The sequence below is a fragment of the Brachyhypopomus gauderio genome, chromosome 6, assembly GCF_052324685.1.
Source record: "Brachyhypopomus gauderio isolate BG-103 chromosome 6, BGAUD_0.2, whole genome shotgun sequence".
NCBI lineage: Eukaryota > Metazoa > Chordata > Actinopteri > Gymnotiformes > Hypopomidae > Brachyhypopomus > Brachyhypopomus gauderio.
Window position 1 is genome coordinate 21,662,225 of NC_135216.1, and position 70,063 is coordinate 21,732,287.

The window sequence follows — 70,063 nt, forward strand, 5'->3', positions numbered from 1 at the left end:
GTGTGTGTGTGTGTGTGTGTGTGTGTGTGTGTGTGTGTGTGTGTGTGTGTGTGTGTGTGTGTGTGTGTGTGTGTGCGTGCATGCGTGTGTGCTTGCGTGTGTGTGTGTTGCATTAGAGATTAGAGATTGCATTATACTAACAAGCGTGTTTATTTTACATCTGCAAAGAACAAAGCATTATACTTTATTAATGGAGAATGGGCATATGTATGAAAAAATTAGTGTTTACAAATTACATTTGATCTGCACAAGATCTATCAGTTATTCATAGATCTTTCATAATTGTTGTCATGTAGTCCATATCCATCAACAGCACATTTTTTACAATGTTGCTGTCAAAAGCAAATGTAGGTATGTGTGTGAGAAAAAGAAAAGCAAGTCAAGAAGGGTGTGTTGCACTGGAGAGAAGGTTGAGTCTGTGAGGTCCTTGGGTGTTGTCACGCTACTTTATGAAATAAAAATAGAGGAGAAGGGTTGCTTCACTGCTCCACTGTGTGTGTGTGAGTGTGTGTGTGTGTGTGTGTGTGTGTGTGTGTGTGTGTGTGTGTGTGTGTGTGTGTGTGTGTGTGTAAAATGTATTTGCATGGCACTTTTTACATATGTCCGAGTCCAGGCCCCCAGTGAGCAAGCCAAATGCGACTGTGGCAAGGAAAAACTCCCTAGAGCTTGAGGAAGAAACCTTGAGAGGATCCAAGACTCAAAAGGGGACCCATCCTCTTCTGGTTGGCAACAGACAGCACAATAACAATGTAAACATTAAGAAGCAACCAGTGAAATAAGTAAACAAAAAGCAAAAGCATAGTTTCTATAAATCGCAGAGTGTAGGAATGTCCAAAATGTCTGCCACATGAACACCTCACCAGGGCAAGGAAGGTGTGGTGAAGGAGAGGGTCACAGCAGGGACTGTTGGGAGGTGCCATAGGAGCTGATGAGAACATCAGAAGTAGGATTACGTCAGTAGAAAGAGAGAAGAGATTATTAGGCCTGACTAAGAACAGAGAAGTGTAAATCAAAGGTCTATAGCAGGGGTAATCAAGTATATTGTTCCGCGGGCCAATAGCCAGATAGCTCTGACCTGCGGTCCGGGGGACGGGAGGGGGGGTTATGAACGTAAGTTGTTGAGCGCGGGGGGACACATAACACTCGTGACGGAGTGTTATTTTCAATAGCGCTGAAATAAATGCTCCGGTTTAAAATTAATTCTCCCGTCAAAATTAAGAAATATTTTTAACAATTTATTCTGGGTCCGGATGGGATGGCATTTGGGTCCGTATCCAGTTAATCAGGAATGAGATTGGGTCCGGACAGGACTGCGTTCGGATCCGGACCGCGGTCCGCCTGTTGGTGACCTCTGGTCTATAGTGTGCAAGGATGGACTCTGGGTGTGTGTGTGTGGACGTGTCTGTGTGGGTGCTTGCACCACTTATATATGTGAATTTTTCCCCCACTTTTACACTGCGTTGTGTTTCTTACTATTTCCTACTTTTTCTGTGTGTGTGTGTGTGTGTGTGTGTGTGTGTGTGTGTGTGTGTGTGTGTGTGTGTGTGTGTGCATGTGTGCATGCCCTTGGGCTATTTTTCTTTTCTTTGTCTCTAATATTAGGGAGTGACACTAGAGCGTCTACACTCTGCCAATCACTCTGTTGATGGTTTTCTACTGACACACCCATTCTCCTAATTAGTCCTGCCATTTTGTGCACACACATATCAAACTGTTACATCTATACACGTGTGCACACACGTGCACACACACACATACATACAAAATACATTTTTACAATTTTTGATCTAGAGACATTTACAATTTACAATCTAGAAAACAACTAGTGGAAACTGCTGATGTGCCCAGAGCTGCACTTTTATCAAAATCTGTCTGAAAGACTTTTGTTTAACACAGACTGAGTAGAAATCCCAGGACAGTGCATTACAAGCAAGTTAATTCCTGATGGATTAGTTGTTTCCAGACACACACACACACACACACACACACACACACACACACATGCACACACACACACACACCTCTTACCAGCCCATTGAGGCAGCTGGAGGAGGCCGATGACTCAGCCTGCACCTTGTGTGATCACTCTTATTCATCCTCTTCTATCCCTCTGTGGACAAATAACTGCTACATTAAGGTACTCCATTCAAATTCTTCACTTTCCAGAAGTCATTAACAAAACACAAGAATATTTGTAGCAAATAATATTTTATCCTTTTTGGATGCCTGCTTTCTTTGAACTTTGTAAGATGAATGTGGAGCGTATGCATACTGGTCCATGTGCAACACCAGCACTACTTCAGTGTGACATCCCACTACTGTAAGCAATGTCTTTTTTCTGCTTTTTTTCTTACCAATGTCTTTGCCCCCTATAATCAGAGGACAGGGTGTGGAGAGATATGTCCAAGGTGTTTATTATTCTCACCCAGGCAGTGCACCTGGGGTATTCATTTAAGAAAAAAACTCTTACGTACTTTCTACAGGTATTAATAAAGCTAAATAAGTATTGATTATTGGACTAATGAAGCCAAAACATATATTTTCCTCAAAGATTAAAATAGGTTCACATTTTACAGTATCACTGAAATTAACCTGAATTTAGAAAAGCAATTGGCTTTCATAATTGGCAGAGTATTGAGATCTTCTTTGGATTTCTCTCTCTGTACATCTATTATATTTTTGCAATATATATTTCTGAATGATTTGACAGGAATGATAATTGCTTTGGATGTTTGTTGTCAAGAGAGTAACTTAAGAAAAAGGAGTGGCACAGCAGAAATTTGAGTTATTGTAATTAAGAGCTTTGCAACATTCCATAGCTTGCATGCCCACACCTAAAACTAAACCTGCCAAAGTATGTACTCACGAACAGTGGAAGGTGTCAGTAGTAAGCTATACTGCAAACTATCTTTATTAAAGATAAATTTTTATCTAAATAACATACAGCTCTATACCAATAACTGCCAAGTTCATTTATTAAAAATATGTCTCAGTTGATGCTTATTATTCAAGAATTATTTATAGCCAAGAGAGTTACATAATATTCTGTGAACTCATGAATACATTTTTTTTTTTAAAGTTTTTTTATTTGATATTTTTTATTTGTTGACAGTAGGGTTTAGGCCCTACCCTCACCTAACTGGCTAATTGTAAATTGGAAATTTCACTATGGTTACTGCACACAGACACATTGCTGGCTTCTCTTCCCTGTTCCATCTGTTCTTTGTTCTGTCCTGTGGTTCAGAAGGCTTTCATGTGTGCGCACTTAAATCACTTAAATAAGCTTTCGTCTGTCATCTGTTGCTGCATATGCTTGTGTATTTAAGATTTTTACTTTTAGAGATTAGCCTTTAGAAAGACTACTCATTTAAAGGCCTACATAGTTTTATTTGAACTTTGATGGTTAGAAGCCCTTTATGTAACATTCTGTACAGCTTTGCTAAATAACACGATGTGCTGGGGAAATGGATGTCTTCCTGTATCCATGTGCTGGAAGTTTTTTGTAACAACCTGACCATTACCACACACAGCCAACATTGCCTCATCACATATTTGCTGTAGGTGACGCCCTTGATTTTTGCTCTTTCTCATCCCCATTTTCTCTTACAGGACAGCTACATCTGTGGGAGTCTTACAGACTTCAACCAGAATATAGTCTTAGGGCCGTCAAGCAAGTTTGCCAACCAGGTGTGTGTGTCTTTATGTATATAAAGTGTATATGTGAGTGTCTGTGTGTTGAAAACAAATGCCCCAGTAGGTTTACATTAACTGAGAATTACCGTTCATCATTTTCACCAGACATATATAACACAGCATACAAATTGGTTGCTTACTGCAGCAAATTACATTTAATCTTTCAAACAGGCTGCGCCAATTTTTCCAAACGAACCAGTAAGGCCGGATGCCAGTTCTTTTTTAGAAGAGAAGATAGAGATAATCAAGGTGGGTTTCAGCAGTTTGTGCATGTCAAACTTGTCAAGTGCACATCCAAGCGCGTGACGGTGTTCTTCTGTGCTGCAGGTCTACCTGGAGGGGGGTGCACAGGGCCAGGACGAAGAGCTTCAACGTGTCAAGATGTTGACTGATGAGGCATCACAAATTCAGGAGGTGAGTATAGAGGTCTTATTCTCAGTTTTGGTGGGGAGAGAAAGAGAGGGACAGACACATAAACATGTATGTTTTTTATTAGGTGAGGTACTGTCTGAAGACCCTGAGGGAGCAAATGGCATCCAGATATAACAACAATAATAAGGTATCACAATCACTTTGTTGAGTTTATTGTCATCAAATTAGACATTTTGGTTATGGACATATTTTGTAGTACATTTAGCCCTTAACAGTAGCCCTTAACATGTTTATTAATGTGTTTATCTGTTTGGAATTGGTATTTACATTTATTGTCCAAATGGGTTCCCTATCCATTAGTTTCCATCCAATGACATCAGAGTCAGTGTTCCTGTCAGCAAATCACCCATCTCCAGCACCGGTGTAGGTGAGCCTCTCACTGAGACCCAGGTCAGTTACTGCTACATTTAATATTTTCTTTAAAGCTCTTTTTTGCTTGCTCATTTTTAATAGCACACTTATTAGGACAATGTACGGAAAGTGTACACCTCTGTCTTATCTCTCCTTCCTTCTCCCACTCTCTCCCACACACAAATAACCACACATTTCCATGCCCCCCCCCCCCCCCTCACAAAACACAGGGGAAGCACATAACCGACAGTATCGGGTTTCATCAGTGATCAGTGTCCAAGTGTAATACTTCATGGAGCGCAGTGTGTAGGCAGAGCATCTTACCCACTATAGTTCATTATAGTTCACTCTGTGACAGACGTCAAAGAGAGTCATTGGGAGATTAAAGTCGTATTATTCTGTCTTTCAAAAGACATTAAAAAAATCTACCTTGGTTTTATTACATTTAACATCTAAAAAAAACAATTGCATTTTATATAAAGACATTTTTATGAACCTACTTATAAATTCCACATTCACTCTCTGTTTCTCTCACTTTTTCACACCTCTGTAGAGGCCAAGTTATGGGAGGATCAACAGTGGCACATGCTTGCACACACACACAGACACGACACACACACACACACACACACACACACACACACACACACACACACACACTTTTTGCTCCTCTGTGAAAAGTTGCACCTATGACATTCAGAGAAACAGCACAGGCCAAAGCTGCATTTAGCTCAGTATGGCAGATTCTGTCTCCAAATTTCGTTTTCTCTTCCGTTTTCTTCTTCACACCTCAGTGTGTTGCAGTGTTTTCCCGCATTTCTCTACTTTTGGAACATGCGGTTATTACGGGCATTCATGTTGCATTACTATACTGAGGTAATGACCACCTTAAAATACAAGTCTATAGACACGGAGGTGTAAAAAAGGCCACAAAGCAGGAACAGCATGTTTTCATATGTAAACACATCATGATGTTTTTTCCCCATCACACACCCCTGTTTCTCTTCCCTTCTTTGCATCTTTTCCTTCTCTGTTCGGACATCACAAAATTACTCATTGTAATGTAAGAAAGAGCTGGCATGATGCCAATACAATTTAAATAAATACAGTTGAAACACAATAAACAGCATATTGTCATTACCATGTATTCTTTCTCTTTTTCTTTTGTCTGATGTTCAAATACTTATTTCTCCATGACTCTGTTTTTGTTACCCCAGGAGCAGGAGTGTGTGAGGCTGAAAGAGGTGACACAATGTCTGTATGCTCAGCTGCGGGAATTGGAGAAGAGACACCAAGAGGAGAAAGAGGCATTGCAAGTAAGTCTTTCACATACACACACACACACACACGCACACACACACACACGCACACACACAAATATGCATATGTTTATGTGAAAAGAAAAGGAAATTACTTTCATATTACTTCTGTAATCCATTTATTTTCAAATCTTTGGCTTCTAGCAACTTGATATCTAGCAACTTCAGTATATCCTTCTCCAGAGGTGTCAAGTAACAAAGTACAAATACTTTGTTACCTTACTTAAGTAGAAATTTTGGGTATCTATACTTTTCTGAAGAAATTATTTTCATCCGACTTTTTACTTCTACTCCTTACATTTTTGCACAATTATCTGTACTTTCGACTCCTTGTGTTTTAGAAATTGCCTCGTTACTCCTATTTCATTTTGGCTTGTTCTCAATCTGGCTTGTCATCGCTAAAAAAAACTATCCAAATATATTGCGACATCCAGATAGAGTGGATTTGATTGTGGTGGGCTCAGACATATAAACACATAACATTCCCACACCCTATTGCTTTATGCGAGATCCATCGCATATGACAAGTCACACTTCAGCAATGAGATAGCAGACATGAGTAGCTTAGAATGATGATGTTCTTAGCAGAGACTCGAGAACTCGAGAGAAATGTCCCAACTAAGCACCAGCGAGGAGGCTGGTATCCAGGAAGACCAGCTAAACAGCTGTATATCAAAGGTGCTCCGTTGTAGGTTTTTGAATTGACTTGCCATCTGTGTATTTGTTATGGTAACAAATGTTTTGTGTGGTGCAGTACACCATGACAATATGGTTTTAATAAATTTGCATTTTACGAAAATGCGTTCGTTTTAATAGGCATATATGTGGTTGTCATAGTCATTATGGCTTGTAGAAAAATGTTTTTGGGGGAAGGTGGGGTAGTGCCCTATAGGCCCTGTGATGCGGCCTACGTTTTTGTCCTTAATGGCATTTTTCCCCCTTACATTACTTTTACTTTTATACTTTAAGTAGTTTTGAAACCAGTAGTTTTACTTGAGTAAAAAAATTTAGTCGAGACTTCTACAGAAGTATTTTTAAACCCTAGTATCTGTACTTCTACCCAAGTAATGAATGTGAATACTTTTGACACCTTTGTCCTTCTCAACCATATACCAGTCTTGTTTCACAATGTAAAGTCAAGCCTACCCACTTTGATCCCTTCAGCAAGAGAACAGGGAGCTCCAGAGGCGTCTTGAAGAGCAAACTGAGCATGTGCAGCAGGCCGAGAACAAGAATCAGAGGCAAGACCAGCACACTGAGAAATTGCAAAGACTTCTGAAAGATGTAGAGATGGAGAACTCCACACTTTGTGATAAAATAGCTTCCAGTGAGGCTGAGCTTGAAGAACTGAGAGCCCTAAAGGACAGGGAAAATGACAGCAAGTGAGTGTTCTTAGGACTGATGAATCACTTCTTCTTTTGTTAGCAGTAGGAACTTGACTGTTCCTAATGTCAGACAAAGAAATTACCTAATCACACCAACGTGAGCAGAAATGAGCTGCCATTTCACAATTGACAAAGTTAACTGCAATTTTTATTCTAATGACTGTGTGTGTGTGTGTGTGTGTGTGTGTGTGTGTGTGTGTGTGTGTGTGTGTGTGTGTGTGTGTGTGTGTGTGTGTGTGTGTGTGTGTGTGTTTTAGGTGTGAACAGCTGGAGAAAGAGCTAATCATTCAGAAAGAGAAAATCCATCATCTAGATGACATGCTAAAAAGCCAACAGAGGAAAGTCAGACATATGATTGAACAGGTGACACACATACACCCCAACATTTCAACACAGAAACAGAATATGCTTCTTTGAAAGATAGAAAGTGAAAGAAAGAAAAAGAAAAAGAGAAGGCCTGTATTATGAATAAATTGTGCATTTTTTTTCTGCTCAATCACCTGGTGCACTTCCTTTCTCATTTTACAAGCTTTAGTTACATTGATTCATATAAAGATCCCACTTGGCTAGTTTTCATTTTTAAAACTGACTAGGATAGATTGCAATGTCTTAATTTTACTAGGATGTCTACATAATATTCTAACCTGATATTGTATATTGTGTATCTGTGTTGTACAGATTTGAAGAGATGTGTCACTGCACATTAGTGTGAGAGTGTATTTAATCTTAAATTGTGCTTGTGTCCTAACAGCTTCAGAACTCAAGGACTACCTTAGAGGAGAGAGATCGTTTCATCAGTGACCTGGAAGAAAAGGTGGCTTTCCTCGAGGCAGAGGTCAGTATTCATCTGTGTACTGTTCATTTCTGTCTGTCTCAAACACTAATAAAACCCTTTTCTTACCTATAGAACCGAGAAATGCACGACCAGGTGGATTTCTATCTCGGTAACCAGACAACTAGAAGTTGCCAGTCAGACAAGGGACCCCAGATTGTCTACAGGTGATCTTCTAACAACCCAGATTCCCCTTTTTATGACTTGAACTATAAATTATGAAATTATATTTTGATTACAGTGCTAGCTACATATCTCCATCTATGTTGTGTGGTAGTTGGGTAATTCTTTCTGAAAGAGTACAGCGATATCATGTGACTGAGGGTGACAGCCTATTTTGCTCTGTGTGATTTTGTCAGCCTTTTGAACATTTTTGTCAGCATCTTTACTACTCATTAACATTAGGGAAAAAACATGTATTCACAATAGCTACCCCTGCTATTTTCTCCTGAAAAGATTTATGTTACAGTTACAGGGGCTCTTGCAGAAGCTGCATTTTATGGCCACAGAGTTCTTTTTTTACCAGTTTTGGATGAATGTTCTTGATTATGATCTTGTAGGAATGTCCTCCAACATCCTAATGTTTGCCTCTTGGTAAAAAGTACATTAAGCATTAAAATGCTTCTGTAAAGTGTTTTTTTTTGCCAAGATTTCCAAGTTGCTTGCTTGCATGAAGACAAAATCTTATCACAATTTTAGATACTTGATGAGGCTAACGTGATGTGGTCATTATTTCTGGACAAATAATTGTTCCTCCAGAACCATGCGTGGGAGCAAAATTACTATGCCCTTTTTAATTCAAATATATAATATTTCTATTTTGTTTAAATATTAAACATTCTAATTATTGGCCTAATAGTTCACTCGCATATTAATTTAATTTGTACTTGCCTTATTTTAATAGATGGGCATTGTAGATGTAGAAATAGATATAGATATAGATGTAACCTTAACATTATACCCAGGAGAAATATTGCAAACAACAATTTCGGTGATCCATGGTTGTAGAGATTTTTTTAATGCTTTCTTTATATAAATAATATTATTCCACAAAAGCTTTCACATCTTTGTTGCATTTAGATTTTGAAATTACTGGAATATTCTGGATTATTCAAAACAAACTTCATCAAATTAATGTGATAAGAAGAGTTAAGAACTGTTAGTGGGAAAATCATCAAACTTTCTTCTCCTGACAGCAAACCTTTGACACCTACAAGTCCTGGGAACAAAGCTCTGCCCTTCATCAAAGTCATCGAGATCAAGTCCTGAAGGGAGAGAGAGGAAGATGGAATACTCTATATGTACAGTTTATCTGATACAATACTTAGTCTTGCAGAATAAGCAGACATTCTTTATGCCTCTGTCATTTTATAGAGTCTTTTAAAAAAGACTCCTTGTGTCAAACATTGTGCTTGCATTTATCACAAACACTGAGACCTGAATGAAATCAAAGCATAGCAGTTGGTGACAGGTCCATAGATGTGGTTCATGTAGATCACAAAATGTAGCCTAAATAATATGATGTGTGGCATGTACATTTTCATCTCTAAGTATTCTTACATATATCAAATCTCCTAAGTCTAGGACTTGTTTACTTGAGAGCTAGATGAGTAGTACTAACTTATTCTGTTACAGTTATTCTGAGGCTGTAAAAACATCCTAGAATTTTGCTTAAATTTGTTGCAAGCTATGTTGTAATTACTCCATGCTTGGGCGCACTCTTTCTTTTCACAAATGTGCTGTTCCATTCGGAGCTACAATTTTCCTAATTGTCTTGAAGTGTGAACAGGAGAATTACTGTTATCTATAACCAGCGCTAGGTCCTAACATTATGTCAGTTCCCATATTAAATGTGAAAGTCAAACACTTCCTGTTGTTCATAGAAGCTATATAGTGGTGGTGTAAATTTTTTGCTTTGTATTTCTATATTTATATTGTGTCTTTGGGGTCCATCTAAAGTTTTAAAATTATATAATTATATTACATTCATTTTGCTTTAGTTGCAATAAAGTTATATGAGCTAAACAATGGAGCCATCTAGCGGTTATATATATAAAAAATCCCATATATATATATATATATATATATATATATATATATATATATATATATATATATATATATATATATATATATATATATATATATTAGTGCTGTCAATTCCAGGTGCCGCGATTAAAAGTCCTCACCAGGATTTTGCTCAAGCTTGCTAGATTTTCTAATTAGCAATCCAGGTAAAATTAGTGGAATCAGCACAATCCAGGAAGCCTGAGCAAAATCCTGGTGAGGACTTTTAATCTAAAATTTAATTTTATATATATATATATATATATATATATATATATATATATATATACAGTGCACAGACATTTTGGGGGGCAAGTGCTCGGGGGGGGGGGGTGAAGGGCACTTTTTAGCGCACATGGAACACTTCATTATAAAAAAAATTACAAGCACATGTTGAATGAAATTTGACATTTTATTTGTAACATTCTCTAAACGGGAGTTTTCAATGGAGAAAAGTCACGCAGCGAACTGATAAAATTTAAAATTCATATCCAATATTAACTATACACCGTCATGTCATTCAGTTAACTTCTGTTTACCCTCCACTGACTGCAGACTGCTTTCACAAATGAATGTGTTATTTTATGTTGCCTAACAAAACCTATACAACAGAAGACGTTCAGCTTAACACATAGATTTGCAAACTCTACCTTAATTATTTGTATGTGGTCGTCCTCACGTTATCTTTCATTGATTTGGGCTGGAGCGACTAATTTATCAGGTGACCAGTCGGCTAAAAATGCTTAGTAGTTTGGTGCTGTATGAGACATTTTACAGCACAAAAAATGATTTCACGTTGGGCTTAGAGGGCAAACGGTACGATTTGACTTGATGTGTATGTGACCTGGCTGGTGGGGACGGGAGAAGAAGTCTATCTGTGACCGTGTGTGCTGTGCTGAAGACGCTTCCTTCCACTCGCTGAACTGAACTGCTGCTGCAGCTTTAGCACCACCTGATGTCTATGTGTGCACGCCACTGTATATATATATATATATATATATATATATATATATATATATATATATATATATATAGAGAGAGAGAGAGAGAGAGAGAGAGAGAGAGAGAGAGAGAGAGAGAGAGATAGAGAGAGAGAGAGAGAGAGAGAGAGAGAGAGGACCAGGACGTTTCGAACATATTTCCTTCATCAGCTGGGCAAGCAAAGTGCTTCTGTGAAGGACCTCTGTCCGAAACGTCCTGTTTCTTTGGAAACTACTTTTATTTACTACCATTTTTATCTACTTATCTTACCCACGTACACTGCAGTTACTTACATCGGATCTTCTTCAGATTTATTTATATATATTTCTACTCATAACTCTTTTAAACCACTTTTATTTGGATATAATAATAACAAGGAGAGCTAAAAATGCAAAAGGAAAAGTGAATAGGGAAAGAAATGTGTGGGACAGGGTTGGTGGTTGAACACAACACACCTTGAGGGTATAGATGTTCAGAAGTCGCAAAATAGGCCTACTAGTGTTGTGTCGTTTTCGAACCATTCGTTTTCACTTCCTCAGCTGATTCGTTCCTTTCTCAGTTCAGTTGAGCTCAGCAGCGACCGTGCAGGCCGGCAGGGGAAATGCTGTGTGGTCTGTGAATCACCGAATTATGTTATTTGTAATGTGATTTATATTTCCGATAATAAACCCTTCCATTAGGCAACATAGGCAAATGCTAGGGGCGCCGTCTGTCCAGGGGGGCGCTCGCGTGCATGTTTTTTTTTTTTTTTTTTTTTTTTTACAAACGAAAAATGAATAAATGGGAAAACAAGCAAAGTCCACATAATCATGATTTCATTGTTTAATAATATTAGTCAAATTAATAATTATTATAATAACAACACACGACACCTATCACCGGGTGAGTGACATCTCCCTGTAAAGATGCCAAAAAGGCAGAAGTCCTCTGGTGCCCAGGGTAGAAAAAGGAGAAAAGTGGAGGAAGGTAATATAATGAAAATATGTGGCGAATTAACACTATACCAGTGGCGAACCGTCAGGGCCTTCAAGGCCTTCTCTGAAGGTCCATTGATCTTTAAAAATATGCTTTATCTATTATATGTAATTACGCAATAATACACGAGAGGGTGTGCTGATCTACGACCGCAACACAGCAGTGCCAATATTACACGTTATAGCACGAACCTCGAGTGTATTATTGCGATTATACCACAGTTCAATTATCGCTGTTTATTGAAATATTTTGAGTTAAAGAGGACGAGAAAATACGACCAGTTTGGTTTAAAATACTCCGCCAGTTAAAATAGTTCCATTCAATGGCTCGCTGCTAAACACTGGAACAGCCTTACCCAATAAATATTATAGCGGTAAATATACACAAAAACAACTGTTGATAAAGTTGTATTTATTAAAAATAAAGTACAACAATTATTGACCATCCACGGCTGATTGGAGGTTCATTCAGGTATCTGTTCAGTCCAGCTCTTAAACCAACGAAGCTGCTGATGCTATATAACTCTCCCTTCACGTTTCTGACCATAAAAACGTCGTAAAAGCTTCATTTCATTTTTGTTGATAATACTAAAATCGACTGCAATGTCGTTGCTCTTTAACCAGGGTGTAAATACATTAAGAGCCCGTTTGTTTTACGGTATTAACTTCGTTTCTCTGCATTCCAGCTCATCCAAATCATTGTTTGTAAGCGTGACAAACCTTGGCTCATTGGAGGAATCAGGCTGGTCATTTATAGCTTCATCCTCCAGTTTCAGATCGAAACAAATGCTTTCGAAACTCCCTGTAATTCATTTTGATAATGTTGCTGCTTGTTTGTAGTTGCGCTGTTTGGCTTGTAAACATTGCTTCGTTGCTAGGTTACCTGTATGTGGCGGAGTAATACACAGAATGCTTCGGTTACAGTGCTATATATTGGCACTCCTAGATCGCCGCTCAGCCAATCACATTGTAGGGTCAGAACTAACTGTGGTATAATATATGTTAATAACACTTCACCCATCATTTGTATTTTCCCTCTAAATCGGCTTTCAAATCCACTTTTCGTGCTGGAAAAAAAACTCAGTGCCGAAATAAAAAATCAACCAATCAGAATATTTCACACCGTTGTTTCTAGGTAAAAGAGAGGAAGGACCTTCTGTTTGTCTGTCACATACCCTTGCCTTTTACAAAGCAAGCTTTTATTATGGATTGGCAGTTTAATCAACCAATCATATTTCGAATTAGAATCGCGGGGGTGTGCTCCAATGATCTCTGGGTATTCTCGCTGGTCCTCATGCGTCAGTTCTGCGTGGTTGGTGATTCGTGAGTTTTTAGCTCGTGTGCTAGCTAGTTAGCAGGTCCTAGCCAGCACTACTGTGAGGTTTTACAAGCGGAAAGGATGGAATCGCAGGATGTTTATAATAGATATAATAGATAGTGTAAAGTGTGTTACAAATAAAATGTATTATTATTATTATTATTATTATTATTATTATTATTATTATATGTGTTCAGCTATTAATAATTAGCTGACATTTGTGAATGAATTGTGATGTTTGGGCTTCTAACTGACTGGCAATTGGTGGTTAAATGATGCAGAAGTTGTGTAGGTACTTTGCACATAGTAGATACGATGATACCCAGCAGGCATTTCAACGTTGAATCAAAGTCGAATGTGATGGTTGAATCAACGTTGGATTTGGTGTCGATTATGAAAGGTGAATCAACGTTGATATGCCGACGTTGTTTCAACGTCATACATTCAACCTTGAATAAACCATAAAATTCACATTCATGATGCTCAAAATTGCATGGGAGAGAGGAAAAAAAACAACTGTATGCCATAATGAAAAAAGAACAATTAAATTTTTTTTTCTCTCTCTGTAAATTTCTTCTCCGTGAACCACCACACAACCTCTCTGGTGCATACTGGAGGTATTTAGCCATTGTCACGGACGTAATTTTGGGGGGGGGGACGGGGGGGACACTTTTTCAAAAGCCGGCTTTGGTCCCCCCCAGTTTTTACGGTTAAAACCAAATATTTAAATAGCGACGAATCCATGTCCCCCCCACTTTTGAAATCAAAATTACGTCCATGGCCATTGTGTCCATTGCCTCCTGTTGTGTGATTTTGTGTGTGTGCTGAGAACAGTGTCTAAAGAGGAAAAGCAACATCATAAATACTTTACATCCTGTATACAGTGCCAACAATGTTTTAACGAACGAACATCTAAATTTGTAAAAATATTGAATTTTCATCCACTCATTTCTAATTGCTCATGCTAGTCAGGCATCCTCACAACACCTAGCCAGGAAAGCTAACCAGCTAGCATTAGGGTCGCCTGTTTTAGTAACTCGATGTGTAATTAATAATATTGTGCTCCTCATGTATTGACTAAACTTTGACTTTACTTACCGTAACTTAACTTTAAGTGTATGCTTGGATACAGCTGCTCGACCATGGGGTCCATTTGAGGTCCTGTGCTACTGTGGGTGGCACGGAGGGTGCAGCTCCTATGGAGGCCCTGACCAGCGATTCGAGGGTGTTCTCCGGAGCTGGTAGGGGCCCCTCGCCTGTGAAAGGAGGTGAGATGTTTGGTGTCCCCTCCTGCTGAGATGGAGACCCCTCCCCCCGGGTGCGGGGTGCTGAAATGGTCAGGGTAAGTGTGCGTTTGTGTTTTATGTCATGTTAGTATATTTATTTTGTTATTCCCTGTAGGGGCCGCCCCTAAATATATTTTTGGGGGGGAGTTATGGGGTTCCCGAGCCACGGAATGTGGCTCGGAAGGCGTAGCTCCGCGAGGAGACCTGACCTGTTGGGAGGGACCCCTGAGCAAGTAGGAGCCCCTGTACCCCTTTATGTAAGCACAGGATGTCTGGGGTGTTAGTGGCAGGGTGTCTCCTCAGGCTGAGAAGGGGTCTCCTCCCCCCTGGGTAAAGGGCGGTTTAACAGTCAGGGTAAATGCGCGTTTGTGTTGTGTGTAGCATGTGTGTGTTGTGTTGCAGGTTGCTCCTGGTGGTGGACTGCAGCACTCCCGGACCTTGTTTGGTCTCCAGAAGGAGACCCTCCCCTTCAAGCTCGGGGTGACCAGCGTGTCCCTGTTGCGGATTGCCAGGGCCCTGGTCTCTGGCGCTCCTGGGTTGGGTGGAGGAGTCCACCTTGCGATGAGGGGCCCTGGGAGGGGTTGACTCCCCAGGAGGCTGGGGTGACCGCTAGCGGAAGGCAGGGGTCAGCTCCGAGTGGAGAGGTAGGTTCGGCAGGTGGTCGGTGGGTGCTGTGGCCGCGCCCCAGTGTGGCAGCCTGCACACATCCACACCTGTGACGTGTGGGGAGCTTGGTGCTCCCGGTCCGCACACGGTTGTGGGGCTCAAGCGGCCTAAGGCCGGTTAGGGCGTGAGGGCCCTGTGACCGACCGAGGCGTGGTTTCATCTTGTTGGCGGCCCAGTCGGTCCAGCGGCCCGCCCAGGGAGGTGAGCTAACTTGTTTGTCTTTTATGTTCAAGCTCCAGGACTGCAGGGAACGGGTTCCTGCATTGTCTCCGCCCAGTGATGGGGAGCTAATGTGTGTTTTGTGTTGTAGCTCCAGGACGGCAGGGAACAGGTCCCTGTCTTGTCCCCCCCTCCCGCCCCTTTGCTCTGTTTTGTGTGCTGCCGCTGTGAGCTGCACATCCGGAGGGGAGTGCGGCTTTGGTGGGGGGGTCTGTCACGTTGTGGGGGGGGCCCCCTGCCGGTTGCCCCCGTCAACAGCAGCAGCTGTCCTGTTTTGGTCATGTGATGTTTGTCCCTCAGGTGGGCGGGGCCCGTGATCCGTCTCACCTGAGGGTCGTTTATTCGTCTATATATGTCTTGTCTTTGTACCAGTTGACTGCTGGTTATTATATTCTTAATTTGGATCTACTCACAGGTTTTTGGTTTGCGCACTTCTTCATTAAACCATCCTTTTTTCCTGAGACTTGGCGTGATCGCTTCCTTTTTATTCGCTCACCCTGCCAGTCACATACATATATATACATGCATACATACATACATACAAGAAGCAGAAATAATTGCAGAAATAATCTCACTCTGAAAAAAATTTGAAAATAGCAACCTTCAACTCAAGAAAAAAATCCTGACTAAGAAATAATTATTTCCCATAAAATGACCTGTTCCACAATTATTGGTACTTTGTACAACCATTTTTGAGTAGATTGGCTACATGTTTAGGGTCATTATCTTGTTGAAAGATCCAGTGATGATCCATCTTCAGCTTTCAGGCAGAGGCCACCAGATTCTGATTTAAAATGTCCTGATATTTCAAAGTGTTCATGATGCCATGTATCCTTACAAGGTTCTCAGGTCCTTTGGAGGAGAAACAGGCCCATAGCATCACTGATCCTTCCCCATACTTAACAGTGGGCAAGACCACGAGGTATTTTTCTGCATATTCGTCCTTGGTGTTACACCAGACCCACTTAGAGTGTTTGTTGCAAAAAAGCTCTATCTTGGTCTCATCTGACCAAAGATATCCCAGGACCGCTTGGCAAACTTCACCCATTTCATGCTTATGAGTATAACTCAGAAAAGGCTTTCTCCATGCATGCCTTCCAAACAGCTTGTTGGCATGTAAATAACACCTGATGGTTGTTTGGGAGACCTCGTAACCCCAAGATGCAACCATTTGATAGATCGTAAATATGCTTCCATTGGCTTAAAGGCTTTGTAGTAGGCCTACTAAAAGATGATCTCATGAGCAATGTTACATTCACATGGTTCTTCCTGGCAATCCTTGTTTTGGGCTACTTTTCAGACATCTGTCTGAAATATCTCTGCATATCTATCTCTCTCTCTCTCACTCACACACACACACACACACACACACACACACACACACACACACTGAATCTTCTTCTGTTTCGTGTTGACAAGTTATATGTAAAACTGAAAAATGGGCGTATGGTGTACTATTAACTGGACTGCATAATCTGCAGTTTTTCAATTTGTGACTTACCCATTGTGAATTGGCCACCAAATGTTTTGATCATTCAGATAAGTATTAAGTAGATCCATCACCACAAACCTATCATAAAAGTTATACTAATAACCATATACCAAATCCATATTTTCATGGAGGCCTATAACCGTGACCATAAATATGTATAGGCCTACAGTAACGAGCTACGGCTGTGACGCTGGAACGCTTCTAACGTGTTGTCTTACTTTTGCAATGCAAACGATTTAATCAAAAGCGGTTCAATCACATGGTCCGGGTCTCTTTTCTTGAAGCTGCAGTGCCTTGGACCAGCCACGTGACGCGGCGATCCGGGGTGTCAGTGTGGAACAGAAACAGGTAAATTCTGAGTCTCTCGCTTATTGTCTGCGCGAGTCGGTTCAGCCTCGTAGTTGGATAGGTGAATCGGTTATAAGATCTGGAAGTTCGTGTTTTACCTCTGGCTGATTAGGAGGTAAATTTAGAGGCCCCGTAGTCGGCGTTATTGCCAATTTCGAGACATCCAGTCGGGTTTCTGGTCAGTACATCGCCTGTTATTTATTTTCGTTATTCGGGGCCTTCGGGCCTCAGTAGGACCTCGGTGTTGCGTGGGGCACATAAGTGGAGGAGGCGCGTCGCAGTTGTGTTGCAGGAGTAGCTAGGCTGGCTAACTAGCTACACCTAATCCAGTAGACTTCAGTCAGGGCAAGCGTTTAGATCAAACTTGTCTGTGGTTCACGGTTACAAACCGTCATGTAGGTACATTTTATCTAACGGTGTTAGGAAGTGTTGATCTCAGGCTACGGCTCGGTGACGATAGCCTTGGCCAGGAGGATAGCTAAGCCTGTCGGCCATGAGGTGCACAGGGCGAGCGCTGAATCCACCCTCGGCTGGACGGAGGTGGCTCGCTAGCTGTAAATTACCTATCCCTAAAGGCTCGACGTAGCTAGCTAGTTTATATGTCGGGAACGTTTAGAGGAATAAGGGTAAACAGACCGGGGCGTCTGTTAGTAATTTAATTTCACGAGTCAGTTAGCCCACTTTAGCAACCAAACTAGCTAGCCAACTTTTTACGGGAGTTGGTGTGGCGTTAGCTGGTTAACGAGGTGTACGGCTAGTTGGTACAACACTTCACACTCCTGTGCATTAAATATTGTGCGCCTGGCATGGCGAGAAAACAATAATGGCGCATTTGTGTCTTCCCGTTGGTAAATAATGAAGTTGACTAGCGCACTTCCGTGTTAATGTAACCTGCCGGTTTATTACGCTGAGCTGAACAGGCTGTTAGCTCGCCGGCTAGGCTACGTGCTGCCCTGGTCACCGTGATGGTGGCTAGTCGGAGAGCCAGCGGGGCTACACGTTCACAAACTTCTGCCTGACTAGTCACCACCACCAGGCCGAGTTACGCAGCCGTGACCGTAAAGTCAGACAGACGTCGGTTAACCAGCTCAAAGGCTGATGTTGGATCATTAATCCGCATTACGAGCATCTTAGCCCGCTAACCCAACTTATTGGGTTTACGCGTTTGCTAATATAACCAACAGTGTACGCTCGAGTGACTATCACACAGTGTCGAGGCGCTGCGCACTCTCGCGGCCTGTCCACGGCTAACGTTACTTCACGCCGTCCACGTTCCGCGTCCTCCTCCACTTTCGTGGTTTTGTAGCTGGGCCGTGTCGCTGATCTGGGTTAGCCGCGTTAGCGTCGCTGGCTAGCGCTGGCTGTGTTGAGTGCCGTGACTAAGGACAGGTTAACTAAGCCCGACCATCTTCCCACCCCCGTTGGCGCGTTGAACCCGCGTGTTGTGCCCTGGCTAGCTAGCTGCTTGAACGGAGTATTTTGGTACGCGTGGCCCCAAAGTGCGCAGTTCTTGCTGCCATTACGTGCCCGCGCATTTCCTCCAGCACACAAAGACTGTTTTTGTGAAATTAGTTTTTATTTCCACATATTCGTGTTGTGGTTTGCCAGGAACTTCGTATTGTTTAGTACTGGCGGCTAGTAAGGGTTAATTTGGTAGCTGTAATATTCGCTCGTATTTAAATGTAATGCATGTAAGAAACTACATGCGTTCAGCTGCAAGGTATCCTTTCAAAGCATTGGACGTAGCTTTATTTATTTGCGGTTTTGCAGGCTGATTGAATATGCTTGAGTTTTGATTGTTGTAATTAAGCAGTATTGAGTAAGGGTGTGTGTGTACACGTGCAATTACATATCTTGTTGTTGTTTTGCAGGCGTTATTCCTTTGTAAATACTGTTATTTGTATATACTGTAAATGATGACGTCGGTGGGCGGCAGCCGAAACCGGGGTAACTGGGAGCAGACACAGGGTCAGACACAGAGCCAGTCACAGCACAAGCAGAGGCCTCAGGTGAGTGTGTATACTAACTCTGAGAACTTTCCTACCACGTGCTCCATACAGCCCAGTTTGTGTGAATTGTCAGGAAAATGATGTTTCCCCCTTTAGTGTGCGGAAACCTGAAGGGAGAAGCACATGCCAGGGCATTGTTGCTCCTGGGTGCAGTAACACCTTTTGTCACTGTAAGGTTGGATGATATAACATCACAATGACGCCATTGGGCTGCTTGTTTTGTGTTTTTTTTTTATATATATATTTTATGATTTATGCATTCTAGTATTGGTTATACAAATGTTTGTTTTTGAGCACTGCCTGTGCACTGTAAATAATACTGGTGTAAGTACTAAAAATTGTTCAGATGGTTACTTGATTGCTGGTCAATATGTGCGCCCACATATTTATATATATGTACTTTTTCTGAATAAAGGAAGTGGTGTTAAATGTGGCATTGACCAGTTAACTGGAATCATTTTTTTGGTTCTGTCTGTGCAGCTTTGATCTATTTGATGTCACCACTCCCAACATTTTAAAAAACGAAATTAATCACTAGTATAAATTTTGTGGATTTTCAGCTTCAAAATGTGCATCTTTTCCAAAGCAGTAATTTACACAATCACTGGCCAAGGCCAGCTTTTTCAAATGATTATTTGCCTGTCTTAAGACTATTTCCTTGTTGAAATGGGCTCCTTGGCTGGACTAAACTGTATTGAATCTGTTCCACCCAAGTTATATTTCATCTGTAGGATAGGCAGACCTTCCACCCGCCAAAGTTTGATGTCAAACTAAATCCTCAGGCAAGAGATGCTACTTTGAACCCAGTTCCCTGTCTGGTCACGTCACCCCTTTGGCTTAAACTGTATTCAGTCTTGTACAATAACTTTTGCCTGTCAAATCAGCTGTGGTATTTATTTTATGGTTTAACTGTGAAGGATCTGGAAATGTGCATGTAGTTTGCAGCTTTCTGCCATCCCTTTTGTTTGCCTTTCTGAGCCCAATATGGCATTTCTAGTATGTCTGATCAGTGTAGTGCCCAGGATGTATTCAGACAAAGTCTGCCATAACTTTATTAAGTTAAGTTTATTAAGCCTTTAAGGCTTTCCTGCAGTAACATATTAGTTCCTTCATCAAACTGGTGGTATTAGCTGATAAGTAGGTACTTTCTACTAAACAGTTTTTTCCTCGATTTGGTTAACATTTAATCAACTGATCCCTTCTGTTGGAGCTGTTTGTGTACTGGCATGGTCTTGTGTACTGTATTTTGGATGGGTGGTGGAGTTTGCTTTTGGTTTATGAATGGAATCAGAGGACTTTACTAAGCGTGATATGGCCACTCCTAAGAAAAGGTATTTTAAATCTGTTGAATACCTAACGGCGACACTTACAGCTTTAAACCATGAATATAGCTGGAATATATTTCATTATTTTTTCATGTTTCCTGAATCAAACATTTTGCTTGGCATACTGGTTCTTGACAAGTTGAATAGGAAATGCTTCATCATCAACTGATTAGTCCCCCAATGTTTGTCCTGGGTTCATTAAATCTGTTTCTTTTCTCATTATTATAGCAGTTTGCTAATTAGATAGTTGTCCCAGATTTTCAGCCAGATGCATTTCTTTTGTTGGTACACAGTGTAGTTTCTGTCCCCACGTGGTGGTGGGATCGTGTGTCTCCTCCACACAGTCTTTCCAGAACTGTGTGGAGGAGACCTCTGTGGTATAACCTTATGAATTAATCTGCCCTGCATATTTTTTGTTGATGGAGTTCAGTGCTGACCCTTAGCCAACAACTGTGACTGCCATTCCTGTATATTTAGGTCTTTCCCAGTGCAGAAGAAAACGTGCACTGCAAAATATTGTGGCATTGCCCAACATGTCTAATGCTAAATTTCCTTCGGGATCAATAAAGTATCTATCTATCTATCTACCTACCTAATCGGTCATCTTGGCTAATTACCTAACTTTTTCTGAGTCCAGTCCTTCAGAGCAGTGAAATAACTAAACTGTGCCAAAGAGCTGTGGTGAGCCCTGTTTTTATAGCCCCCTCCTTTCCCCTTGTTGGCCTAAACTTGTCTTAATTTTTGCTGGCCTTCTTCTCTCCTCCCCAGGCCACCGCTGAGCAGATCCGACTCGCGCAGATGATCTCGGACCACAATGATGCTGATTTTGAGGAGAAAGTCAAGCAGGTGAGAACATTTGCATGCAGGATTCAGAGCAGTTCAGCTTTCTGAAAGGAACCCAATAAATCTTTACTTTGTAGTATTGAGCCATTTTGAGCATTTTACCCATTTTTTTTTGGATAATCAAGGGAGTTTCACTGCATAGGGGAGAAAATAATACTCATTTGTAAGTTCTGCTGCTTAGTGAACTGGTTATCTGGCTAGGTAGTTTTTTGAATATTTGATCATACTAAACCAGTCCTGTAACATTCTAAACCAGTCCTGAGTCTTTTCTGACTGGAGATGTTGTACTGAGTCAGAACTGAACTCGTACACTTTAATGCACTTTTGTGGTTGCTTACATACTCACACTGCACACCAAAACCCTTCTATGGCTCCCTCTGTGGTGTAGAAGGGTACAGTGTGTGCTAGAGCAAAGTCAGAGCTGCTACCGGATGCTCTCTCTCAGTCTCTGTCTGGGTCAGAGAGCAACATAAAGCTCCAATACGCTGAACACCAGAACACAAGATTTAAACAATGAACTAACATGGGGCTCTTCAGTTTAGACATTCTGCTGCATAACTAAGGCTGAACACCTTCCATATTTTCTTTGGCGCTCTTCTTGAGATTTATGCATGTGAACCCTTGCAGGGCACTACAGAAACGCCTTCTCAAGGGCCTCTGTACCACTCTGCACACAATGTTTATTACGTGTACAGATGTAAAATGTTGCGGCCCTGTAGTTTAAGGCTCATCCTAATTCTTGAAAGCAAACGTTGTTCCTCGTACAGCTGATGGTCTTGTTTCTTGTCCTGTGTCCAGCTGATTGATATCACAGGCAAGGACCAAGATGAGTCGATGATCGCACTGCATGACTGCAACGGCGACGTTAACAGAGCCATCAACGTCCTGCTGGAGGGCAGTCCCGACACTGTGAGTGGAGGCCGCTTTGTCACCCCTAGAGACTGAAACCCGCAGGCGGGGGATTGGCAGAAACAGTAGCTCACAATTTTGGCCAAGGGTGCTAATCTCCAAGTGCTTCACTTTGAAGCCCTAACCCAAGCGCACCAAAAAACCCTTCTATGGCTCCCTCTGTGGTGTAGAAGGGTACAGCGTGTGCTAGAGCAAAGTCAGAGCTGCTACCGGATGCTCTCTGTCTCTGTCTGGGTCAGAGAGCAACATAAAGCTTCGATACGCTGTCCATAAATATTTATTTTAAAGTTTCTTATAAATACTTGTTTTATGTCAATTTGTTAAAGGCTAGCTGTGATTTTCTGTTTTACTAATACTTTTGTTCAGATCTGGTACTTCTTTTGCAAGCTGCCAGTATGTGTTTGTAAGGGATGGTATTCTAAAACATTCCCTCCTTTCCCCAGGACTCATGGGAGATGGTTGGGAAGAAGAAAGGGGTTTCGGGCCAGAAGGAGAGTGTCCAGTTGGATGTTGGTGAAGAAGGGAAGGAGAACCGAGAGAGGGGAGCAGAAAGGGACATCGCACGGCGCAGAGGAGGTGCCCCGAGAAGGGGGCGCGGAGCCAGCCGTGGGCGAGAGTGTGAGTGGAGAACACTTCTGCTCGCACCTGTTAGTTGACCCTGCGCTGGAGCACACCACAGACCGAATCCACGGCTCAGGCTGCAACCCTCCCACCTCTTATAAGAGGAAATGGCCACTCTTTATAAAGGCTCACTGTGGGATCTCCTGACAAAATGGATAGAAGAGGCAATAATACATGTGTCTTAATGGGAATAACTTCAGCAGCAGTTCAGAGCAAACCAGAACTGATCCAGAGGGTCCTTTACGACTGTAGATGTACAGTCGTGTGTAACGTGCACCTTTTGGACACTAACCTTATCTAAATATAAATTCACATTTTCTGCTATGCTCTAACACAAGCTAAGAGCGTATCAGGCCTGCACAGGATGTTGGGAGAGCATCGGTACAAGAAACCCCTAGTTATTACAGCACTGTTGGCTTGTACTGCAAAACTCTTAGTACTGAAGAACTTTGTAGAATTCGCATTTTTGTCTAGTATTGAAACTGCTGACTGAAGCTATCTGAATCTCTTGTCCAGCTCTCTAGTGGGCAGATATCCTCGCTCACCACTACGCTTTGGAGAGTTTTCTTCGCAGTACTGTTGTTTTGACTTGGGGTGTCTTGAGATGGTGCGGGCCCCGCACTCTCAAGGCTCTTGGCTTACACGTGGTTTATGTTGCGGTGCAAGTTAGTTTCCAGCTGAATGCGAAACCTGCAGACACAGTAAGCAGTGTTCATAACTGATTAGGATTCTTTCTCGTCTTCACGCCGGTCCTCCACCACTGAAACCATGTTTTGTAGAAAAAGGTCATCACTGCTGCTTCCTGAGTAGCTGCGACCTTTATAGGAGACCTGTCCTCGTAGACATGATGGGAGCTGACTAGTTTTTTGGATTGTAGCGTGCTAGTACGGTTGTCAGTCAAGAAACGCACTGGCACTGATGGAAGCTCTGTATATAAGTGAACAATTGCTGTGCTTCACATAGGCAGGATAGCACAGAGCCCAGGTTTTAAAAATGTGTTGCATGAAGAGCTTGTTGTGACCATCTTGACCATGTCATTACTGAATTGAAAAAAAGAAAATGGTTGGCAAACGCTGTTCAGGTTGATCCTATATGCCTGCTTTTCTTTTGACCCTCTTCATCGTCTGTCTTTGACCCCTTCCCTCCTTTTTGGTCCTAAACCTCCCCCACCCCCCACCCCTTAGTCCGCGGGCAGGAGAACGGTCTGGATGGGGCAAAGGCCGGCGCGGTGGCTGGCAGAGGGACTGAGCGAGGCCGGCGAGGAAGGGGCAGAGGGAGAGGTTTGTTGTTGTTGTTGTTGTTGTTTCCTCTTCTATTTTGCATAGAATTGTTCAGGTTTATGTGGCTGAGATTTGATGTCGCTATCTGAAGCCTTGGAAAGGTGCCTTTTACTTAAAGGGTGTGTTGTTGCATCGCACCTAACATGGTGTGATGGCAGGCATCCCTTTCTAAGGAGGACATGTTTGCATCCATAAAATTTAATGTCTATTGTCCTGCTTCAGCTCAGGAAATGTGAGCTTTTGTTGCTTTAGATGCGTTAACTTTGTTTTACAGTGCATTCCAAACCCATACATCCTTACCGACTTGTCTCTGAATCTTGTAGGTGGTGCTGGTAGGAGAGGTGGAAGGTTTTCAGCTCAGGGCATGGGGTAAGTTTAAACATCTCAAGTGTTCAAGGTCCTCTCCCTGTTCATGTGGTAGCCAGAGGACTTGTTCCTCTTCACCACAGCAGAACAGCTTGTTTTCCTAACCTTGAGGGGAAGTTTCCAGGGGCAGATTAAGCCTGATCCAGGGTCTGTCTTTATGAAGAATGACAACTGGTCTAAGCAGTAAGGTCCCTTTTTGTGCTAACTTTAGGCACTTTGTAACTCTAGTGCATGCTTGGCACATAATTGTAATTTCTTTAGAAAAATGCAAGATGGCTTAAGCTGCATCTGTGAAACTGCTCTTATAAGCTCATGCATCTTAAATCAAATGTAGGCACTGAGTCCAAGCCCTTTTAGCCCAAATTCAGCTGCCTGCTGATTTGTGTTTGGACGTGAGCTCCTGTATGTCACCAGGCACTTTTGGCTATGTACAGTGCATATGCCTGTTGAGATTGTGTGTGTGTGTGTGTGTGTGTGTGTGTGTGTGTGTGAGAGAGTGAATGTGAAATGCCCTTGTGCAGATTCAGTTGTCATTAATCTACATTAGCAGATTCCCCTCTCTAACATTGTCATTGTGATTAACCAGGTAAGTAAAGGGTGTTGGAGCCAGGCATCTCATTGACTCCTTGTGGTTATGGGCCCAGTTTGCATTATCCAAGCTCTAAAGGAGAATTTATTTATTGGAGAAGTTTGACCATTTGATTTCGCATGTTCTCCAAGTCTGGTGTGTTGTATTTTTTTTGTTTGGATGATCTGATTCAGAACATGTCATGTGTGTCTTCTCCATCCAGGAGTAGCTCTTAAGTTAGCTCTCTTGTGAATGTTGGAGCTTTCTTCGCAAGCACTAATCATGATTTGAAGTTTTTTAGCTTATACTGTGCTTTACGGTTTTTGCTGTTTCGTATGGGCCACGTGTCTGCTTCCTTCACCACTGTTGATTGGATTCTTGTCAGATATGTGAAGTTCGAATTGGGGGTGTGTGTTGAGACTTTGCATGAGCTTTATTGATTGGGAATTCAGCCTCACTTTAATTCTGTGCCACAAGATGAGCGATATGTGTATTATCCACCCACATTTTAACATTGCTACTTTATTAGCCTAGGCTTTATTGGGCCTGTTTAAAGCAGGCCATTTTACCTGTGATGTAGGTGTGGCATTATGAGTAATTCACACTCACGCTTAACTTTGTTCACATAAAGGCACGAAATGAACGGTCACACCTACTGACAGACGCAGTCTCTTCTACTAAACCCTGTGCTCCTTGTAACTGTCCCTGTTTTCTTCTAAAGCCAGAGTGATAAGGGCCCCAGATACGATTTGTCAGGAGACGAGAGGTGAGTTTAACTGTCGTTGCTAAATCATCGTGCCAATCAAAAATGTGTAGCAGCAAAAGTGCAGCTTGGGCAGCTAGTGGAGGGAGGGGGGCTGTGGCAGTTACTAAGGTCCTGAGCTGATCTTGGCCAAGACCGTTGGGCAGCTAGAGGAAGGAGGTGGGATTGTGGCGGTAATGAAGGTCGTGAGCTGATCTTAGCCAAGACCGTTGCCCTTGGCTTTGTTATTGGACTTGGCTTGACTGGTTTCTTAGGCTCTCTGGTTTCAGGCTATGCTTGGCAAAATGTCAAATGGTTTGTTCGCTATAATTGCGTTACTTTGTGTGCTGAACTTTCTTTTATTGCTTTATGATGACTGTATTCTAGCTTGAAGAACCAAAACCTGCAAATGGGGTGGTTGTGTGGTTTATGGGTTTTGGGTTGTTTTGGGTTGTTTTTTTTCTTCTTCCTTGTTGTTTCCCAGCCAGACAATGTTCTTTGGTACAAGCTCTTCTATTAAACCCCCCCCCCCCCCCCCCCCATCCTTGTGTTTTATAGTACGTTTAACCCAGCGGATTATGCTGAACCAGCCCAGACAGAGGAGAGCTATGCTGGGGGAAGCACTTGGAGTAACACGGGCAACCTGGACCAGGAGGGTGGAGCCAGTGAGTGTCCTATTATTTTGCTTCAGCATAAACACTGTTGTCATTCTGCCCATTGCAGTTGCTCTAGTTTGTCAAATATTATCTAGTTTGTCCAAGAATTTGTAGTATTATTTTAACTGGTGACTTGTAGGGGCAGAGGGTGATCTAGGTATTAATTCACCTGTCTACATAGTGCTTTCCTTTTAGACTAATGCATTATTTTATTTATGATATATATATCTTAAGGCTCTGATGCTTTCTTAGTCACATAACATTTCACCCAGTTAAATCAACGTTGGTGCCTCTTTTCCTGAAATGTCTGCATTCTTTGTCATTTCCTGGTCTTTTCCAGTGCAGTCGCTGGTGGTCTATATACACTCACTGGCCACTTTATTAGGTACACCTGTCCAACTGCTCATTAACGCAATGTCAAATCAGCCAATCACGTGGCGGCAACTCAATGCATTTAGACATGTAGACATGGCCAAGAAGGGTTCAAACAGAAAATCAGAATGGGGAAGAAAAGTGATTTAAGGGACTTTGAACATGGTTGTTGGAGCCAGAGAGGCTGGTCTGAGTATTTCAGAAACTGCTGATCTACTGGGATTTTCACGCTCAACTATCTCTAGGTTTTTATAGAAAATGGTACGAAAAAAAGAAAATATCTAGTGAGCGGGAGTTCTGTGGTTGCAAATGCCTTGTTGATGTCAGAGGAGAATGCCCAGAGGAGAATGCCCAGACGAGAATGCCCAGACTGGTTCGACCTGACAGAACGACAGTAACTCTAATAACCATTCGAGGCAGAAGAGCATCTCTGAACGCACAACATGTCGAACCTTGAGGCGGATGCACTACAGCCGTAGAAGACCACGCCGGGTGCCACTCCTGTCGTCGAAGAACAGGAAACTGAGGCTACAATTCGCACAGACTCACCAAAATTTGACAATGGAAGATTGGAAAACCGCTGCTTGCTCTGATGAGTCTCGATTTCTGCTGCAATATTCGGATGGTAGGGTCAGAATTTGAAAGCATGGATCCATCCTGCCTTGTATCAAACGGTTCAGGTTGTAGTGGTGGTGCAATGGTGTGGGGGAAATCTTGCTGGCACACTTTGGGCCCATTAGTACCAATTGAACATCGTGTCAGTGCCGCAGCCTACCTGAGTATTGTTGCTGACCATGTCCATCCCTTTATGACCACAGTGTACCCATTTTCTGATGGCCACTTCCAGCAGTATAATGCACCATGTCATAAACACAATATTGCATTATAAAACAGTTTGGCTATTTTAAAAATAATAAAGATGTAATGAACAGAGAAACGCAACCATTATATTTTACAGATTTTTCAAGAATCATGTATCCCATGTTCACAGCTTTGAATGGCTCCATATCCTTAACTAGATAAAATGTGATTGCCTCTGTCACCCCTTATCACCACTTACAACTTTCATCATATTGTTTCAACTGCTTTGGTACATGTAAGTGCCCTGAATGACATTGATGCTCATTTGGGTACTTCCACCATAACCTCTAGAAACTTTGATGAAATAAGTCTGAACATGGCTGGACCACTGCGACACTACTGACGAGTCATTGTCAAAAAAGGACTCCATCACCCATCATGCACACCTAGCTCACTCACATTTCAGTTTCACATTTCTGTTTTTCAGCTCTCGCATGAGACGCCTTATGGTAGACCTGTGATTTACTTTGCCCGTCGGCGCATTCAGCAATCAGTCTTTTGATGTGGGAATGATCATGTATCCATGTTATTACTGGTTGTCAGTTTGTTGAAGTTTGGAGACCTAGGAGAGAGGACATTTTAAAATGTGACTACAATCTGAGATCACGCATGTCTTCAATATCGATTATGATTTGAAACTGTCAGTTTGTCCTCCGCTATGCTGAGATATGCTTCACTTAAGCTTATGGGAGTTCCTTTGGTCTCTGTGAGTAATAACTGGCCAGTAATCGATTTATCTCTGTAGGGCTCGAGTTTACTGGAGAAGGAACCAATTACCCACGAAAGTTTGACTCTGCTCCTGGTAAGCATGGCATCCTTGTAGTAAAACTATTCCATATCCTGATGGCTGTGCTGAAATCATATTCATAATAATGCTTTTACCTTATATCATCAGGTGCTTGGAGAACTACAGAAGAGTGGGGCACTGAGGACTGGAATGAGGATGTGGGTGTGATGCATGGTTTGATTAACTAGACAGTGAGTGATTTTGCAAAATGGAGGAATTTTGATTATTCTTCTGTTTCTTCTTGCCATGTCTGAAGTTGTCAGAAACCAAGATATTCACTGCCTCCAGTGTGGCTGCTCATCCCATGCCACAAGAAAACGTCACCATCACTGCTGGACAGAGGTACGGCACGGAGGTCTTGATTACTTAATGATGAAAACAAGTCTGCCAGCTGAAGTCAGTTGACTAGCCCTGTTTAGTTAAAGCAGCTTTCTAGGTTGGGAAGAATCATTCATTGCAATTCCACTGGAATAAGGACTCACCTATTGTAAAAAGAAGTCCAGCTTGAGTCCAGTTATTCCAGCCAATCATATCATTATCAAAGGATGATTTATTATCTAGTAGTAATGTTCCTGCCATGATTAGCCAAATGAATGGGCCAAGCCATTCAGGCCTGCTCCATAAAATTACATGGTGATGTGGCCTCTAATCAGATGAGGAGCAAACAGAACAGACTAGGTTAAATTGATAATCGTAACATTTAAACAGGTTCATGACACACAAGAATCTGACTATAAATGCATAATTATGCAGTCATTGAAACATTGAGTTATTACATCAGGTAGGCTCACTGACGAGTATTGCTCATGTCATGGCTCACAAACGGATGACTCAAAATCTCACTTGTAAGGTCAGCTGTCTTCTGGTCTAAATTGCTAGTTCATTGAAGTACATATTGATTAATTGAACTGAGAGTCACTTGGTTGTACAATGTGTGAGCTAAGTGTTCAGTGATGATATATGAATATAGCCAGCTAGCAAAGTTAGTTTCAGAATCATGGGGCATTTCGGTGTAGAATTATATTATAAAGCACTATTTTTTGTTTGCTAGGTGGTTGATATTAAATCTGTAAGCAGTATTTTCAATAACGCTACGTTGCTGCTCTCATTCAGCAACAGCCAACATTTTGCAATGGCGTTCTAGTTACAGGAGAAACTACATTTCTCAAATGTGTTTTAATGGTAGTAAGACGTACAGGGTGCTAGAGCAATACTGTGTAGGTAAGTGCATTTGTTGACCTTTGTCCCCTCCAACAGGATTGATCTGGCGGTGCTGCTGGGGAAAACCCCCCCTTCCTCCTCTTCCGAGACTGAGCCAGCGCCCCTGGAAGCTGCTCAGACCCCATCTCTGTCCCAGTCTCTGGTGTTCAGCAACTCCAAACAGCCTGTTCCGCTCTCCCAGGCCTCCTCCAGCACCTCTTACAATCAGCACAGTATGGTAAGAGAAGTGATCAAGGCAGCTGTAACAGTCTACCGGTCCGCCACATAGAAAACCTGTGCAGTAAAGGCTTGTATCTGCCCTCCCAGGTGAGCATGCTCAGTAAGGGTTTTGGAGAGGTGGGCGACACCAAAGGCAGTACCAGCGGCTCCACCAGCGGGTCACAGTTCCTGGAGCAGTTTAAGACCGCACAGGCTCTGGCTCAGCTGGCGGCCCAGCATTCTCAGAGCGGCCCTCCCAGCACAGTCCCGTCCAGTTGGGACACCAGCCCTGCTACCCTGGGACAATATGGTAGGAGAATCTGGCTTGAAGCTCCTGGGTCTGGTGATATTGACACTTTCACATGATGACATCTGCATAGCGATCTCCAGTTTTGTGAATGATACAATACAGTGATGCCAGTACTGTGTGTACTGGCACAGATGTTTGCTTTATTAAAAGGATTTGGAACATGACAACTTGACCATCTATAGTTGATGCTGTCTCATAATGAAGGCTGTTACAAATTCTTTTTAGAAAGGACTTAATGTGCGGGCAGCTAAGAATTTTGTTGTTGAGGCTTCTCAGTGATGCAATAGCCACACCACACTTCTCCAAAACACACATTGCAGGGTCTATCGACAGCACAGCAGTATATGATCTATGCAACTGCAAGATTTCAGGTTTGTGCAAGTCCAGCAGAGCCTGATGTGTCCTTGAACAAGTCTGAATGTCTGCTGGTTTGATACAAGGAACTTTGAGAAGGTGGCAGAAAGGATGGGAATACCAGACAAAGTGTGCGATTCACTGCCTCATTGCAACCGTGGTGCAGTTTGCCTTCTCACATATTTTTCATTTTTGCTTTAACTTCAAACTGCTGGTGAGTAATCCGCACTGGAAACGTGCAGCTTCAAGCAGATACTTGGAGCTTTAAAGGTGTGTAGCTGACTGTTCAAAAAGTGGTGCTAAAGCGTTCCTGGGTTACACACAGGATGTTGGCAGCTAGTGGTTCAGGAGGGTGATGGATCAAACACCCAGCTGACTGTAGCTTGTGGTACAGCAATGTGTGTAGTCATGCTCCAAGTGCAAGAGCTGGACGATACTGAATAGCAGATACCTAAAAATTTAAGCATGACCTTGAAAAGGAAGTGGAATTACGTTAATTTTGATATTTTCCCTATTCTTGCATGAAATTGTTTACATTTGATGACTAACTCCTCTTTTACCGAATGTCTGTGTTGGTACTGAGATTTATTCAGGAATTAAAATGCATGTATATGCTGTATTTACTACTTTATATATAGAACAGTCCCACTTGGTCCTGTCCATTCGCATGTGGATTTTAAGTGGTATTTTAAATGGGGCACTGGTATTTGCAAATGCTCAGTACCAATCTGATACTAAATTCTGGTGTGGGGATGTCTTAACTGTAGTGAGTGGGTTTGTGCCTTCCCTTTCAATATAGGACACATCCAGTAACATGCTGTTCTTGGCATGAACATGAAACACATCCTACTGACTATTTGCAAATGTCACCTGCCTTATTTCCTGTTGCTACCTTTAGTCATTAGGTTTTTGCTTGTTCTCTCAGTAAAACATATGGAGCCAAGATATTCTAGACCACAGGCTAAGCTTACATTTCACAATAGCAACACCATTTTGTTTGATATGATTGGTTGTTTACTAGAAATTATGGTAAACACTCAGGTTGCTTTTTTTTTTTTTTTTTTCCCCTCGGTGAGGTCTCTGGGAAGGCTAACAGCTTCCCATAAGTGAAAATGTCACGTTTTCTTCTGTTTTGCTTTGTCTGATTCTTGTAATGTGGTGATTTTGGTGCTCCCCTGGTCCTGAGCTGCACCCTGTTTCCATGCATTCTCTCATCACCAGATATGAAACCTCCGACAGACGCCCCGGGGCACAGTCCCTTCACCAAGCGGCAGCCCTACCAACCCGCCTCCACTGCCTCCTCTATGATGGACGCCTTCCTGCAGGATAAAGCCCTGCCCCCCTCCACCGCCTCATCCCTGCCCTCTCAGACCACCCCTTCTGCTTCATTGGCCCAGAGTGTGTCTGCCCCACACTCGAAGCCGTCAGGCCCTGCCCCAAGCCAACAGATGTCCCCAGGACCCGCAGACCCCCAGGCCTCTAGCCCCCTACCCCTTCAGCAACATAAGCTCAAACAGCAGAAGAAAAGAACCTCCATCACGACCAAGGTTGGATGCGCACGAGCCCTTCACATGACCGTATGGTACACCATATTGGCAAAGTGAAATGTCTTACCTGTTAATTCTGCCATGTACAGAATGTCATATAGATGTACCCCATAGTTTTGATTAGTTCGCTTTAGTATTAATTTTAAGTTTAGCTGTGCTTGTTTAACCTTTCAAATGCATTATTCATCATGGAAGCAGGAGACTAAGTAGCACAGTTAGTTAAACTTGAAATTAAAGTTGGTGTGCTCAGTAGTTCAGTGGCATAACTCTGCCAATCAGTTGATTTGAAGTTCTATGGAGTTTTTATTTGCATTGTATATAGTGAAGTGCTTTCTGTTATGGCAGATTCCTGCTTTAGCGGTGGAGATGCCGGCCTCGGCGGATATATCCGGACTCAACCTACAGTTTGGAGCGTTACAGTTCGGCTCAGAGCCCGTCCTGCCTGAGTATGATACCGCAGCGGTGGTCGCCACCACCACGACCTGCAACCCTGCCCAGAACAACCTCTACACGAGTGCCAACAGGTCTCTACATTTCTCCCCTTTACATTCTTGTTTAATTTGGGTCTCGTTGATATCGACATTTGTCTGCAACACAGTCGGAAGTTTGCATGCTGATACAGGTGCCAATCTTTTGCACTCTCTCAGTGAGCAGACTCCAACCCTGCCCAACCCCACCCAGATGGAGCTCTATGAGCAGAGAGGTGGCCAGACGAGACGATATCCCCCCTCAGTCTCCTCATCCCCACAGAAAGACATGCAGCCCAAGGTAAAACCTCACACGCTCACGCTTGAATATGTTTCAGAAGATCTTTTTAGATACAGACATATAACACAACAAAACCCAGAGTTGATTTTGGTGTGCATGTAGTTGATCCGTGTGGTTTGTAGATCTTATACACATGAGGTGAAGTGGTATATCGGTGTCCGCTGAGGGTGCACTAGGCTTTGAGCTTATATCGCACAAGCTGTAGTTTTACAGAAAAAAGATCACCATAAGTCTGAGCTAGTGTCCCACTTTCACCAAGGAGGGTTCTTTAAGATGTGCTAGCTGACCAATCACTTTATCAGGATATGTGAATTGATCGCACAGGCCTGACCTCTTCTGGGCCAGGTCATGGGTAGTAAACAGCTTGTAGACCTGCAGAAAAGTGGGGTGTTATTCTCGCCTATACCAAAAATTTATAAATCTAACCTCCCTCTCATAGTTTGTGATCCTAAAACTTCAGAGTCTCAAGGAATGAACTGAAGGATATTTTCATTTCTGTTCATTGTATTGGACATTGAAATAAGTGAATCTTAATTAATTTGATGTTAATTATAACCGTGGTATTCATTAATGACTGGTCTAACCAGCTTTGCTTAAAGTTAATGAACTTTTATTATGGATTTTTTTTAAACCTACAGAATGGGTTCAGTTCAATACAGACAACGCAGTCTCTGGAAGGTAAGCTACCCTGCTGCTTTTAAGAAGTGTTTTTAGAGTGATTTTTCTGTGCTCCTCAAGCAGGGTGATGTACATGTACTTCCCTTAATTGTTCCTGTCTAGCTGCAGCAGGCTCTGCAGTGTCCGCGAAGCCTGCGTCCGACCCTGTTGTACCTTCCACTGTGTCAAACATGGCCTCATTGGCAGACCCACAGTCTGGTCCAGCCTCTCTGCTGACCACATCCAATCAGACGCCACTTGCTTCTCTTGGACATGAAGACCCCTCCAGTTCAATTGCACCTCCACGACACAAGTAAGATGTTTTCAATTTGTTAAGTGTAAAAAAGATTTTTTTTAAAAGGTGCCGGTGTGATTGTGTTCCCCTCTGCCTCTCTCTCTCAGCTCACTACCCACCCAGCAGAACAATTTGGCTCCGTCCTCAGTCCACACATCTAATACAAGTCTACTGGTGAGTCTTTCTACATACATACCAGTTTTAATTTCTCTTCCTCTGCATTCTGAAGGCAGTTGGCTGAGGTGTTCAGAGTAGTTTGTTGACTGGGCTAAAGGAGTACTATTGATAGTCATTTCCCTTCATTGTCCTGTACTCGTTTGCCACCTCCTCTCCATTATTTCTCATGATGATGCTTTTTCCACCATGCTCCTGCTTTAAAAAAATATATATATATTTTTGTGCTTCTGTCACCTGCCTTCATCTTTTTTTTTTTTGTCTACTCCCTTAGCATCCAAATGTGGATGGGGACTCCGGTCTGCACTCGTCCTCCTTCCCCTCGGTCTCCTCCGTGCCTCCTTCCTCAGTCTCCTCCGCGGCTCCCGCCTCTCACAGCACCCCTGTTCCTCCTCCTTCCTCGACTAATGCCGCCTCTGTCCAGTCCACGCTGGGTCCCGTCAGTGGTTTGACCATGGGTCTCAGCTCTGCGGGTGGCGTAGCGTCCATCGTGCCACCCGCAGTTGCCGCAGCCTCCTCTTCCTCGTTAGCTTCGGCTACTGCCGCACCTTCATCAGCTTCATCGCGCAGTACGGCTGCCTCAGGTAACAATTTGGCAGGAGCAGTTGATGGGGCAACGTGCATTTACCGTGGTGTTTCATACATGTAGTTGACATGCTATAAACCTCATACTTAAGTCCTGTCCTTCAAATATAAACCCTGCATAAGCAAAAAGGGCTTTTAAATTGATCCAGTTCCCAAAATCCTAGACGGTTATGTAAAGGTCTTGACTGATTCAATATTTTTACGACCAACATTTAGAAAAACCAACCAATGTTCTTGCCCAGGAAGTATTAACATGGACCTCCAAAGCCATAACTTTTTTTGCAGGTATTGTGAAGAACAAAATGACTTGGACAAGTTGTTAGTTAGCTCTGCACATTTCATTCTGGACTGTTTCTCAAGCCTTAAACATTACGAGAAGGCTTCACTTAACTAGGCTCAATTCGATTCAGCAATATTTTGTGAATGTTAAACCCAGTGTTAAACTGATACATTTGAGTGCAGTATTTAATACATCCAGCAGCATCTCAAAGAATAAGCAAGGGGCTTTAGGAAAAATAAAATAAAAAATAATTAACCTTGTAAAAACCCAAGTTGGTTTTAAAATTGGTATTCTCCCCTTTGATTGTAGTTTTGGTCTTTTAGTTATTTATTGTTAAATAAATAAATAGTTACTTTATGCATGTTTCTTTAAGTCACAAACCTTCAATATGGTCAGCAATTTAGAAACTCATTGTGGCACTTTTTTAAAAGAATTTCATGGGTTTTTGTATTAGAAAAAAATGAATGTATCCTCACTGCACTTTGACCTTAGCCACTCATCCATGAGTACTATTGTTCTTGATGCATGCTCAGTAAGTTTTACTTTTAGTTCTCAGGGTCAGAAATGGTTTTCCTCACCTTGGCATACATTAGCCTAAATTAATGGGCCATCATATGACTGTTTTGTGGCTATATCTAAAGCAAAGAGGAAGTTGAATTGAATGGAGAGGAAGAAAGCTACCCTTGAAAATGTGTTCAGACACACGGATATGAAGTCATTGTGCTATGCAAGTGATGCAAGTGTTTGTGTCCTGCAGGGAAAGCACCTCCAAACCTGCCTCCCGGAGTGCCACCTCTGCTGCCCAACCCGTACATCATGGCTCCTGGCTTGCTTCATGCGTACCCGGTGAGACTAAACTCTCTACCTAAAGTGTTCTTAGCTTTTCCAAATTTCTACCAATGAGACTCTATTTAACCTGCAGTGTTTAATTGAATTTATTGAACTTGCTACAATGATTTGGTTTTATTGACATGATCACACTGAAGTCTTCACGTGTTGAAGGCATAGCATTTGTCATCTTCTGGACTTGTTTTCTTTGCTTCTTAGCCCCAGGTTTATGGCTATGATGACCTTCAGATGCTCCAGACCAGGATACCACTGGTACGTATAACCCAGCACTAATAATCTTTGCTTTACCTCAATTGTGCGTGTTTTGGCTGCAGTAGAACTCTTGAAGCTAATTCAGGTGTTCTTATGTAAATAAATACTTGATATTAAAACTCATCCCTTTTCCCTTTAATAGGATTATTACAGCATTCCATTTGCAACTCCGACCACAGCACTAACTGGCAGGGAAGGCAGTTTGACCAGCAATCCTTACTCTGGTAAGATGCTCTTTGCAGGACGTGCTATACCAAAAGAGAAGTTAAAAATTTACTTTATGGTTTGCTAATTCTAGTCAACAAACACAAATTGCACAGGATTTTGACGACTAGCTTGGTATGTCTGCATGATGTCAGCAGTCTGACTGCTCAGCACACCTTTTTGGTGTTTTGTCTGCATTACCTTGGAAGACTCGGGGGTCACTGTGTGCCAGACCCAATGGGTAGACCTTCGGCCTTTCTGCTGATGAGGCCTGGCGAGGTTGTTGCATCCCTCGTTAATCACGTCAATATAACCTCTCTCCAACCTTCCAGCCGGTGACCTGACGAAGTTCGGCCGCGGGGACACATCCTCCCCGGCCCCGGCCACCACGCTGGCTCAGCCCCAGCAGAGCCAGACCCAGACGCACCACACTACCCAGCAGCCCTTCCTCAACCCAGCTCTGCCCCCAGGCTACAGCTACACCAGCCTGCCCTACTACACGGGAGTGCCTGGTCTGCCCAACACCTTCCAGTACGGCCCCGCTGTGTTCCCGGTGAGAACGGCTTCAGCACCTCCATAAGAATGCCTAACCTACTCAAATACGTCAGTTTTTCTTAATTTGGCTTCCGCCAAGTCAAATATCCTTTTAATAACTTGAAACAGAAGATAGATAATGGAAACTTTAATTAGATAAAACCTTTTATCTTAATTTTAAGAAGTTTAGTTTAAGAGCAGTTTCTTTCTGCGCCGCCATTTGAGTGTCATGAGCAGGGGTGAGCGTGTTTTTGGGTAGAGGGCCGAGGGATGTTCCTTGAGAAACAACAATGGAAAAAAAAGCTTGTTTTGGTCATGGCACTTTCAAGTAAGTGACCATCACCACCTTTTGTGACCGTACACACCTCAGGTCGCTCCTACCTCCTCCAAACAACACGGAGTGAACGTCGGGGTCAGTGCTTCAGCCACGCCCTTCCAACAGGCTAGCGGTTATGGGTCCCATGGATACAGCACTGGTAAGACTATTTTCTCTTTTTGTTTTTCTTCATTTATTTATGTATTTTTATATACCTCTGACACAAGCTCTAAATCCATAGATGTCATTGACCAGTAGTAACTTTTAAACTGGCGCAGTTCTGTCCAGGTAGGCATGATATTTTGCAGGTTCCATGTTTTCCGTGCATAATAAACATGGTCGTGTTAAAAGCAGCCAGATGGTAGTCGTCAGCTCTCCACTACCAAGGCAGAGTCCCTTTGTGCCAAAACCAGGAGTGGAACAGACGCAGTGCATTCTGGGTGGGGAACTACTGCCAGGCCCAGTCAGATTGTGGCTGCTCATACTGCTTCGTGAATGTTGTTGAACTACTCTTGTGTGGTTACCATCGTGTGAGCTGTACTTCTGAATTCTTATTTTAAGCTATGGGAAGCTGCAAAGTTTTGCATGTTCGGATATACGAGATGGGGAAGAGATCAAAAAGGGACCAAATTTCAGTTCTCTGCAATATTTTTTAAAGGAGTCGGGGCCAGTCATCTATTAAGCTGCAGCGCCCTCCTTTGGTGAGGCGAAGCAACCCCTTGCTAGCAGTGATCTAGGGCTGGTGAGGTCAGAAGTGGGCTTGGTTTCAGGTGGTGGGCCTGCACACGCTTATCCACATGCTTATCCACACGCGGCCTGCTTTCGCCCAACCACTCACGGTCCCCGTGTTTCAGCAACAGCTGTTTCAGTCTTCTCATCTGTCTTTCCCTACACTGTTTCTGTTAGTCTTAAAAAAAAAAAAACCTCAAAATACAAAAGTTTGCTTCTTACCTTAGCATCACCATTTCCTTCAGTATTCATGAATCCTCATGTGTAGGCTAATTTTTATATATACATACATACACTATCCAGTTTGTCACGTTTCTTCTGTTCCTTCCATTTTTCCATTACGTTTAACATTCTTTTATTTCGGAATCTCATTTTTTCTGGGCAGAACTGGTAATAATCTCTCTGCCCTTAACGCGCGCGCGCGTGCACGCACACACCCCAAACACTTTGCTTGCTGCTTTACAGCCTGTCCTCTTCCACAGCTCCCAACTCCTCCCTTCCCTCCCCCACCCCGTGGCCCTGCCTGGTGTGTGTCTAACGCTGTGGGGCCGTGGCTGTGTGTCTGACCCGTTTGCAGGCTATGAGGATATGGGCCAGGCTCCGGCAGGGAGCGGGGATTTCTGTAAGGCCGGTTACGGCACCGCCGTGGCTGCCGCCGCCGCTGCTTCCGCGCAAAACAAGCCCGCCAGCTCCGTCACTGCGCCCGGAGTCGGTGAGTGGAGCCTCACGCCAAACTCCCTCCCTCCCCCTCCCCACCCACCCTCTCATCTCCGTCACCACAACTGACCTCACCGGGGGAGCTTGATGAAGCCGTGGCCTGCCACCTCGGCGCTGCTGGTGGCCCTGTACTCGGGAGGAAATGCTCGAGGCACCGATGTCTGATTTAAGAACGGTGTCCTCTTCCCTTCGTTACTCCGTTTCATGCGCTGGAAACGTGAGGTTTCTTAGAAACTTGGGTCTTGATTTTAGGATGTTTTCCATATATAAATAGCTGTTTGTTGTCTGTGAGGAAAAATGCTAATGGCTTGAACTGCCCTGTGGTCAGTATTGCAGTATTTCTTTTATTTTTATTTTTTTTATTCGACCATGCTCACTTTAGTAACATATTCCAATTGATGATTGTTAATGCCTATGAAAGTTGACATGAATGGAGGACTTGTAGAGACATTTCCTGACTTATCTAAATTTTTGTTGCTGATTGGCCAGGACAAATACCCACTAAATTTCATTTCTCCTTTTCCCCTTTTTGGTCAATTAGTTTAGTGACTGGGTGTAATGAGGTGTTAAAGTTTCCAGCTAAGTTGCCAGGTGAAAGGATACTTTTAGATGAGCTTCTTACTACCATAAATGCTGCAGTGTTGGTATCTGCATTAACGCATCACTGCAGGTGTGTTGCACTCTAATCTTAGCATTTCTGTGGTAATCCTACATCTCTTGTAAACCAGAGGTTTTCTGTTCAAGATGATACTTGTTGTTTATTGGAGTTGTTTTGCTATGTTCCTCAATGAAAGCATCATGTCAGGATCATGTTCATGTCCAATATGTGATGTCATACTTGCAGTGTTTCCATAGTTCTTGTGTAGCAGAACAACAAGCCCAGTGATTTGTTTCATGTTTTAAATGGCTAAATTGCATGTCAACCAGCAATCTTGAGTTTGGTGATTTACTTCAACATTTTGAGGTTTGTATGAAACCATTTTCTCAAGGGGTGGCAGTAAATCCCGTCTCTGTGGTCATTTGGCTTTTAAGAAAAATGAAACTTAAAAAGCTGTAAATCAAGTTACGGACACATTTGGAACATAACTCTTCGTGTGTTAATACTGTCCAGGAAAAGGGCCATAGCCACAGAATTATTACCGTGTTTTACTCATGTTACTGGTGCCCTTTGCCCTCAGCAGAATGCCTTTTGAGGAACACCATTGGCCGCCTTGAAAAGGCAGTGTTGCTGTGTCAAGACACCTAATATAATGTTTCCCTGACAGTTGGCTACCAAAGTGTAGACTGTTCTAGATTAACAACTGGTGTTCCTTTTAACCTCCATTTCTCATTACTCTTCCTATGGAGAAATTTCATGATTCTTTCTGCTGTCATATAGCAGGTTTCATTTTGTATTCTCTCCAGGCTCAGAGTTGGCATTTCATGATCTCCCTTTTGTGACAGTTAGTGTTGTCTGTGTATGAATAACATTTGGCTGTCCCTGTGTTTGTGAATGTTGGCTTTCCCTCAGGAGTGTCGGTGACCTCCAGCAACACAGGAGTCCCCGATATTTCAGGGTCTGTTTACACAAAGACACAGGTAAGCGTCCTCAAACATGGGCCTTTTTTGTGCTTCTTGCCTATTCCTTCTCTCCCTTAACCCTCAATATGTGCTCATCTTTTTCTGCTGCTGTTTGTTTGACTTGGTTTGTTGCTCTTTGTAGTCATTTGACAAACAGGGTTTCCACACCGGGACACCAGGGGCCTCGTTCAGTCTGCCCTCAGCGTTGGGGAGCGGCGGCCCCATTAACCCTCCGGCGGCGGCAGGCTACGCTCCTGCACCCTTCATGCACATCCTGGCTCCTCACCAGCAGCCACACTCTCAGATGCTGCACCACCACCTGCAGCAGGACGGACAGGTGAGCACCGGCCGTCGCCACACTGTGTCTGGATGGTGAAGGGGAGCGCTGTATGGACCAAGAAGGTGAGGCAGGGAGTCTTTGACCAATCACAGTACCAATGTCAATACAAGAAGCTGCTCTTCTAATGTTACAAAAATAGAATAACCAAAGCACTGTTCTGAGTGCAAATTTGTGTACCATAGTTTGTTTATTGTGATAATTAAAAAAATCAGCCTCAGGTTACCCTTGGGCATATTTATTCATATTGCAGAAGTAAACCATGTTTAAATATTACCTACTGCTTTTGATATTGGTGAGTGTGGGAGAGCCTCCTGTATCTGCAGAAATGGGCCGAGCTGGCTGACCTGTCTCTACCCCCACCCCTTCATATTATCTTTTCCATAAATCATCAAAACAAATCTTCCAACACTAATATATGATGTAATCTTGTTTTTAAGTAAACTGCTTTGCTTAATCAAAGCTTAAAATTTAACCCGTCATTACAACTTTCCCACCTACAAAGCATGGGATAATGGATTTTGTCCTGTAGTTTGCCCAAGGATGTTCCAAAATGGCTGCCCCATAATGTTACAAACATTTACAAGAATTTTTTTTTGATTGATCAATCATCTTAACACTTAATTCAGGCATGATACAAAAGTGAAATGGAACATTTTTCAAAAGAAAATAAGAATTGTTTCTATGAAATCTACGTATTAAAATGTGTGATTTATTGTACTGACCTTCGTGCACTCACTCTCTTTCAGAGTGGCTCTGGGCAGCGCAGTCAGAATGCTTCCATTCAACAGAAGTCCCAGATCAACAAGTCTGCTTACAACAGCTATAACTGGGGAGGCAATTAAGTTGGCCTTTTCCAATCTGGTGTCCAAAAATGCTGAAATTAGGGGACCCTTTCCTAAACAACTCCTACGTGTGCCCTTCCACCGCACACCCTCTCCTCCACTTGTCCAGTTGCCCTATAGTACCTTCCCATACCTGTGATGGTGCTGTTCTACGAGGTAGCACTGTGAGGGTGATGAGGGGGTGGTGGTGGTGGTGGGGTCTTAAAGAGGAAGTGTAACAGGGTTTGGAAGAGTAAGTATGTGATTATAGTAACTTGGGCTTTCAAGAGCCAAGTATCGAGTGTTTGGAGTTTGTATTGTGTTAAATGAAATAGCCCAACCCTTTCATTCTGGCATATGTAACATAGAGCTGTTTTCTAAAAGTTTTTTTTTGTTTTTTATCTTTTGGAAAGTGGAAGAGAAAATTAGTGTTTTAAGAGTCTCTTTCTTTCTTTCTTTCTTTCTGCCCCTTCCATACCTGCATCCTGTTTGGTCTGTTGATTTTCAATCTCAGATCCACCACCTTTGTGGTTCTGTATTGTATTTACTTTCCCTCCCCCTTTCTCCCCCATTTTTACCAAATTTTATTTTTGGGGGAACAAAATATCGCTCTAGATCGGCTAATGCAGTTGTGGAGTTTATTTTTTACCAAATATAATTATATAGATATATGAAAAGATGTGGGCACAAAGATGTTGGATATGTTCTGAGTGGTTTTTTTGTTTGTTTTTTCTTTGCGCATATATGCAAATCTGTAATTAGGGTGGCCACTCGTATGAATGTTGGACCCATTCAATAAACCCTTCAATCAGCTGTTAATTATTGTACATGCTAGGCAAATGAAGTGAACACTGGTCATATGCATACCCCCAAATTCCTACTTTTCCTATCCCAGAGATTAGTGGGTCCCCCCCCCCCCCCCCCCTTTTTTTTTTTTTTTCCTTTCTCAGGTGCCACCATTTCTTTGGACACATTAGGCATATACATTTAAATTTTCTTCTCCCACTCCTTACAAAAAGTCATCATCTTTCCCCAAATATTATTTTGTTAATATTATGGTTAGTAGGAAAGTACTGATGGACAAAATTGTATTATGGATTATGGATGGACTTTTTTTGTCAGTGACTTTTCTTTTTGTACTGTGCGTTTTAAAAAAATTTAATGGATAAACTTGTCTTGTACATGTACATACATGCGCACGCGCGCACACAAATATATATATATGCACACACAAAGTACTGTAGTTCATGTTTGTTCAAAACCCCCTGCCCCAATCCTTACAGACTTTGTTTCATAATGTGTTTTGTTTGTTTTTTATTTTGTAAAATATATATATATATATAAATATTAAGTAAATAAACAGGAAAAAGACATTTTCATCATTTTGGATGTGAATGTCTTTTTTAAGAAAATGAATTTGTATGTCAAATGCCTTTTAAATTTCATTTTCCTTGTGTGGTCTGTTTAATTGTAGACTTTTGAAAAGTCATGGGTGTGCTGGTGTCCCAGCTATTCTCACCAAATTAACAGTCAACTAATGTCTTTTAAATTGAATATAAGCTTACTTTTATGTAACAACTTGTGAAAAGTGTTTGCAAGCGTGCCAGAGCCATGTCCTGTAAACATGAAACGTACTCCACTCCACTCAGGTGCTTGCTAAACACATGGCCCTTAACTGTTTTTAAATGTTAATCAGAGTGGTTATCGGAAATATTCTTGCAAAGTGCCATAACTGCAATTATCGTCATTAGACCTGGATTGACAATCTCAGATTATTTTGAACACATGCCTGTGTATGGTGTGTTGTAAACTTGGAGGGTAAAGTGGCATGTTTATTTGATCTGCTCTGAGAGCAGGTTGGTGCAAAACTGTACTGTAGTTTTGCTGCTGTCGTGCGCCACTAACCAAGAACAATGCCTGTGCCACGTGACAGTAGCCTGATGGCTCACAGCGTTGTTTCGCGTCAGTTATGGAGCAGTGGCTCGCAAAAGATCTGTTGTCGTTCGGTGTCCTCTAAACAAGCGTCCCGTTCATGCGCCCCCACACTTTTTGTATTTAAAAAATTGCAGAAAATACTTTTGGTAGTCATTTTTGGTAGATAAAACATGGGAGCAACAATGATTCGATCGAACAATTCCGTTGGATATCTTCAGGGTACGTGCCTGCATCCTATACATTTCTTGAATGTTTCCAAATGAAAATACAGCATACCGTGTGTGTGTGTGTGTGTGTGTGTGTGTGTGTGTGTGTGTGTGTGTGTCTTGGTCCCTACAGTCTATTTGGCTATTTTCTGTATGTAGAGAGACTGAGACTATTGTCCAGTGTTTGATACCACAGTCCTTATTTCACAGAACCAAGGGGGGGGGGGGGGGGGCAACAAAAACGAACTATTTTTAAGTGACAACATATTCTTAAAAATAAAATATTTGATCCTAAATAAACAAAAATGGATAAGGTTAAAAATGAATAAAGTTAAGAACTTAAGAGAATTAACATGGGCTTACAAAATTACCAGAATTTTTATGCTGAAAACTTGCATTACTAATAATTATTCAAGTGTAGAACCTGATGCAAGAAAGAACACCGCCATGTACCTTGAGAACCTTTCATGTTTCGTAAGGATGTTGATGGTGACCTTATGAAAACTTGACATGGATTACATTGAACATAAGAGCATCAGAAATGTCAAGAACAAATACAGGAAACACTAAATCCAGGTGCGGATGCTCATTTCCCAAATTCACAGCAGCCTTGGTCATGTCGGTCAGTTTTATAGCCTAATGGTGCATATACAGGGAATCTTGCAGAGTAACTATTTTGCACACACATTTGCATGTGAGACACCAAAATAGATGAGAGACTAAATGAACTCTCAAAAATGTACTGAACATTGTCAGTGACTACCAGCACCAAAAAAAGGTGCAATGTTTCTCATGAAATAACATTACCAATTCAGTTTTTCCACATTCATTATTTGGCTATATCTTTGACAAGATGCACATGTATACATGCATGTATGTTTTGTATGCAGCAATGCAATTAACAGCAGAAAATGTTCTGCCCACTGCTTGTGGGCAGTATATCTTAAGTGTATGTTAAACATACTTACATTCTTTACACTGAAATGGCAGAACTTAGGAATGCAAATGTATTGATAAAATAGAAGAAATGATAATTCCATGGCTGGTTCAATATCCTGAGATGTGAGATCTTTAGGGACCCCTCGCTCACTGCTACTTGTGGCAGAGCCTTTCTGGTTGCACTTTATTCAACAAGAGGCCTGAGGGATCTGATTGGTCAGATTTTAAGGGCTCACGCTGTATGTATTATGGGGCCTGGTGTTATCTTTGGCCATCTGAGATGGTGGGACCTGAGGCTTTGAAGCTCCATGGCAGGCCTTCATCTAGCCATGGCTAATTGACCATTTACATGACATTAAAAAAAGATTTGTTTAGTATATTGAGGTATAACATGAACAATGACCACTGTACAATTGGTTTAGAATATAAACCATGCGTGAATAGTCAGTTAAATCAATGATGGAAAGTATGAAAATACTTACCTATTCTGTCCTCACGGAAATAAATGGCATACTTAATGTCATTAATTAAAATGCTCTAACAAAGCATCTGTACCTGTGCGACAGTATTTGCACTCATTTTCTAAGGGTTTTTCATCATTGAGTTTGATCATAATTAGAACAGAAAGGTCAGACTTTGCTTAGACATAAGTCTTGTCATTTACAAAAATAGTTATTCATGTACTTTATTTTGAATACACAAACATGGTACAAAAACATTAAAACAAAGGTCATGGTGCCTTGGAAAAAAAAAAATATATATATTATTATATACTGTATATTATATAAATATTAGTGTACGACATCCATGAGCTTGGAGGACTGCAATGACTCAAATATCTTAATGAAGTCATCTGGAATGGCAAAGAAAACATTCTTGCAGGACTCCTAGAGTTAAGCAAGATTTTTTTTAATTTCATCTTCCAATCCTCCTCCTTAATCTCCCCCCTGGCTTACTCAATAATGCTCATGTCTGGTGACTGGGCTGTCCAATCCTGGACCACTTTGATCTTTGCTTTCAGGAACTTGGATGTGGAGTCTGAAGTTTGAGAAGGAGCACCATCCTGCTGCAGAATTTTCCCTCTCTTGTGGTTTGGAATGTAATGGGCAACAAGAATGTCTTTGTACTTCAGCCTATTGATGTTACCATCCACTCTGAAGAGCTCTCAGACACCCCCAAACCAGGATTTTTCCCCCCTTCAAACTTGACTGTTTTCTGGGTGAATTTTGCGTCCATGCAGGTTCCAACTAGTCTTCAGCAGTATCTGTGGCGATTAGGATGCAGTTCAATGGATGATTCATCAGAAAAATCAACCTTCTGCCACTTTTCCGCTGTCCATCCTTTCTGTAAGCTGTGGGCCTTGGCAAATGCAACATGATTGGTTGTTTTCTGTTTCATGCTGGTTTCTGAGCACCAATTCACCCATGGAGACCACTGCGTGAAAGAATTCGACAAACAGTTCTCGTAGATACAGCTTTTTCTGGTGAGCAGTTCTTATGTAGCTCTGCTGCAGGTGAAAAGGGATTCTTGAAATCTCTTTCTTATTCTCTTCACTTGATGTTTGGATACATTAAAGATGTCTGCTACCTCAGCAACAGACTTGGTCTTCAAGGTTTTGATGATCGGCACTATGGTTTGAGGTTGAATATTTTGACATGTTGTCAGGTCAGGCTGCACTTCACATGGAAGTCTGGTGTGCTGGGGATCTTTTTATACAAACTTGGGAACGTGTCGATTACATTATTTGTCCCAGGTGAAGCTCTAATCTGAGTGGTTGAATCATTTAAAGACATGACAACACTTTTGTCCTTGCAAAAACAAATATTATGGGCTTTACCAAGCTGTGGACATCAGGATACTTTATGACAATGTAATTTTGCACCCAGTTATTAATGTGAAAGCCCTTGACATTAAAGCGATCCCTTTATTGTAACAATTGACTGATTACAAATAAAGTTGTATACCATTTTAATTTACTATGTCCTTATGCAACAAGACTTCTGTCAGTGACTGTATAGGTTATAAATACTAGTTATATATATATTAGTGGTGGGACTTTAACGCGTTAATTTCGATTAATTAATTACAGGAAAATTAACGCACTAAAAAAATTAACGCATTTTAACGCACGATACACTTTTGCATCGTGGAATGTTTCTCAGTGCACGAGTTCCAGACATACAGATTATATGGACGCACGATAAGATGAGCATGATGCAGATGACTGAAGAGGCTACGCTGGTGGATGGGAAATTTAAATATAAGAAACTTCCAAATGGAAGTTCAAACAAAAATAGTGTTATTTACACTTTATGTAGGAAGAGTTCGCTTATCACAGGAGCACTTCCACCCTTCGTTACCACCTCAACGCAAAACATGTTGCAGCTAAAGCTGGGCGTACACTGTACGATATTTTAAATCGTGTACTCAGCTCCAGCTCAAACTATACGACTAACTCGTTGCGGAGAGTCGGCTCGTGGAGCTGCTTCAACTCTGCGATACTCTCACGAGGAGCGATTTGAATTTCAAACATGTTTGATATTCTTGCGACGCTGCGATTTCTGATCGGGAGTTGGTCGTGAGGTGTGAATCGCTCCTCGTTTACCTGTGTAAACTATACGATGCACGACACGCGATTGAGCCGAAACGAGTGAAAATCGGCTGAAAATGGGCCAAAAATCGCACAGTGTACGCCCAGCTTAACGCGCAGGTCAGTAATGATAACTTAGCTGCTAAATGTATTCCTAGTACGATAGGGTGACCTAAACATCCGCATTTCACATCCTGTCCCGGTCGTCCCGGGTTTTTTTTAAAGTGAGGAAATGTCCTGGTTTTTAAAGTACCTTCATTGGACCATTAAGACTGGATTAAACTTTCGCGAGTGACCGTAGCGCGCGACTCCGCACGCGTTTATACATGACGCGTCATATTATTTGTGTTGTTCGCTCCCTGTGGTCGAAGATAAAGGCTTACAAGAAGCGCTGCACATTGCGTCAACTGATGCAAGTTATGAACTACCGTCCAGGGGTGAGTTTCCCAAAACGTTCTTAGCACCAAGTACTTCTTAACCTCGTACGTAAGAACGAGGGAAAAAAAAACAGGTTATTACTCAAGTAAAACAGGTTATTGTGAAGAGCGCCACAAATGTGGCTCTGACTGGGGATCACTGGACCTCTGTTAGCAACAAGAATGATCTTGGTGTGACAGCTCATATTATAGATGATGAATGGAAGATCCAGGCATTTGCTTTGAGCATGCAGAAGACCACTTCTAGGCACTATGGAGATGCCTGTGGCAGAGGCCTGGGAAATTTAAGAAAAGTATACCATCTAAAATGGTATTAAAAAACATCTTCTGATTTACTTCAATTCTTCCAATATCCTGAGCAAAACTCCCAAAATTAAACAACATTTTTGGTCAGAATTTCCAATGTTCTGAACTGTTTTCTGCACTCATAGATTGGTCTGTGTAGTAGACTGGTGGAAAAATAAACAAGATGTTGAAGTTTGATTATGTTCATTGATTCATTCATCATTCAAACTTAAATTAATATTTCTCATGTTAAATACTGAAATGCGATTAAAATGCGATTAATTTCGATTAATTAATTACAAAGCTTCCGATTAATTCGATTAATTTTTTTAATCGCGTCCCACCCCTAATATATATATATATATATATATATATATATATATATATATATATATATATATATATATATATATATATATAGACTATTAGACTATTTAAGTGGCAGTTGGGCTATCACAGTTGGGTTTTTACATATTTGCACACATTTACGCATTTTTTATAAAAGTTATACCATTACATTCAGTTCTCAACTTAATTAGTTTATATTTTAAAAGTTCATTGCACTTTTTTAAGTAAAAAACAAAAAAGTATTTAATTTTATTTGACTAAATGCTTTCTTACAACACAAGAAATTGCTAAATTGACTAATTGCTTTCTTACAACATAAAATGCGAGCTAAACTTCGGCACCCAGCACTTTCAAATCGCTGATGCATATATTTGTGGCGTTTGTTGTCATCTTAATGTTAACTGTAACAATGAGATTTTACGTAAGTATTTGACATTTGTTTTTCCAAACTTAGGTAAAATTAAATTCTTTGGACATGTTTGAAGCGTGAACTAAGATTTTGAAAAATGTCAACCTGAAGAGACGTGACGTCATTAATCGCTAGTCACGTGATGTAAGTTTGCGTCATGCTCTGTTTTGGATGCTTACTTTTTCGCTTTCATAACATTGTAACTTTAAATGAGCTTATTTGATCTCTTCCGTGGGTTTTTTGGGTTACCCGGAGGTCACTATCGTGGAGATGGCCGACGGTAAGTCTTTTATTATGTGTAGAGAAAACGTAGTATTTTTGACCTCGACCAGCTGGATTGGTAGCTAACTAGCGACTTCGTGAACGATGTTACTAAATTAAATAGCAAAGGAAAGCTTATTTTCCGCTTGCTTGTTTACGAGCTAGCCACACGTGTATCATAACTAAACCGTCACATGTCTAGATCTTATAGGGTCCTCTTTGTCAAAATATGGATTAAACTAATAAACGCCCGCTAACTTGGAAACCGATGGCTAGAGCAAAGCTAACAGTTTAAGCTGTGGCGTATATTGCGACCTTTTACCTGCGGCGAATTTACCGGAGAAACCTGAAATCTTAAAAAAAAACCTTTAACTAAAAGTCAATTTGACTTTTCTATAGTGTCCGTCTTCTGGCAATCCTGTCATTGAACATGGGTAATGCAAATAAAGCTTATTAAGTTGAAATTGCGTAGTAGTGATCAAACCAAAAGCATGCACGACATTAAAGAAAAAGACTGATGTTTCAGACATAGAACGTGTATAGTCTATGGCTTCAATGCTTGTGCAGGTACAACTGCTTCTTTTTCTACACAAAGAAAAACGCGAGATCAATATCCTGCTGTTAAGGTATTTTTAAACGTCGTTTAGACGTAGATGAACACCATCAGGGCTCATAATCAGGATAATAAACTTGTTCAGCCCTCAGGAGAACAGGGTCACAACACACCGGTGTCAGGAAAGCGTTCCTCCAAGTTCAATGATAATACATGTTGTTAAATACAGAATAAAAATGTGTCTTAACACAACTGGGTAAGAATAATAAAACATGGATCTGGGGTAGTGGAAAAGTACAGGGAGAGAGAGACAGAGACAGACAGACGGGGAGAAGGAGAGAAGTTTTAACTGAGGAGCAGACACACAGATAAGGGAGTGAACTGAATGAGTGTTTTGATTGAGGGTTGCAGACAGTAAATCACAAATTCCCTTACACCCACGATCTTCACGCAGTTTGAGTGTTGCGGCAGGTATCCCAAACGGAATTAAATATGTACTGTTTAGCTTGCTAGTACAGATAACTATGTGGTTAAAACACGTTCAGCAAGCACACAAACGCACCATGTCATTTGCCATAAAATATTGTTATGGTATAATTTGTCAAACTTCTCGTTGTACCAGGGAACCCTTCTTTGATGGTATGACGCACGACGACGACGAGGAGGATGATTCCTTTCACGACGAAGAGCATTTTGGCGATGCGTTCAGGTTCGGTTTCAGTGTCGGACCTAACGAAATGTTCGTTCATGAACCACATGTGTTTGGACACATGTTGAAAGAGATGGAAGAACTCTTCGCAGGCCTAGGTGGATTTGGTCAAGGTGTGTTGTTACTTTAAATGCTTATCTCTATGGAAGCCTATATCCGCCACATTATGAAAAAAACGTCCATACTGTATGTAGGCCTATCTCACAATTATGATATAGGCATATTTTCTCATAATTATGACTTAGTGTCTAAAAAATGAGATGCATCTCATAGTTAATTGTTCCGAAATACTAATGCGTTGGTATCTCATAATTGACTTAATATTTCATTGGTACGGTAAATCATAACAAGATAGTAAGTCATAATTCTATATGGACTTTTTTTTCTTCAAGCGGCGGAATTGGGCTTCCGTCTCTCATTCATGCGGCTAATAATGTTGTTTCTACCCTACTGTAGGACACAAAGCACATATAATACGTATACAGGGGTGTAGTGGGGGGGGGGGGGGGGTCGCGGGGGGACGCCGACCCCCCACTTATTTTAACAGGGGGGATGCATCCCCCCAGTGGTGTAGTGGGAGTGTGTAGCGGGGGAACAGCGACCCCCCCACTTATTTTAACTGGATGTTGCTCTTGCTGAGACTGTTACGTCAAACGCTAGGTTTATACATGATGCGTTAGTAATTCGCTATCTCCTGGCGATCGCTACACCGCCACGACCAAACGACCCCCCACTTATTTTTTTAGGACTACACCACTGTACGTATAGTAGGCGTATGCAGTTCACGTTATTAAATACGCACCAGTTTTGATTTTGTGCACTTTTGAAATGCAAGTAGTAAGACATGCAGAGTTTGTCTAAAACGTAAAACAATGAATTGGCTTCATTCTCATTAAAATTTTTATTTTGCATGTATATTTGTAATTATAAATGTATATTTGCAGTTATCTAATGTCAGAATTATCTACAGTTCATTCATAATCTTTCAAAACAATCTTACCTGCATTGCAGGTTTGTAACTGTGGTTGACAGATGTATTCTTACTGTAATTCACAAATCTTTACAACTGTGTGTGTAAAATTGTATTTAACTATTCTATACTATAGCTGTGATCACTTCAAAAAAGTCTAATTGAAACAGTTATCTTCATTGTCTTTAGGTTTCTCCAGCATTGAGATTCCACCTCAAGAAAGACCAGAGATAAATGGGAGAAGAGGAGGAGGAGGAGGAAGTGGAAATTCTCTCAGAGACTTCATGTTGAAGACTCCAGATGATTCTCTCCACAGTCCCCCTTCTGTAAAGCCAAAACATGGAGATCCTTCATCTGTAGTTCCAGACATACCAAGTAGGCCTTTCCATCGCGTGCCTCATTTCTCTAGGGTAAATGACATCTCTCTATTTTTCCTGAAGTCTGTTCGTTATTTGTGATACTTATGAAAATTAGTTTAGTGACTCTTGTGGTGACATTCTTTCATGGTGGTGGTGATATTTAAGGACATTTGGAGTGATGGACCAACACACAGGAACATAGAAAAAAAAGAGGATGGAGGTATGATCATCATCTTTGTAGTCCAGACAGTAACTGTTTCACTTGGCTGATGCAAGTTCTTGTGGACCTTGCTTCCAGATCTAGATTCACAGGTGTCCTCTGGTGGGCTGGACCAGATCTTAACTCCAGCTCCCTCACAGCCTAAAACAAGATCATTTTTCCAGTCTGTTATAGTTACCAAGGTGGTAAAACCAGATGGGGTGAGTAATCCTCCTGTAACACTTTTTCTTCTCTTAAGATCAAATAAAAGGTCACTGAAATAACCTTTTGGAGAAGCATTATAAGAATCATGAGCATCACACATACTGGTGATCAGAGGTGGAAAGTAACAAATTACATTTACTCAAGTTACTGTAATTGAGTACTTTTTATGAGTAATTTGTAATTTTCTGAGTAGTTTTTGAAATATGTAATTTTTACTTTTACTCGAGTAAATTTTGACCTAAGTAGTTTTACTTTGCTACATTTTAACCCCCTCAAGTTACTGAGTAAAAAAACATTGATGGTGAAAAATTAAATGCAGGCAGAAATGTAAACTTCTGAGTCCTGGAACTGAAAGTCAATTGCGTTGTCAGGGCTGGCTCGGCTGCCGCTCCTCCTAACAACACTAGAGGCACCCGAGTCAGTCCTAGACTCTCCAGGTGCAATCAGCAGTGATTCGTCTTAGCTGTCTCTATGGCTTCTTAAGGAAGCTTAGTGAAACGTATCGCTGCTGAATCGTTTTGGCTCGCCTTCACGCCTTCAGTCCTTGCTCTGTGATCTCTGGTTGCATTTCTTGTGTTTAGGTGTCTCACCACCTTATGCTCTCTCTCGCTCTCTCTTATCTCTCTTGGTTTTCTACTACTTATTTGAGTAACTATCTCCTGCGCTACTTACTAGCCTACCCCAAGTTTTCCCCCTGCTTTATCTCTTCCTATCCGTTCTTCGTTTATTTTGGGAAGGGTTTTTGTTTCGTCGCAGCGTTCTGTCTGCTGCCAGTTACTTCCCCTGGCGTCCTAAGTTTCGTTTTCTCGCATTGAATTTTCTCAGCATCTTTTCTGTTGCATTTTTCTCCAGTGTGTTTTGCGTTCGAGTTTATTTTCTACGCGTTGAGTTTATTCCGCGTCTCGTGTGATTGGTTTTGCTGCTTGTGTGTGTGTGTGTGTGTGTGTGTGTGTGTGTGTGTGTGTGTGTGTGTGTGTGTGTGTGTGTGTGTGGACGCACGCACACATTTTGCTCTTTGAGTTTTGTCGGCACTTGGGTCTACTACTCTTGTCTTGGTTTTGACCAGAGACTGTATATACGGTCTCTGGTTTTGACGCGGTGTTTACTTGTTGGTACACCTGATGTTACATGTGTGGTACTTTATGGTACAGGTTGTGATTGTCCTTGTGCTGTGAGGAAGTATGTTCCTGAGCCCAGCTGATATTTTGCAAGTGTGGATGTGCACTTAAATACGCTTTGAAATCGATTAAAACAACTTGTGCTGAATTTGATTCATGACTCATCCTTTTTTGCATTAAATAACTGAAAGTAACTAAAGTAACTTGCACTCAAATTACATTTTAAATGAAGTAATTTTGTACTTTTGAGATGGGTAATTTTACTTTTGAGTAAAAAATTTTACTCTGAGTAAAATTTAGGCAAAGTAAAGATACTTTTACTCAGTTACAATTTTTCAGTACTTTTTCCCACCTCTGCTGGTGATACAAGGATACATACTGGTGCATTTTTGTTCCTTTACATAATTTGTGTGGTCAGAGTATAGAAGAGAGACGAACCGTCAGGGATGGCCAGGGGAATGAGGAAACTACAGTGACACGCTCAGGAAACCCAGAAGATGCACAGGATCCATCTGGTCCTCTCCTAGGAGGTCAGCTCACACACACACTCTGAACTGGCAGTTTCTCTTCACTCTTCAGTTGCTCCAGCAACACTGATTAGAGTGCTGGTTGAAAGGTCATAGAATCTTCACAGAAGACTTTCATGTGGTTTAGTTTAATTATCTTATGTATTTATCTATGATGCATGCTGCAGGTATTTCTGCAGGTTAGCAGTTTTAATATAATTTCTTCTGTCTTCTCAGGTGGCCCTCAGGCATTCCCTGACATGGAGGATAAATTCTCAGTGTTCAGCAAGTTCTTTGGAGGGTTCAAGGGCTAAAAGCAGAACACTGCAGATGGGTATTCTGAAGACAAGGCACAAACATGCAGGCCATTGTCACTTAAAATGTGTAGTGGAGCTTTTAACATTTTCTGAAGCCTTATTTCTTTCTACAATCTTGCCATTTATCATCTGTACTGATTAAAAGTGAATGCCATAACATTATTGATTGTGATTTTTTTTTTTTCTCCAGTATGGGTATTGGCATCCATCTAACTAATGTTAGTGCTATTTAGCTTGCTATTTAGATAATTAAAAAACATTTTAAGAACCCTTGTGGGTTAAGTGGTTAAGTGCATGTATGCTTCATACAAGATCAAAAATAAAAGCTATAGTATACAATTGTTTTGCTTTATTTATGTTCTGTAGTGATTGTCATTTATAGCACCAACTGTAGCCTTTGTAAAGGTGTAAATATCTTCTGTTAACGTGCTCTCTGAAAGCCTCATGTGGTCTTTAAACTCACAGGCCTGGGGTTTGGTGTAGAAAGAGGAAAGCATGATGATGATGACACCAAAGATGTCCAGAAAAGCCACTTTGCAAGCGGTTTTGCACTCACTGGGCCTCCCACATGACCTTCCTGTATTTCTTTTTGTGCTCTTAAAGTAATCTTTATGAATAATAATATGTACGTGTTGGCACATGTTGCATTCCATTTCCACGTAGCTTTTTCTCTACATTGGTTCATCTGATCACAAAAGCTACTTAATACAAACCGGATTCCAAAAAAGTTGGGACACTAATGAAATTGTGAATAAAAACTGAATGCAATGATGCGAAAATTGCAAATGTCAGTATTTTATTTGTAATAAAACATAGATGATGGATCAAAAGGTTAATCTGAGTACATTTAACATTTTAAAGGGGAAAAATATGTTGATTCAAAATGTCACAGTGTCAACAATCCCAAAAAAGTTGGGACAAGTAGCAATAAGTGGCTGCAAAAAAGGAAATTGAGCATAAAACAAAGAGCTGGAACACCAATTAACACTAATTAGGTCAATTGACTACATGATTGGGTATAAAAAGAGCTTCTAAGAGTGTCAGTGTCTCTCTGAAGCCAAGATAGTAAGAGGATCACCAAGTCAATTGTTGCGCAGAAAGATGCAGCAATACCAAAATGGTGTTACCCAGCGTAAAATAGCAAAGACTCTTAAATATCGAATTTAATTTAAAATTCTTCTGTTGACCTATAATGCATTAAATGGTCTTGCCCCACAATATCTGAGTGTATTCATTGCTTACTACAACCCATCTCACCCTTTGCGCTCCCAAAATGCTGGATTTCTTTTAGTTCCAAAAATTTGTAAGACTACAGCTGGAGGCAGAGCTTTCTCCTTTAAAGCCCTTCAATTATGTAATAGCCTTCCAGCTCCAATCCAAGACTCTGACACAGTTCCAATCTTTAAATCTAGACTTAAGACTCACCTATTTAATCAAGCCTTCAGTTAATATTCCCCTTATAAGGTGTGGGGCTCAGAGGCCCCCAGACGTTGAGACTTCAGGTAGTCTGTTGATGCTGTCATCCAGCTGTGTCATGGCATCACTCTAGTTGTGACAATGACTTGGCTGGAAAGCAATGTCTCAGTGAGCCCTCGTGACTGTGGTCACCTTTGTAGCCCTCCCTTTAGTTATGCTGCTATAGATTAGCCTGCCAGAGCCATATGCTAATCACTGGCACGTGAGCTATGTATGTTTAAATCAGTGTTTGTTTAAATTTATGTCCACACAATCAACCTGTATTGTCCATCTATTGTCATGCTTCTACCTAAGACAATTGCATGCAAGCACCTACAAGCACCTAGGATATGGTCTGGCTTGCTGGTGGATGTACTGATGCCGGGGAGTTAGATGTGCCATTGTTGCAAGAGGACATGCTGATGCTAACTCCTACCTGAGACTCACCATCTACACTGAAGGGACTGTGACTACTTGGCCGGGGAACTAGAACCATATCTATAACTATAGAACCAATTTTTGACCACAAATACAGATTTGTGCTAACGGGCCGTTAATGGGCTAATGGGCCGCAATTTCATTGCATTTTCCTCAACATTAACACATATTATTATCATTGGCTACTTTCAACTTGCTATATGTGAAAAGGTTCAAGTATCAGGTTCTTTTTATACCAGAAACAGATGGTTCAGACTGATTTTGATCCTCAGGTGATTGGCACGGCAGCCCTGCTGATCTGCATTCTAGCGCTTGGTGATTGCCACAACACTCCAGCACCCTCTGGTCTGGAGCCCATCCCAGTGGGTGCAGTTGTCATGGTAATTGGCATCTTGATGGGATAAAACAGTGGATATGCCATAAATCCAGCACGAGACATTGGGCCTAGAGTCATCACCTGCATTGCTGGCCGGGGAGATGAGGTTTTCAGGTCAGTCTAACGCTCACACGTCAGCACAAGTTTCTCACCAGTTTATAGAAATATTACTTAGGTATCGTGACAGGAATTGCTCATTTACTTGGACATTTGATTTCTGAGAGAAAAATTATTAACGGAAACATGAATCTAACCTGTGCCTGGGTTAGAAATAGATTAGGTCTTGTCACATACTGCAGTTCATGGTACATGCAGCAATTCAAGGTCTTTTACACACTTATATTCAGTGTTTCTCCTTTTTTAAGTGCAAGTTTGTTTAAATGGATTGTCATATAAAGAAATAGACTATTTCCAGACTTTTATAGTATTTATGAAACTTGGAAAGCAGCTTCTCCTGTAACAATTTTCCATTTTATTCAGAAACAAAGTAGAATTGACACAAAGTGTACGGCAGTAAAACAGGCATACCCAAGTTCACCACAGAATATGATGGATGTCTGAAATTCTCCTTATGCAAAGGACATACAACAGGTGACTTAGGTTAGACACTCATACATCCATACACAGATGACTCACATGACCACAATATTATTCATAATGCATTTTTAAGAAATGTGGCTTTTAACGAGCACAGACACTTTGTATAGGAAAGTCTACTATCAAATGAAAAAAGAAACAATATTGTACATAAAATGCATCAGCAATCCATCACACTCATTGTTTTTCTTTTTAATTAGAATAAATTCATTAAAAATACACCCAGGCTCCTTTTCCCCCAAAAACGATACTTTCACGGTGGATATCTGAAATCAGCTATAGGGGAGGGGAAAATGCAACACAAATACAAAAGTCTAAACTTGTTCACATTTTCTAAACAAAACAACCAGAGCAAGCCTTTAATGTACTGCATTTATACAGGTCTTAATTACACCTCTGTGGCGTAACTGTTACGTGTGATTTCTATGATATGTTTGCAACATTGACCTTTTGACATTTGCAGTTGATGGAGCTGACTTTATATCCCCCGTTGCCTTTTTCTCCTTGATAGACCCACAGCACTCGTTTCAAACCTGATCGGACACCAACACATCCATATTTATCACTTCTACTTCTGCTTTTCATTCTGCAAAGTCATCTAATGACTCACAATAAGTACGAATGATTCATATAAATAAATATCAATAATACAATGATACAATATTGTTATTAATAAAAGTCAGTGTTTTTGTACAAACAGGAAAACCCTTCACTAGCACCCTTATTTTGCTTTAATGCTCTGTTATGATTTGAGTTCAAATTCTGGATCAGGTAGGATGGGACTCTCCAGCTCTAACTAATAAACAACCTCGGAATGGTTTCAATTTGACCTAAAGTTTGTCCTAATGCCTAGCTTGTGTAAACACTAGACACCACAATGAAATATTAAAGAAAATTATGTAAGGAAGAGAGACCTGAATGTGTGTAATGTATTTAAATAAAATATGAATGTTGGTTTCAGACAGAAAAATAAAAGGGCTGGTCAAAATAACAATTATGAATATATTTTTTTGTATTGAAAATTTTGATTTAAAAAAAATCTAGACTAGTTGGCCAATATCATGTAGCAAGCAGTTCAAATGTTTTTCGGTCTTTATTATTCTTAGTTGCTCATTCAATCCAATCTTTATGACCGTTTACAGCTATTCAAATTTGTTTGACTTTCTAAAGCAAATTGCTAATATATCTGACTATATTAGTATGTTCATCATGTACTGACAACAATACAATTCAAAATTGGTGGGTAGATTAGAATTAGTTGCTATTGCATGACAGCTGCACTCTTGTAAGTCTTTGTATAACAGTGAAGTAAAAGCAGGTGCATGAAGGTAGACACAAAGAGAAGCTGGATGTTATGGAGACAAGATCCATTCTAACCCGAACCCCCTTTCCCTCTCCCCGAATCAGTGTATAACTTCACTAACGCCACTGATTGACCAGCGAGTTGCAGTCGGTATAAAGCTGTTCACCTTGCAGTGACTTTTCCTCTTCATTGCAGGTAGGAACCTCCACTCTCTGGTTCCCTACACCTTCCTCTATCCTCACACAGGCTTGTCCGTCTTGTGCGCGGTAATGAAGGCCATGCCGTGGGTGCGGAAGTGTGTGTTGAGGTCCGCGGCCTTGTCGAAACGCCGGCCGCACACCCTGCAGCTCATGCCGGCCTCGCCCTCCTCCCCTGCCCTGGGCGAAGAGGGCGACGCGGCGTGCGGCGACACCCCCGGCGACGGGGCCGCCGCCCCGCGCCCATCCTGCTGCTCCTGCCGCAGGCGGTGCGTGATGAAGCGGTGGCGGCTGAGCGAGCCGGCCGAGGCGAAGCACGCGCCACACTGCAGGCACTGCTGCGAGGCCGACTCGGCGTCACAGTGACTGGGGATGTGCCGCTGGAACTCCTCCCAGTCCTGCGTGGTGAAGCCGCACGGCGCACAGCGGAACGTGCCGTCCTCCGCGTCCTCCTCCGCCGTCCGGCCCTCGGACGAGCGGGTCCTCTTCGCCGGGCTCTCCTCGCCGCCCGTGTCTGTTGCGTCGGCTCCTCCGCCCACGGAGGGAGCTCCACCCTCGTAGTCGGCCTCGGACGAGCTTCCCGCTCCCTCGCCTGGTGCTGAGCGTTTCCTAGTGTTTGGCGTATTCTGAGGGGGGACATTGAAAATATAGTATACAGTATATAAGTATACAGGTCTGTGAAAAAAACACATTTGAACTCTTTTGGAAAGAGGGTCCTGAAGGTTTCTGAATTTTCCATTTAGGTTTAAGATGGTCAGGTTCTTGCTATTGCTCAAATGTAATGGGCGGTTACACTGAATACTTGCCACTATAACCTACAAGAGCTGTTTTTTCCAGATTTTTTTTTTGTTTATTTTTTAAATACTGTATACAACTGCAAACAACCCTATTTTCTGGTTGTAGTCTAAAGGGTCTGTGGGATAATTATAAATGGTCATTACATCATTATGCCAAAACAACTCTAATAATGCCCTACAATTTTTGCACAGTATTGTATGTGTTATCTCAAATTACTTTGCTAATGAGTCTTTGGGTTAAGGAAGAACTTGGTAGTCCTGGTCCAAGTATGAGTGACACCACTGCAATCATGCAGTAAGACACAGGAGATGCTCCACTTACCTGTCTATCTATGGGCTGTCTGGCTCGGATGCCATGTCTGACCCGGATATGCTTCTCCAGAATCAGACGACTACTGAACGTTCGCTTGCCCTCTGAACAGTACCTGAAATTGAAGCACAAACAAATTGTTTAAATTCTTCTGTGTTGAAGTATCTGAATTGTTCATGTTCATTAGACAAATAGCTCACCTGAATCCAAATGTGTCCATAAGACATCACAAACGATGATTGCACAATGTACAAACATGTTACTACATATACTAGGCTAATCAGATTATCTATAGCAGGTATCACCAAATGGCGGACCGCGGTCCGGATCCGGACCCGAACGCCGTCCTGTCCGGACCCAATCACATTCCTGATTAACTGGATACGGACCCAAATGCCAAAAAAAATTTTAACGGGAGACTATATTTTAAAACGGAGAATTTATTTTTAGACGAGTGTTACGGTCACCACCCATTTGAGTGTTACGTTCAACCCCCCCCGCTCAACAACTTTCGTTCGCCACCCCCCCCCCCCCCCCCACCCCCCCGCTCAACAACTTTCGTTCGCCATCGCGAACCCGGACCTAAGGTCTGAGCTATCTGCCAAAAATGGACCGCGGAAAGATTTAATTGATTACCCCTGATCTATAGGTTATACTCACTGTAAGGTCAAGTTGGTTATTTAAATTGGAATTGGCACCTGTTTAGAGTATTTAAGTGCACAGGACACACATGTGGTCCCAAAAAGTTTGGACATGGTCCATATTGCCAATATATATATGTATATACAGGAGGTCCTCAGGTTATGTCAGTCCCGAGTTAGTGTTTCATGGTTACGACATATCTCCCATTTACTGTATAAAGCCTTGTTTCGACTTAAGTGGTTTTGCGTCATAAATGTCGTAATGCAAACTTTTTATTACTGTTTTTATTCCTGTTTCATTTAATTATTAAACGTATTTTATGTGTTTTTTGATTATTACTGTGTTAGGATAGGATAAGTGCTTACAGTATGTTATTTACATCCAGTATGTACGTAATGCTGACTTACACAGAGAATCGGTTTATGACACGATGTAGGAATGGTTCAACATCGTAAGTCGAGGACCCCCTGTATAATCAACATGACAAAGATGCTCAGGCTTTGGTGAACTCACTGGCAATGGAAGACTCTCTTGACGCCCTCATGAATGACACGAACATGGCGACGCAGGCTGTTTGCTGAGCTAAAGGAGCGCTCGCACATCCGACATGGGAATTTCTTCATTGACTACAAGAACCAGAGAATTATGCATCACATTATGCTGTCTACATGCATCTTTAAAGCAAAAGTCTACATGGTTTAGCACGGACTTACTCCTGCTTATGGCACTGCTCTCAAAGTCAACGTCTGACTCATGCAATATTCCCCAAAATATGAAGTATCTTTAACATTATTTAACTTACTAACAATGTTAAAGATGCTAAATATGTACCGTTCCATGTTCCTTCTTCATATGGTCGATGTAATCCTCCCTCTCAGAGTAACGGGTCTTGCACTCTCGGCACCTCCACTCCATGCTCCCACTCTCTGGAGAACTGGGTTCCTCCTCTTCCTCGTTGTCGTCATCTTCCTCTTCATTCTCCTGCTCCTCCCCTTGTTCCTCTTTTTCATCTTCCTCCTTTTGTCCCTGTGAGGACTCCTCGACGCCAACTGTTGCTCCTGACTGTTTAGTTCTTGAGGTGGAGTTAGCACCGGTAACTGAGACAGTGGATGGGGCAGTGGGCAGAGCCTCTGTTTGGCCTGACAGACCTCTATGGGCAGTCTGAGTGACAGAAGAGCAGGAAAACCAATCAGAGATCAGTGAGGCACTTTGCACTTGCAAACTGACTAAAGTAGCCTGAAATGTATTATGTGCTTGGTACAGAGCTTTGCACAAGGTAACACTGATGCTACCTAGTAAAGGCCAAACCAAGACTTTATTGTATGCCTTTGTTGACGCCACATTCTTCTGAGGGGAAAACAAAGAATGGGCAACACAAAAAGGCAAGATAAAAATATAAGCTGAATATATAATTTATTTATTTACTGGCACTTTAAAGGCGCACTCCAGAATCAAATATTCTCAGAAACATAATGACACCTTTTTAGTATTTTTTGTTTTTAGTTTTAAATGTACCCCAGGTATAAGTAAACTATTTTTGTTGTACTACAATTCCATGCTACTGCCTTTTCTGACCCAAAACCTAGTCGATATCAGGGATGAACCTTTAGGAGCTACGATCAGGAGAACTTTTAGGAGCCAGGACTCTTTCATGGTAGTGCCTTAATTATTTGCTTTTACTGTGAGAAAGCTTCCCAATTTTGATTGCTGCTTACAGTTTAAAAATATAAAGTAAGACATTATAAAAATGTGAATACATGTGCCCTATATTTCATCAGACTGGAATAGGAGCAAGCCACTTCCCCAAATCCACTGAATGTATTTGATTCTGGAGTGAATCTTTAACATGCACAGATGTAACAACATTTAGCAATGCACTATTGGAATGCAGAAACTAACCTTGATGTGCTCCATCATAGAACCCTTCTGAGCATATAGTTTGGTGCAGTCTGGACACTTGAACACATGCACTTTCTGCTTTGCCAAGTGAGTGTCAAAATGCATATACAACAAAGGTTTCTGGGTAAAAACTGTGTCACACATAACACACTTGTAGATCATCCTAAGGAAGAAAAGATAAAATGAACAGAGATCAGACAAAATTAAGAATTCTTATAGCTCACTGGCCATTTTGAAAGATTATCAGTTTCTTTGATCACCACTGCAAGGACTGTCGTGTTCAGGAAGGACAGGAAGTACTATTTTGGGGTAAACACAAGGGGAAGTGTGTATTTTAAAAAAACTGATCTACTTGTTAATTATGCAATTGGAAATGCAGCAACACACTGCACAATAACTATACCATGAGGTAAATACAAAGTTAGAGAAGCAACTTATACCACTTATATTCTGTGCCCAGATGTATATGTCGGTGCATGTTTTTCATGAAGAACAGCACAGGTTCCTAATACGTACTTGGCCTGTGCGGCAGTGAGGGTGGGATGCTGGGTGCTGATGTGAGCCTGGGCGCTGGGAGCCGATTTGAAGGCCATCGGGCAGTTGGGGCACTTGTGGAACACCTCGCAGTGAGCTGTCTGAATGTGAGACTTGATCGAGTTCAAACCACCAAACACCACCTGACAGCTGGAACATCTGAGAAACGGATCAATGATTGTTAATACAATGGTGCACATGTAGCTTTCTCCAAACCACTTTGGTTTAATGGTCACTATGAATAATAGAACAAACCAACAAAAAAAACCTAACTGAACTGTGTAGTATCAGAGCTGAGTAAAGAAAAGTCTTAGCTATGCTGGCAGCTAGCACAGACTAAATCTTCAGAGCAAACTATTTTCTCCATACATGCCTATTTTTATACATTCATGACAACATGAAGACCTGTAGCCAATGCGCCTGGCGAAGTGCAGACAGGCCTCCTCCAGGTGTGTCTGAAAGCTGGCCTGGCGGGCAGTGCCGCCACACTCAGGACACACGTGGGGCGCCCGGTGTTTATGGATCCGCTGGTGGGCTGACACACTGCATCCGTTAGGAAGCATCATCGGTGGAGAGCAAAGCATACATGTCTGAGAGAACAAAAGAAAGGAAAGGTCAGATGTTCACCATCATGGAAACAATCCTTAAAATTCCCTTCACTACACTGTAACTGAAATTATCCAATTCCACTGGCATGCACTGCAATTTATAGGCACCTTATTTTTTTTCATATTGTTTATCAATTACACATAGTCCAGAGGTTACTTACAGAATTGGGGGTAGCTCTGATTTGCTGAAAGTGGGCCACAAGCTCGGCCTTGCCTGTAAACTGAGCCTGGCATTCAGGACATTTGAAATTGTGGTACTGCAGGACTTCACCCTTCTTACATGGTAGGGGCATAAGGGCATGGGGACTCTGGGGCCCACGGCGAGCTGGACTCGGCTGGGAAGCAGCCGTGCCTTGAGAGGGCGAGTCCTTAAGTGGACTGGAGGTGGAAGAGACCGTTTGGGCTCCTGATTGGGCAGATGCGGTTGAGAGGGGTGGAGAAGATAGCGTGGGCGAGAGCATACCTAGAAGTATGATGGGAAGATTAGAATTATCATTCTATTTTCATGTTAAACTCATGTTAAGAATTATCATGTTAAACTCACGTTCTACGCACATTTATAGTGACTGACTTGTGTGAAATCAGTATGTAAAAGTGATGTATTTTAAAACAAAGGACTCAGCAGTAGTTTCATACCAATTGGAGTGGTGTCCTGCTGGCCAATCATCTGCTCCACAGTGACCGGTCTCATGACTAAATGGGAACACTGCATAACCAGCCCTCTCTCCTTATGTTCCCGAGCATGTAACAGCAGACTGCACTTATTAAAGAAGGCCAGACGCTTTGCACAGTGGTTACAAGTTACTTCAATTCTTAAGGAGCGCCTGTCATAGTGGCGTGCCAGGCTACGCTCCAGGGCAAAGGCATCTCCACACTCTAGGCAGCGATACCCTGCAACCGGCATGGGGAGTCCCCACTCGGGTGGGGGTGGCGTAGAGAGATCCGGACGGTAGCTGGGGAGCAAATTCTTGCTGTTGAGAATCTTATTGAAAGCTTCCACCAGGCTTGATTGGCTACGGGAAATAACAGCGCCCGTGCTGTTGACTATAGAAGCTGGTTTGCAAGGTACATGGACATTGGGAGCTTCTCCATTAGTCGCCCTCCCTGTGGAGGCACGCACACTGATGCCACTAACTGCAGGCGTGACTGGCAAATTGGCAGCTTTTGTGATACTGACAGCTGTAGCAGAGACCTTGGTCTTGTCAGACGAGACACCAATTTTGTTTTGGGCTTTGCTTGCTGCTGCCAGCATAGCACTGCTGGCCTCCAGAGTAGACACCGGCAGGGTGGAACCTTTCACCATTCGACCAGCTGTAGATTCTGCTTTCTGGACTCTGTTAGCAGGGACTGTCCGACTACCTGGCTGCACTTTTACAGAGTCTGTGCCTTTGCCTGCAATGGCTCCTTTGCCTGCTACCCGGGTAACCGTTCGGGTGATGCTTCCTGTTGGGGTCTTGATGGTCTTTATACGCACTTTAAGAGGCCTAGAGGGAATGTTACCATCAGCCGCAGTGCCCCCACTGGGTGCGCTGACGTTGGGGACTGTCGGGGACTGGGTAGAACTGCTCTCATCTTCCACTTGCATTTTTTCTTCCTCTTTCTGTCTGTTGTCTTCACCGGTTAAATTAGTAGTATCCCCGTTGTCTTCATGTGTTCCTTTGCCCACCTCCATCTCCTCTTCTTCCTCTTTAGGTTCTCGGAGGCCAGCGGATGGTGAAGATGCAGGACCTGATGGGCTGAAAGATTTCTTGGAAGCTGCAGGCATTGCTACTGAAGCCTTAGGGATCTCAGGCTCTGGACTTTCTGGCGAATCACGTTCCTCGATCACATGTTCTGGGTTTCGCTCTTCTGGAGGTGGGCTTTTCCCAGTCCCTGTCTGAGCAGGTGTGGAAAGCCAGTTCTGTTGTGCCCGAGGTGATGCTGGTGAAGCCATGGGGATGTCCCCTGGTTTGGGGTAAGCAACTGAAGACATGGGTCCGAAGTGGGGGAGTGAGGGGGACTCTGAACTCTCAGCAGGGGACTTGAGTCTACGTGAGAGTTTTGGAGAGGTAGGAGAGCCTGGACTTTCTTGAATGACCAGTGAACCCCCAGAATCTGGATCTGAATCTTCCTCATCCGAGTCCATACGTCTGAATCCGGATCCACTGTGGCGTGGAGTACCATTGAATGGCTCTGTTAAAGCTGTAGCAAGTGGTGACGAGGCAACAGTTCCTGAAACACGTGACCCAACAGAAGGAGAGGATGATGAAGGTGACGAAGAAGGAACTGCAGAAGACGTTGGCAGGTAAGGTTTGGGAGGGGGGAAAAAAGGAGATGCTACTCCACTTGTGCCAACAGGAATAGCAGCGCCTTTCGTCTTCTCCAATCCCTCCAATCCTGTTTCTTGCTGCAAATGCTGCTGCTGTTGCAACAACTGCATTTTCCTGGCCCTTCCAACAGGGTCTCCAGCTCCTTGTGCCATCAGAGGTTTCAGCTTATTGAAGATATTGCTGCTCTGTTTGGAAGTGTTTGTAGGTCCCAGCACTGCCCCTGTAGGATCTGGATTCACTTTTGAGGAACATAGTGCCCACTGCTCTCCATTTGGCTGGCCTCGGGACTGAGGCATATGAGCTGACCCAGACGAGGACACAAATCCATTATGATTGAGAGGCTCTGACACTGGTACATCACCATCAAAGGGTTCCGTGCGAACCCGGTTCTTTACAATTACGCTAACAATAGATGGGTCAGTCTGTGAATCTGCGGAAGGGCTGGGGGCTCTAATGGTTGAGCTTCCCCCTACTCCACCGTCACCAGATTTTGTAAGGGACCCACTGCTTGACCCTTGGTGCCCCTCCACCTCTTCAGGTGCTGACTGAATGGCCTCTTTGGCATCGATATCAGGAATATCAAATGCTGCCAGCAAGTCATCAAAATCGGGGGTCTTCATGTCCCCCATGCCGGGACAGTGGACTCAATCCTGTAAAGTATCCCAAGAAAATATCCATTACATGAAGTCATTGCTTGTTTGGGGGTTAGGTCATAAAGCAATTTTGGGCCAATAGACATGTTCATTCATGTATTAATTATATAACCATGTTAAATTGTATACTAGTCAACTATACTATATAAAACTATATATAGTATAGTAAACTATATAAAAACTATATATAAACTGAAGATGGAGATGTTTGTAGAGACGTTAAATCTTCCACTGTATAGAATAAATTGGTTGACAGGCAGATGAATGACAGTATAGTTGTGTATACAGTCCTACTAGCAAGACTGACTGTAACCCATTTTAGCTCGTATCGATAAGTGTAATTTTACCCTATAGAGACTGTGTTGTAAACATCTACCTCGTTTTAGTCAGCCGCCACTACAGCTGTCAATGAGTACCTTTGTTAGCCCACCAGCTGATCACTAAATGTGCTTCTTAATTGAACCACGTGGACACACATAACACGGGTTGATTAATGAAACGTGGTGGCTCATAATTACCAGCGCTCTTTACAAGCGGTTTGCCACCAACATCCTGCTAGGTAGCGAGCGATGTTTTATGTGATGCATCGTCAACAAACAGCTAGCTTGCTAGCCAGCTAGGGTCTCGATATGGTAAAACACAAAGCAGCTAACTTTAGCCAAAGAAAGCCAGGATTACTGATTATTGACAAGGGTGGGTGTCTATCTATCTAATTTACAGACACGTGAAATGTTAAATGAATTAATAACACAGAACATTCAAGAGGCACCAGATTCGTGGTCAACGTTTATCTTTTAGTGCAGACTAATCCACACTTCCACCTGAACCAGACGATTCGCTAGCTATGCTAGCAAACGCACTCGCTAGCTGCTCTCGCAACGTATCGGCAGGCTAACTGGCTAATCGTAAGGAAGATCAAAACCAAACCTAATCCCCTTAGGGATCTAATGCACTTAGATCTTGGTCTGTAATAGGACGTATCATTACATGACTCCGTGGCAATGCACAACGGATAATCGAGTAGATTAATAATTAAAGAGCGCGGACGTCTGGCTGTACCTAGCTAGGTTAGCTTGGTTAGCTTGCTGGCTAAAGTTTATTTTAGGCTCCGTCTTGCTGGCCACCGTTCCCAGCCGAGCCAGCGAGGGGTCATTTAAACGAAGGCCACTGCTTGTAATCCAACATTTACTTTCGCGTGAATGCTATCGGATCGGAACAAAATGTGCCCAGTGACACCCGTTCCCGAAATCGCTATTCGAAAATCGTGTGTCGTGAATATTTCTGCGTGGAAACAATTATTTGTTTACCTGATTTTGAGATTCCCGACTATCCTCGCTCCAGTTGAAGCGCCTTAACTTCCCGTCATCGGTCGAGTACGGGCAGGTCCAGACAGATAACGAGTTTAGGTCGCTACATCCACCACAGCTAGCTAGCAGGCTTTAGTATATTTTTTGATTTCTTATGTTTGTCAAAATGTAAGAACGTCTATTATAAACGCTTTTACATGTTTAACTGTGCATTACTTAAAGAGCGATGATACATTCTCCCCAGCGTTTATGGTTTTATGTATTTGCTCCCTTCCAGGATCTCATACGTGGTGTACCCTGGCTGACTTGGTTTTGCTTTGCTTGTACTTTTGTGTAGAGTATGCCAAGGGAGGTCAGCTAATACATTATCATTTAGGTTTCTACTATTATTTTTTTATTCTTGTTTGTTATAAATGTAGCAACAGAGCGTATTTGTGTGTGTGAGCGCTTTTTTGTTTGTAGATGGATGTAGGTTTTATAAATTGAACATTGTTTACAAACATTTTTTTATTATGAAACGTTATAGTGTGTTAAACCATCTCACTGCATATGCTTGTCACTCTGTGTCTGCCAGGCACTGCATGAACAGTGGTGAAACCAGAACAACGATCAGCTGATATCAGCAAAATATCACCACATAGACTTGATTGTTTGACATATTACTTGGTGTGTAGCAGGTACACCACCAATTTATTATTAAGTTGATGTGGGATTACAGTTACATTTAGTACTAAATACGTCAGACAAACTATAATGTACATTTCAGGTGTGAGTGAGTGAAGCAGCTGTAATGATCAGCCAGAGAGAGAGAGAGCAAGCATGTGTGTGTGCATGCGTGCTGAGGGTAAATACAGTAAAGCTAACATTAAACTAGATGATGACAAAGGCAGTAAACAATTTCACTAAGGAAAACATAGAATGTAAGGAGGAAATGGAAGGAAAAAATTAAATTACATTTACATTAAATTATTTTATATTTTTCCTTCAATTTCCTTACAATCTGTATCTTAATGAATTTATTTGAATATATAGAATATATATAAACACACACACTATATTACCAAAAGTATTCACTCACCCATCCAAATTATTGGAATCAGGTGTTCCAATCACTTCCATGGCAACAGGTGCATAAAATTAAGCACTTAGGCATGCAGACATTTGTGAAAGAATGGGTGTCTCAGGAGCTCAGTGAATTCCAGAGTGGAACTGTGATAGGATGCCACCTGTGCAACAAATCCAGTCGTGAATTAATTTCTTCGCTCCTGTATATTCCACAGTCAACTGTTGGCTGTAAGAAAATGGAAGTGTTTGGGAATGACAGCAAGTCAGCAACTGAGAGGTGGTAGGCCACAAACTGATGGAGCGGGGTCATCAGATGCTGAAGCGAATAGTTCGAAGAGGTCAAAAACTTTCTGCAGAGTCGATGACTACAGACATCCAAGCTTCATGTGGCCTTCAGATTAGCTCAAGAGCAATGCGCAGAGAGCTTCATGGAATGGGTTTCCATGGTCGAGCAGCTGCATCCAAGCCATACATCACCAAGTGCAATGCAAAGTGACAGATGCAGTGGTGTAAAGTACACCGCCACTGGACTCTAGAGCAGTGGATGCGCGTTCTCTGGAGTGATGAATCACGCTTCTCTGGCAATCTGATGGACAAGTCTGGGTTTGGCAGTTCCAGGAGAAAGGTACTTGTCTGACTGCATTATGCCAAGTGTAAAGTTTGGTGGAGGGGGGATAATGGTGTGGGGTTGTTTTTCAGGAGGTGGGCTTGGCCTCTTAGTTCCAATGAGAGGAACTCTGAATGCTTCAGCATACCAAGACATGTTGGACAATTCCATACTCCCAACTTTGTGGGAACAGTTTGGAGCTGGCCCCTTCCTCTTCCAACATATACACCACTTCACAAAGCAAGGTCCATAAAGACATGGCAGAGTCTGGTGTGGATGAACATGACTGCCCTGCACAGAGTCCTGACCTCAACCCAACAGAACACCTTTGGAATTAATTAGAGCGGAGAATGAGAGCCAAGCCGTCTCGTCCAACATCAGTATGATGATGACAAAGGCAGTAAACAATTTCACTAAGGAAAACACAAAATGTAAAATTTAAATAAAATAAAACAAATTTTGTTAACAAGAGTTGCTTAATAAGTGATTGGAACACCTCATTCTAATCAGTTGGATGGCTGAGCGAATACTTTTGGCAATAAATATGTGTAAGCACTGGGATTGAAAGTCAACCAAAAGAGAAATGTCTCCCTGCTCAAGATGTTTCTTGACACAAGGCTCGGCTCATATCATGCAAGCTTTCTTGACTTATGTTCGCGCACAATCAACCGGGTGCAGTCACAGAATTTCAAGACCTTCTACATCTGGATAGAGTCTTGGTGGTGGCAGCTCCTGTGGGAGGAATACTGCATCTCGGATCAGTTCAGAGTTGGCTAAATTCGACATGGTGTCGTCAAACAACATTCTGAACACATAATTTAGAGCTAGCTAGCTAGCTGTCAGCAGAGCCGGAGTGGCTAACTGGGAGATTTGGGAGGATTTCCGATGGGCCGGCTCATGACAATCTCTAGTTTGGGCCGATTGGGAGGGAAAAATAATTTTGGGCCGGATTTGGGCATGAAACTCCGGGGCTGAAAAAGGGGCCCACTCCGGCCCTGGCTGTCAGCTAGAATCATTCATCAAACGAAGCAGATGCCACACTAAGTGCCAAGATTTAGTGGCACATGCCACTAGGTGTCACTTCCTGTTGCCACATGCCAAACGGGGACTGAACCCCCCCCCCCCCCCCTTTAACACAGGTTTTTAATTTTATCACATCTAGCCATTTACACAGACCTTGTGTTTTG

General features: G+C 42.1%; 4 protein-coding genes and 1 non-coding gene across 20 annotated transcripts in view; 3 read left to right on the forward strand and 2 right to left on the reverse strand.

Annotated features, from left to right (window-relative positions):
• tuft1b (tuftelin 1b) overlaps positions 1-9,880 on the forward strand; it is a 17,182-nt gene extending 7,302 nt beyond the window's left edge. For both annotated transcript variants that reach the window (XM_077009643.1, XM_077009644.1), the window contains 11 exons: positions 3,610-3,687; positions 3,865-3,942; positions 4,021-4,107; positions 4,190-4,252; positions 4,426-4,515; positions 5,694-5,792; positions 6,960-7,177; positions 7,438-7,543; positions 7,932-8,015; positions 8,088-8,179; positions 9,209-9,880. In XM_077009643.1, coding sequence (XP_076865758.1) covers positions 3,610-3,687; positions 3,865-3,942; positions 4,021-4,107; positions 4,190-4,252; positions 4,426-4,515; positions 5,694-5,792; positions 6,960-7,177; positions 7,438-7,543; positions 7,932-8,015; positions 8,088-8,179; positions 9,209-9,281 — 1,068 coding nt within the window. In that variant the 3' untranslated portion in view covers positions 9,282-9,880. The remainder of the gene's footprint in view (positions 1-3,609; positions 3,688-3,864; positions 3,943-4,020; positions 4,108-4,189; positions 4,253-4,425; positions 4,516-5,693; positions 5,793-6,959; positions 7,178-7,437; positions 7,544-7,931; positions 8,016-8,087; positions 8,180-9,208) is intronic.
• Positions 9,881-17,206: 7,326 nt separating this feature from the next.
• On the forward strand, positions 17,207-42,795 carry ubap2l (ubiquitin associated protein 2-like). Of its 14 annotated transcripts, none has more exons than XM_077009652.1 (30): positions 17,377-17,541; positions 19,235-19,372; positions 21,466-21,543; positions 22,339-22,449; positions 22,893-23,067; positions 24,255-24,350; positions 24,674-24,719; positions 26,006-26,050; positions 26,585-26,691; positions 28,661-28,717; positions 28,811-28,860; positions 28,959-29,044; positions 29,960-30,140; positions 30,230-30,431; positions 32,007-32,332; positions 32,678-32,856; positions 32,980-33,100; positions 33,739-33,778; positions 33,881-34,070; positions 34,160-34,226; positions 34,501-34,810; positions 35,849-35,937; positions 36,139-36,192; positions 36,335-36,416; positions 36,729-36,949; positions 37,301-37,406; positions 38,553-38,687; positions 40,203-40,270; positions 40,395-40,589; positions 41,339-42,795. In XM_077009652.1, exons 2-30 carry the CDS (start codon positions 19,277-19,279, stop codon positions 41,432-41,434), a joined length of 3,609 nt encoding a protein of 1,202 aa, XP_076865767.1. In that variant the 5' UTR covers positions 17,377-17,541; positions 19,235-19,276; the 3' UTR covers positions 41,435-42,795. The 14 variants fall into 14 exon arrangements, with proteins under 14 accessions (XP_076865761.1, XP_076865762.1, XP_076865767.1 ...); XM_077009651.1 differs by having other exon boundaries at positions 38,553-38,686; positions 40,190-40,270; XM_077009646.1 differs by lacking the exon at positions 17,377-17,541 and adding an exon at positions 17,207-17,363 and having other exon boundaries at positions 32,678-33,100; positions 38,553-38,686; positions 40,190-40,270.
• Positions 42,796-48,685: 5,890 nt separating this feature from the next.
• Positions 48,686-53,941, forward strand: hax1 (HCLS1 associated protein X-1). The gene is made up of 7 exons (XM_077009661.1): positions 48,686-48,842; positions 49,999-50,198; positions 51,245-51,465; positions 51,580-51,634; positions 51,713-51,834; positions 53,375-53,486; positions 53,700-53,941. The coding sequence occupies exons 1-7, from the start codon at positions 48,772-48,774 to the stop codon at positions 53,774-53,776; spliced, it is 858 nt and encodes a 285-aa protein (XP_076865776.1). The 5' UTR covers positions 48,686-48,771; the 3' UTR covers positions 53,777-53,941.
• Positions 53,942-56,503: 2,562 nt separating this feature from the next.
• znf687b (zinc finger protein 687b) lies at positions 56,504-67,441 on the reverse strand. Of its 2 annotated transcripts, XR_013131914.1 has the most exons (11): positions 67,205-67,441; positions 63,572-65,894; positions 63,097-63,398; positions 62,733-62,917; positions 62,310-62,486; positions 61,794-61,956; positions 60,726-61,055; positions 60,408-60,520; positions 59,265-59,367; positions 58,115-58,771; positions 56,504-57,178 (listed from the first exon to the last, which is right to left on the reverse strand). XR_013131914.1 is itself a non-coding variant. In XM_077009660.1 (10 exons), the coding sequence occupies exons 2-10, from the start codon at positions 65,871-65,873 to the stop codon at positions 58,187-58,189; spliced, it is 4,260 nt and encodes a 1,419-aa protein (XP_076865775.1). In that variant the 5' UTR covers positions 65,874-65,894; positions 67,205-67,441; the 3' UTR covers positions 56,504-58,186. The 2 variants fall into 2 exon arrangements, 1 of the variants encoding a protein (XP_076865775.1); XM_077009660.1 differs by having other exon boundaries at positions 56,504-58,771.
• LOC143517795 (small nucleolar RNA SNORA13) lies at positions 61,141-61,279 on the reverse strand. Its single transcript, XR_013132056.1, has one exon. It is a non-coding gene; the product is annotated as a small nucleolar RNA SNORA13 (small nucleolar RNA).
• Positions 67,442-70,063: the final 2,622 nt, after the last annotated feature.

What these genes read in the sequence shown, in the direction of transcription:
- ubap2l (XM_077009646.1), top strand. Translation starts at nt 19,277, where the DNA reads ATGATGACGTCGGTGGGCGGCAGCCGAAACCGGGGTAACTGGGAGCAG. An exon ending in CCGTCACTGCGCCCGGAGTC is followed by an intron (nt 38,687 to 40,189) that starts GGTGAGTGGAGC and finishes TTTGTGAATGTT; the next exon opens with GGCTTTCCCTCAGGAGTGTC. An exon ending in ACCTGCAGCAGGACGGACAG is followed by an intron (nt 40,590 to 41,338) that starts GTGAGCACCGGC and finishes ACTCTCTTTCAG; the next exon opens with AGTGGCTCTGGGCAGCGCAG.
- hax1 (XM_077009661.1), top strand. Translation starts at nt 48,772, where the DNA reads ATGAGCTTATTTGATCTCTTCCGTGGGTTTTTTGGGTTACCCGGAGGT. An exon ending in AGAAAAAAAAGAGGATGGAG is followed by an intron (nt 51,635 to 51,712) that starts GTATGATCATCA and finishes CCTTGCTTCCAG; the next exon opens with ATCTAGATTCACAGGTGTCC. An exon ending in AGGTGGTAAAACCAGATGGG is followed by an intron (nt 51,835 to 53,374) that starts GTGAGTAATCCT and finishes TTGTGTGGTCAG; the next exon opens with AGTATAGAAGAGAGACGAAC.
- znf687b (XM_077009660.1), bottom strand. Translation starts at nt 65,873, where the DNA reads ATGGGGGACATGAAGACCCCCGATTTTGATGACTTGCTGGCAGCATTT. An exon ending in GCCAGGCGCATTGGCTACAG is followed by an intron (nt 62,487 to 62,732) that starts GTCTTCATGTTG and finishes TCCGTTTCTCAG; the next exon opens with ATGTTCCAGCTGTCAGGTGG. An exon ending in CTCACTGCCGCACAGGCCAA is followed by an intron (nt 61,957 to 62,309) that starts GTACGTATTAGG and finishes TTTCTTCCTTAG; the next exon opens with GATGATCTACAAGTGTGTTA.